The following is a 72,089-nucleotide window of genomic DNA, read 5'->3' on the forward strand; positions in this document are numbered from 1 at the left end:
GTGCTCTACGTGAGTAACAATAACAATTTATAACTTAAATTACAAATTGGGATATCTAGGCATGGTTAAAAGGTTTTACATTTTTTCAATGAGAAATTTGTCCCTATTATAGTCAGTAGATAGTCACAAAAAGCTAAATGACTTATTTTGTATGTTCCCTGAGCAGGTTGGTCTGAAAGGCGAAGCTTTAAGCCTTCATACTGTTAGTGGGAGTTCCTCTGTTGAATGGGCAGAAGGATCATTATTGGCTACAAAACAACCCTTGACATGGTACAAGGTTAGAACAATTTCAATACTCAGTTAACACATTCCTTCCAATAAACTGATTTGAGATTTGAGAAAAGCAAGTTTGCCAAACTTAAATTGATGTTGTGATATCTCTCCAGGGTACTTTTAGTGCACCAGGAGGCAATGACCCATTGGCTTTGGATATGAATAGCATGGGAAAAGGTCAAATATGGATAAATGGTCAGAGCATCGGACGCCACTGGCCTGCATATATTGCACATGGTAATTGTGGCAGTTGTAATTATGCTGGAACTTATGATGATAAGAAATGCAGAGCTAATTGTGGAGAGCCCTCCCAAAGATGGTGAGGAAAGATCTACTTAAATTTTTTTTTTTTTATCATATATTCATGCACTTTAGATATCTGTGATAAAGCTGTTATTTTTCAGGTACCATGTTCCACGCTCATGGCTGAATCCAAGCGGGAATCTATTGGTTGTGTTTGAAGAATTTGGTGGTGATCCAACTGGGATTTCATTGGTAAAAAGAACAACGGGAAGTGTCTGTGCTGATATCTATGAAGGGCAGCCAACACTGAAGAACTGGGGCATGCTAACCTCTGGCCAAATTAATAGACCAAAAGCCCATCTATGGTGCCCACCTGGGCAGAAAATCTCTCAAATAAAGTTCGCTAGTTATGGCCTGCCTCAGGGAACATGTGGAAGCTTTAAAGAAGGGAACTGTCATGCGCACAAGTCCTATAATGCTCCACAAAGGGTATCTGATCAACTTTAATTATTATTATTTCCTTTTTATTTCTAAGATATGTATAAATTTCCAGTACTTTTTAATCAATCATTTGTGACAAGCCCTTTGGAAGCTTATAGTTTTGATTCATCTTAGAGCAGTGGTCACTGAAAGAACATGGGTACTCACTGTTTCATTGCTAGGCCTCAAGTCTTCCTGTTATTTGTTGAATTATTCCTTTGATTGATTCTAGATAATTTAAGTCCAACTACAGAATCTGTATTGCTAGTGAACTTCTCTTATTATGCTTTTTTCATAACTAACCTGGATTGTATCTTGCAGAATTGTATTGGAAAGGAATCTTGTTTAGTAACTGTAGCTCCCGAAGTCTTTGGGGGGATCCATGTCCAGGAAACACGAAGAAGTTTTCACTTGAGGCCGTCTGCGGCTAAACATAGCAGCTTCCATTCCATTAAGTACAGAATAAATGATGAGCTAGTTGTTCATCTTCAGTACATAGACATATATACAAACCAGATTATCAAAGCAACTAGTTTTACTTTGGGCGAGGACATATGCATGGAGCAACGCCACATGCCACCTGGCCAAACCAAATGTAGATAGAGAAGATGATTCTAAACATGCATCAAAGATGCTTTAGCCCTTATGTGCACAGGCAAGCTGTGATATGTCAAGTATAGGTTCATACGCTATACATAGGGTTTATTACAACACAAGAATCTCTACACAAGTAGCAGGGCAAGCGCTTTAACCTGCTTGCTTGCTTGCTTGTATGGTACGTAACATTGTAACGTTGTAGGAGAAAGCAATTCGGTTCTTGTAACAATAAATTGGCAATTAATATATAATTAAAAAAAAAGAAAAAAAAAAAAACCCAGCTGTTGAATTGCATTTTGATTTGTTAATTTCTACCTTTCATGATTGAACTAAAAGAACAATATCTTCTTCCTCGTTATACTTGAAAGTTGACCCACACTTTGCTACCTAATTAGATGATAATCTTTTATATCACATACATGCAATAATTTAATAATAAGCAATCACTATCGAGCAACATGTGGCAATTTCAAACTATTAATTTAAGCTTTAGGCTGCTTTCTGGCAAGGAAATTTCTTTTTGGAATTATGTAATGCGGACTCCTATTCCAGAGGTTGATTATTTGTCAGTCCAACCAAAAAAGACTGATACTCTGGTAAATATTTGGAGTAATACTAATGCAGTGTGGGATCTTCTTGAGTTGCGGAAAGGAAGCAGTGGTGTCAGCCATCTTTATAAATACTCATTATGAAACAGAATATACAACAATTTTCTTACACCTTAGGGGTATTCATAGAACAAACAGAATAATACATTTTTATACCACCTTATCATTTCCCTAAATGAGACAAAAATGGTTAGGAACAACTTCTGAACAGGGGGCCTATTCCTTTACAAAAGTGAAGATAATTTATTATTCAAGCTATTAATTACATCATCTAGATCTTTGTTAACCTGTGATACTTCTTGCCCTTGATTCCTCCACTTCACCAGTCTACTGCTGAGATCCATTAGCATCAGGACTCCATCTTCATCAATTCTGAAATGAATTAGCCTCTTGATACAATTAATCAAGTACTTGCACACCCTTACCTTCGCCCGGAAAATAAATTGCAGTCCACTCTCTTCAGTTTCAAACATCAAGTTAGACATGCTCTCAACAGTATCTGTTAAACTGAAGACAAGACAGGCACCTGCTACAGCCTCCCTTTTATTAAAATTTTCAGTCCATCTAACTGATTCTTCTGACCCTACAGAACTCCGCTTGACATGATTCAATGTAGTGCTATTGCTTTCTATTGACTGCAGTATTCTACCAGTTGCAGCAAAATGTAGCAGCGTGTGACATCCCTCTTCATCTATATTATTAGGGCACCCTATCAAGACGCCTAATGGGATTCTTCTGAACAACACACTTTGCTGCAAGTTAAGACCATAGGATGTTTTTTCCTCACATGACGAATAGGTGTTGACAGTTTTATCCTGATACCACAGGCATATGTCTTGGAATTCTTTCAGCCAGAGTCCAATGGTTTGACAACAATGCTCTGTTGTGAGAGTGTAATCCTTGTTGTCACGAGATTTGAGTTTCTTCAGTTTCTTACCAAAACCAGCTGCTTCTTTGTCATGTGAAACTGAACCAAATTGTTTGGGCCTCCAGGACTCTGATATTTTAGTTAAAGAATCAACAAGCAAATCCTGATGAGATTTACTAATGGGGCTCAGAATCCATGCAATGTACCTTGCTCCAGCAGCAGAACAAGGTTGTTCCATGTCATGTCTTTGTCCAATTTTGGCTGTCCCCAGTGTGAATTCCGTATGAAAATTGTCTGGAAGAGCTTCCTCAGTGAAGAGCAAAACAGAGGCAAAATAGAACCAATCTGGGAAGTTGATTGCCAGAGCCCTGCTATGCAACATTTAAAGATGAGTCTTGGAATTTGGATCAAGATGCTGTAAGAGCCCTATTGCTTTCATTTGGACCTATGGGGTAGGAATTTACCATGAAGATTTGTGATCAATTGTTGACATCTTCATTGCAGCTGGCTTGGTTGTAGAATCAAAATGTTTTCTAGCACGAGAAACTGGTTCATTTACAGACGAAGTTAAATGCAGAAAGGTTTCAGATGAGATTGGTCCAGCCAAGGTCCTCAATAAGTGGTGATGGTTGTAGGGAAGATATGCATTAGAAAAAGGCAGCTTTAATCCCAATTCCACTGATATGCCCCACCATGTTGGTCTGGAGATTATATCTAGTATTATTGAGACCAATTTAGTTAGAAACCCTTGTACAGAGGCCAGACCCCTGTTGTACAAGTAAATTAGAAAACTGGATTAGATAAGCTGGCTAATTTGAGTCTTTTATACTTATATGACACAATATTAAAATAAGTATTAAATGTCATTATTAGATTTATCTGTAATAATTTATGTTAGATGATAAATTCTGAAATCCAAACGACGTAATCTCAAAATGTTCACATTCATTAACACTAGGATTATGTTCCCAAAATAGAGCCCTCATTTAACATACTACATCTACAAAACTATCAACATTTATTAAAGTTTATATAAAAGGTTAATTGACAAAAATTTATTTGAAAACATAAATGAACACAGCAGTGAAACTCCAAATAATCTAGTCACAGGACAAGGTGTTATTGACACAAACAGAAAGCGTGATTATAATTTATAGCTCGGAAAAAGTAATCTACGCATCAAAGACATCATTATGACTCAGTCATGGAAATGATTATGAGAAAGTAAGATGCACACAAGAAGCACAACACATTTAGAAACAACTTAACCTAAAACTTCGATCCCTTCAAGGATGATAGAGGGAACAACCAACAATGCAAATAGCTAAAGTATTCATGGGATCAAGAAACATGTACTCACGTCACTAGAAGCCAGTTATGTAACAAAGCTCTGGTCTCAATAAACATAGTGGGAGAAAGTACCAAGCAAACAATTGTAGAGCGCCAGTCCATCCTCTCATGAAATTCTTCATTTAAACAAATGAAAGGCCTCTCCATAGTGTCTTGTAAAATCTTCAAAACATCATGCTTTAGATTTAAAGGGTCAAGATACCAGGACAACAACCTGAAAAGGGATAACATATAAATGACAAATTTACAAACTCACAAATATTGATAATGTAGAACAGTGTTACAATCTTAAAATTGCCATTGAAACAATAAGCGCCCATTTGGATTGAGGGGGGAGGGAGGGGAGTAGAGTAGAGTTGGCTGCAAATAGACTAATTTTGGGCCAACTCTACTCTACTCTACTCTTCCTCTCTCTCCCTCAATCCAAACGGACCATAAGGTTTCATGCAAATAATATGGCCTTTTTTTTCCCTTTAATATGGACGAGAATACTTTACTTAAGTTGAAAGAATAATGGTAAAACTCAACATAACCCAAAAAGTAAAAGAGGAATGATAGCAGAATAAGGTGGAAAAATTAGATAGGTAAGTGAAGCATTTTCTGGGGGGATTGTTAAGTAAACTCTGTTCAAAGCAAACCTGAAAGGTATTTCATCGTTCTTAAGGGAGAACTCTCTGGGCAAATGGCAAAGCAGCTGTGAAACTGCTGTGCTTCTTCTATCAATTGATTTTGCATTAAGAACAGGAGTTGATGGCAACAAATGTTGATAACAAGATGCAGAAACCACTACTCTTACAACAGCACATGCTAACATTTGAGAAAGCATCCCTGCAGTACATGAAAAATGTGTTCACAAACTCAATGAAAATGACCAAAATTGTTCAATAAATAACACAATTCAAAAGAAAAAAATACAATTCCTGGTAAAATTTACACAAATGGTAAGTTCTATTTCGTAGTCTCTACTCATATCACTACTAAAACTATGTACATCATATCACAAAATCTATCACATTTTTCACAATGAACTAAAAGGGCTTAGAAATAAAATTCTCAAACCAAGACCTATCCTACATTATAAAAAATCATAAAGATGAGGAACTCATTTGGAATCCAATAGCAAAATACGGGTTTTCAAAATTTAACAACTTTTCCAATCACAAAATCTATTACACTTTTAACAATGAATTAAAAGGACTTAAGACATATAATTCTCAAAACCAAGACCCATCCTACATATCAAGAAAATATAAAAAATAAAATAAAAATAAATAAATAAATAACTCAATTTACAATCCAACACCAAAACCCGGTTTTCAAAAGCTCAACCTTTTACAAATTTAACTAACTTACACAAACATCATTAACTACAAAGATTTCAAAATGGCATAGACAAGAATTCAACCCTACCATGTCCCTCCAATTTTCCGACAACATCGGCACACGCTTCCACCAATTCTGCACAATCTCGATGTGAAATCGAGCTACCGACCTGAAAAACCTCGTCTTTTTGAAACCAGAAAACCCGGCAAGCAATTGAAGATGACAAGACAGTAACAATAGTGTTGACCAAATACTGGAGCACCGAATTGAAGACCTAAACAACAAAAAATCACACCAATTAGACATAAAAGAAGCTAACTTTACCACATTTTCTACCTACCAAAAAAAAACCTAACCAAGCTCTGATTTCAGCTTACCTGTGGTGCTTTGAAGCACATTAGGGACAGCACCGTGTCCAAAACCCTAACCCTAGAATCTTCGTTGCTGAGGTTCAGGGATTGGTTTAGCTTTGAAATTGAGAGGCTAAGAGCCTCTTCTTCTTCGTGGTCTTGATTTAGGGTTTTGAGGTGCGAAGCGAGCTTCTCGAAGAGATCGGTGAGCTCGGGTACTGCGGTCATTGGCGCAGAGAATCGGAGGCGAGGAATTCTGGGTTCGCGCCAAAATTTGCATCCTTTAAAGCTGTTGCTTAGAGTCTATGGGCCCTAGTGAAGCCCATTAACATCATAAGTCCATAAATAAAAATACTCTAGTCAGCTCGGTTATGGGTTGAATAAGATATATGGGCTTGAATCCCAACCTATACAACAAATTCATTGGTATCTTAGTTTGATAATAAAATCAAGAATAGGTGTCATAAGTTAAAATTTTCAAAAAAAAAAAAAAAAAACTCTAAAGATAGTAATGTAAGAAGATGGAATTCTAAGAGCATAAACTATTCCACAAATACAATTCTGACGTAGTAGACTGTAAATGTCTATTAATTACTATGGATCTATCATTTTTTTCATCACTGCTCACACTCTGTTACATTATAGTTGAGTAAAGAAGTTCAAGTTGTGAAATAGTTTGTGTTACTATAATTTTTTTCCCATATATATGAGCTGATTTAATACTTGGGATATTGTTAGAACAAACTAAGTATAATCTGTATAGTCCTATTTTTCTATCTAAAAATCTCATAATCTTGTTTCTCAAAAAAAAAAAAAAAAACAAAAAATAATTTTGATTAGTTGATGATATGCACAAGAAAACGTGTAGTTTAAGTAAATTGGCTACGTAGCAACCCAATCTTCTATTTATATTATTCTCTTTCTGGATAAGGGCATTATTCATATGGCCTAAAAAAGGGCGATGTATATATATATATATGATTAATATCTCACCAATAGCATGCCTTCTAGATTTGTTATCTGGTCAAATTAATAGCGTGTATCTAATGAATTGAAACTCTATCCACTTTTGGAAGAAGAAAATTTCATAAAATTTCAAGGCCATCGATATCAAGACCTCTCTATTTTAAATAGGGGATTACCGATAAGAAAGGAATATAATATATATATATATATATAGTTACTAAAGTTCTGTATTTGTACGTATCAAAAAAGAAAAAGCTGTGTGTCTGTATAACAATAATAGTAAGACATCAACACTAGAAGTAATACTAGTACTAGAGATAATGATAGTATGACATCAATACTTGAAGTAATAGTAATACTAGAGAAGTAAAGATAATGATAACAATGATACACATAACAATTGGAAAAAAAAAACATATAACATGATAATATTATGAGTTCACTTCAAGTTATATCTTGTATAACTTTAAGTAATGTTACATTACTCAATATTTTTTAATTGGATGTGAATTTTGACAAATCTACATTTTAATTACATTATCTTCATATATTCTCTATATTTTCAAAATTTCAAGGTGATAAAAGATTAATAGACATGTCATCAATTAATTGTTTAAATTCAAGTTTTTGTTGTTTAAAATAATGCATAAAAGATGAGTTATAAATTGAATCGTAAATAACATCTAATTGGCATGAATGTTAAGAACATATAGAACACGTAATTCAATTATGGGATTTTCAAAATATAAATTATATAACAAGTTATTAGGTGGTATAACAATTCAAGGGCAGAACTAGGATTTCAAGCTAGGGAGGCCGAAGTATAAGAAAAAAAAAATCCAAATAGGTATCCATATAGTACTAACAAACTATAAACCAAGATCAATACACAAAATCATTGTTCCTTAATACATTAAAATGCAATCATTTACCAACAAAGACATAAAAATACAAAATAATATTGTTTCTTAAGAGTGTCAACTATTGCCAAAAAAAAAATTATTCTCACAAACCAAAACTTACTTTTGCTACTTTAATATAGCATTTGAAATGTCTCGTAGAGTAGTGTTGTTGGTATTTGGTGTTCTAAATACTAAATATTTACCATTTAGAACACCTAATGAGCTTATGATGGTTTGGAATTGCATTCCTAAGATTTTTTTTTTTTTTAAATGGTGGCTAAAAATAATAATAATAATAAGAAGAAGAAGAAGAAGAAAGGGTGAATTTTTAAAATTAAGCTTGTTACATGGAAGACTTGATTCAGAAGTGGTGCATGAACTAGTAAAGTTCAACTCTTAGTGAGATTTGTATATTGAAATGGTGAAGCAATATATCTTCAAAGTCTGCTTATTTTGGTAATTTTTATGTTTCGGGGCCTATTTCGGTCATTTTATAGGTTTTGGGGGTATTTTGGTAATTTTTTAGGTTTCGGGGGGTATTTTAGTCATTTTCTAGGTTTCAGGGTATTTTAGTCATTTTTTAAGTTTAGGGAGTATTTTGGCAATTTTATAGGTTTTGGGAGATATTTTGCTAATTTTAGAGATTTTGGAGGTATTTTGGTCATTTTAGTGGTTTTTAAGCATATTTTGTGATTTTAGAGATATCGGGGGTATTTTGGTCATTTTAGAGGTTTCATAGGTATTTTGCTCATTTTAGAGATTTTGGAGATATTTTAGTCATTTTAGTGGTTTTTGAGCATATTTGGTAATTTTAGAGATATCACGGGTATTTTGTTTATTTTAGAGGTTTCATGAGTATTTTACTCATTTTAGAGATTTTGGATGTCTAAGGGTATATTTGTAATTTTGGAAGTGTAGGGATATTTGCGTCATTTTAAGTATTTAAGGGTATTTTGGTAATTTTGGAGGTCAAAAGGGTATTTAAGTAGTTTTAGAGGTATTTAGGTCATCTATACTACTATTTAAGGGTTTTCCCTATTTTGATTCCTTGTTTGTTAGTTCAAAAATGATCTTACATCCTATGTTTAAGTAGAGACGAAACTAAAGGACAATCCGGTAAAAATGTAACTCTAACTCCCACTAAAACATTGCCTAAAAAATAGGACCACTCTTCTGTTAATTTTCAAATTATTTTATCCACTTATAAATTAGATTCTCAAAATAAAAATTATATATATAAAATAAAAACACAGTTTTTTTTTTTTTTGCTAAAAAAAAACTTCATCTCACGTGCATGAAGCGCATGTGATAAGGCTAGTATTGGATCAAATAGGTAGATTACTTATTAAATGGGTTGGGTTGATAATGGATAATTAATTTATATATAAACGGGTCATAAATGGATAAATGGGTAATTACACACTCAACCCATTTATAACCCAACCCATTTATGATTTAACCCGCCTATTTGCCACCCCTACTATATATGAATGTACAAAATTTTCTTGTAAGAAATAAAAACTTTTTTTTTTTTTTTTTGAGAAACCGGTTAGGCAGTTTTATTACGTAAACATTAAACTTTTGTCAAGTAATACAAAATTGGTTACATCACTGTGGATGTCTTCTAACCATATTTGAGGTTCATACAAGAATTTTGCCAATTTGGCGAGCTTGTCTGCAACTATATTACCCTTACGCCTAACATGTGTGAAAGAAGCATTTCTCAAGCTTGAGATTAGCCGGCGCGAATCATCAATGATATGACCAAAGGCAGCCAGGCAGGGAGAGTCCAATATAAGGTGCTTGTGTAAGAAATAAAAACAGGTATATAGTTCTATGGGGTTATGAAACATAGGCAAGAAATTATATATGCTTTTAAATTCTATTTGAGATTTTTAGAACAATGCTGATCAACTAGAAGAATTGTATCCGTATAGATGAATTACATGCATGTTCTTTGTGTAAACCGGATGATATAAACTTTTTTTTTTTTTTTTTGAGAAACCGGTTAGGCAGTTTTATTACGTAAACATTAAACTTTTGTCAAGTAATACAAAATTGGTTACATCACTGTGGATGTCTTCTAACCATATTTGAGGTTCATACAAGAATTTTGCCAATTTGGCGAGCTTGTCTGCAACTATATTACCCTTACGCCTAACATGTGTGAAAGAAGCATTTCTCAAGCTTGAGATTAGCCGGCGCGAATCATCAATGATATGACCAAAGGCAGCCAGGCAGGGAGAGTCCAATATAAGGTGCTTGTGTAAGAAATAAAAACAGGTATATAGTTCTATGGGGTTATGAAACATAGGCAAGAAATTATATATGCTTTTAAATTCTATTTGAGATTTTTAGAACAATGCTGATCAACTAGAAGAATTGTATCCGTATAGATGAATTACATGCATGTTCTTTGTGTAAACCGGATGATATGGCAACCACATTAGTTTTTAATTACCGGAATCCAAAACTAAGCTATTTACAAATCTATAAGTCTAATGACACAATAATTTTTTATTACATTTTTCATAATTGCTAATGTGATAAATTGTGATATATACATAATAAAAACAAAATCAATGGTAATTTCAACACTAATCAACTAAACAAGCTGTGAAATTTAATGTTGTCTTTGGCATTGTAGTTTACAAATTAATATACAATTTTTCCACATGCGCAAAACAATTTGTCATGAAGGACATTACAGCATAGTGACGGAGAAATGATGTATGAAGATATTTATTTGCACATAATTTGTGAACATAATTTATCTTCGTTTTTTATTTTTTTTAATGAACAAGAATTTTATTCACAAGAAAAAACAGAACTAGTGAGGATACAAGAGCCTCATCCTTGATGATAATTTGTGAACATAATTTATCTTCGTTTTTGAATGAACCAAAAAAAAAAAAAATTATCTTCGTTTCTCCTGTCAAATCACAGTTGTCAAATCTGTATTTACTTTTCCAAGCTAACAAAACAAGCTTGAAATGCAGTACACACAAATAGCTAGCATTATTTAATGTGAAATAGATAATGTCAAGTGCCCATATTTTGTAATTTTGCGGGAGTCTTTCAAAATTTATGGAGCTACTTTTCCCATGGTACATATGGACCACGCTAATGGGGGAGCAAAGTGCAAGTACTATGGTAACATATCGCACTGGATTTGGAAGAAAGGAACCTTGTTTGCCTTCTTAAGGGATATTTGGTACTTAAAAACATTTGTTTTATTATTTGAAAACATGCGTAGAAATACATGTAGGTAAAAAAAGTGTATGAAAATACATGTAATATTGTTTAAAAACTGAAAATATATGTTTGAATGGGTGTACCAAACAAAGCCTAAAGGACTGGTGAAAAGTCAAAAGATTATTTTTATTACTTCTCAGTGCAAGTGAACTCGTTTGAAGCTAGATCCTTAATATGTGTATAATGACTCCTGTTAACAAAAACCTTACTAGTATTCAATAATTTGTACAATTTTTGTCACCAAAGATTGTATAGTATAGAAATTGCTATTATTTGTGAACATTGTTTTGTCCAATTCCTTTTTTTTTTTTTTTGATCCGCTAGTTTTGTCCAATTGTTAATTGTGAAATTAATGGTACGTACTCTGTACCCAAAAAAAAAAAATTCAAATTAATGATAAAGATGATGAGATTAAATGTGTGTTTGGCAAAAATTAAAAAGCCAATTTATTTTGCTATTTAGTTTATTTTTGTTACTATTCATGGGTCTCACTGCACTTTTTGGTACAATTCATAAGTCCCACTATACTATTTCATCTAACTTTTACTTTTATCTACAGTACTTTCAATAAAAAGTTTTTAATTTCAGCAAAATAAGCAAATTCTAAAAAAGTTTTCAATTTCAGTAAAATAACAGATTTTAAACAAATGCTAAATATGAAATAGATAATGCGATTAAATGACAAGTGTAGATTTGTTTATTTTTGTAATTTAATTTTGGTGTGTTAAATACCTTGTAGATATTTGAGTCTTGTAGATATTTGTCACTGTGTAGAATATCTTGTAAATATTAGTTTAGTTGTTCTGTTTTGTAGTTTGTATATAGCAGTGCACGCCTGCACGGGTGTAGTTTACAGAGCCTACTTAGTTAGTTAGGTATCTACCACTTGTCATGTTTGTTTTGGTTGACTCGATTGTTGGTCAAGTGGTTACTCTGTTTCTGATATATAAAGAAGCAGAGTCAAATATTTATATATATGAAATCATTCACAACAATTCTCTCTCTCTCTCTCTCTCTCTCTCTCTCTCTCTCTCTCTCTCTCTCTCTCTCTCTCTCTCTCTCTCTCTCTCTCGTGATTCCACCATTATAGGAGCTTCAAGCTTGTGTCTGGTTTCAACATGGTAACAAAGCTGAACTAATTCAAGAGAATCTTCAAATTCTGGTATTCTTTGAATTTTAGTTCAATCTCTTTCATTTCCTTAGTGCTTTTCTCTGAATCAAGTAGATCGTATGGTTCTTGATTTCTGTTAAATCAAGTTGATCGTATTGTTCTTGATTCTCAAACTGAGTTTTTCTTCTCCAAATCAGGGTGCTCTTTCTGTGCTTGATAGCAACTCAAAAATCTTGATTTCTTCTGCATTGGCAAATTGAAATTCCTATTATTAGTTTTTTTTTTTGGTCAATTTTGTGTTTCCTTTTGTACATTGGCAAATTGAAACTTTCTTGGTTAGGGTTTTCAATTACCAATTTGTGATTACTGTTGTCCCTTCATCAAGATCTTGAATTGAGTTGGTTTTCTCAAGAATCTTGGTTTCTAGCTTTGTTAGCTTCTGTTTGGGACTCTGAATCTTAATCAATTTTTTTCTGCTGGATAATTCTTGTTAAGTATGACTAAAAGTTCTTCTAGTGCTTCTGTTCGTACTGTCCAACCTTGGAAAAATGCATCTGGTCCATTTTTCTTGTCTAGTGGAGACAACCCTGGTGTTTCCCTTGTTGTTCAGCATCTCATTGAGGAGAATTACAATACCTAGAGCAAAGTAGTTCTGATATCATTGGATGCTAAGACTAAATTAGGGTTCATTGATGGTTCAATTTCTAAGCCACAATCCATTGACCATCCTCTGTACACAGCTTGGTGTAAATGTAACAGCACAATATTAGCTTGGTTGTTCAATTTTGTTTCTAAGGATTTACAACCAAGCATAGTGCATTTCAAGACAGCAAGAAAGGTCTGGATTGATCTACAATACAGGTTTGGTCAAGGCAATGGTCCTAGGATCTTTGAATTAAGGAAGGATGTTAGTTCTTTGACTCAAGAGGATTTAAGTATCAATGCATACTACACAAAGTTTAAGGGTTTTTGGGATGAATTTTCCACCTATAGAACCTGCACTTGTGGACACCATGTGGAGAATTGTACCATGTCATTTTTTATGGGACTGAATGAGACTTACACTGGAATTAGAGGTCAAATTCTTCTTATGGATCCCATACCTCCTTTGAGTAAGGTTTTCTCTCTTTCGCTTCAAGATGAGAAGCAAAGAAAGGTTAGTGCTGGTAAGAAGGCTTTGACTAAAACAGCAGTTGCAATGGTAGCATTGGGACCCAAGTCTAATGTCAAGAATTTCAATAAGTCCAGGTTAGGCAGACCTCAATGCACTCACTATGGTGCCATGGGACATGTAGTAGATAAGTGTTACAAACTACATGGTTACCCTCCTGGGTACAAGTTCAAGAACAAATCTCAAACCTTTGCAAAGCAATCTGGTTACAACTGAGGATAGTTCTAATGAATCTATCTCCCTCACTAGAGCTAAGTATCAACAACTGGTTGGTTTGCTAAATTCACAATGTCATTTTGGTACTCAAGCCCCACTAGAAGCAAGTTTGGCCACTACTCATCAGGTTGCTAGCATCATAACTCAGCCTCCTTTTGGTTCTCAACCTCCATTTGGTTCTCAAGGTCAAAAGCTATCAAGTATCTAGTTTTCTCCATCCTTTGAAAATTCAATTTTTTCTTCCACTATCAATACTTCCCATATAGGCTCCACTAATTGGATTCTTGACAGTGGAACTACTGACCACATGGTTCATTCTCTTCATTTTTTTAAGTCCATTAATTCTTCAGTTCAGATTTCTGTTAGATTACCTAATGGTGATATGGTCAAGGTGACTCATATAGGCACTGTTCAAGTTTCTGTTTCTTTACTCTTAGAGAATGTTCTTTGTATTCCTAGTTTCTCTTTCAACCTTATTTCTATTAGAAAGCTTACCCGGAATTCTTCTTGTTGCTATATATTTCTCTCCAATTATTGTTTTCTCCAAGACTTACAGCATTGGAAGATGATTGGGTTGGGTAAAAAGCAAGGAGGCCTTTACACATTGCAGTGCACTCCACACGTCACTTTACCAGATTTTGTTTCTAAGGCTTTGTCAATGTTGTCATCCTGTTTTCATGGCAAAAGTGTTAATTCTTATCATCTTGATTCTTCTGATAGTGCTTTTAGGCTATGACACTATAGATTAGGCCATCCATCTTCACAAAGATTGACTTTGTTGAATAATACTGTACCTGACATCAAATCTTGCAATAATACTAAGTCTTTTGATTGTCACATTTGTCCTTTAGCTAAACAGCACAGATTGCCTTTTACTCATTCTTCTAGCATTATGCTGACTTTTGGGGACCCTATTCCACTCATTCCCTGAATGGATCAAAGTATTTTCTTACCTTGGTAGATGATTACAACAGGTGTACTTGGGTATATTTGTTGAAGCATAAGTCTGATGCTTCAACCTTGATTCAATCCTTTTTTCACATGATTTTAACACAGTTTAATTTTCCTATCAAAGTGTTTAGTTCAGACAATGGACTTGAATTTTCCCTTTCTTCTTTTTATGCTTCTAAGGGTATCATTCATCAACTGTCATGTGTTGAAACTTCACAGCAAAATGTTGTGGTTGAAAGAAAACATAGGCATCTTTTAAATGTTACTAGATCCTTAAGTTTTCAGGCTAATTTGCCTTTGAAATTTTGGGGAGATTGTGTTTTGACAGCAATATATCTCATTAATAGGCTTCCTAGTCCATTGTCAAAAAATCTTACTCCTTATGAGAAACTCTTGGGTCATCTTCCTACCTATAATCATCTTAAATCTTTTGGTTGTACGTGTTATGCTTCAACCTTAACTAGACATAGAACAAAATTTAATCCTAGAGCTAAAGCATGCATTTTCATTGCCTATCCTTTTGGTACCAAAGGTTATAAATTGTATGATTTAGCTTCTAAGACTGTTTTCTTGTCTAGGGATGTCATTTTTAAGGAGTTCATTTTCCCTTTCAAACATTGGACTTCTAAACCTATCATATCTTCTATTTCCAATTCTTCTCTTATTTTTCCACCTCAGAATTTGGTTCTAGATATTACTCCTACTATTTCTGCAAAATTTTCTACTGTTTCTGCATAATTTTCCCTTCCTTTCTCTTTTGTTGATCCAGCTTTTCCCCCAGATGAATTTCCTAACCTTGTGCATTCTAATTCAACTTCTTCTCCATTTGGTTTTGTTCATTCTGATCATAATGAACTTCTTGATCCTATTTCTTCTCATGCAATTGAGTTACCACTTGTTAGAAGGTCTTCTCGACCTCATAAGCCACCTTCATATCTTCATGACTATCATTGTAATCTTGCATCTACTCATGTGTTGGCCACTACTTCTTACCTCAATCTCATGATTCTTCTGTTTTTGACAGTCCAGGTATTCTTTACCCTCTTTCTTCTACTCTTTCATATAATAGATTGTCTACTTCACATAAGGCTTTTGCCATTGATTTGACTGTTGCCAAAGAACCTACCTCTTATGCTCAAGCCTTGACTGATCCTTTGTGGCAAGCTGCTATGAAGCCTGAGATTGATGCTCTTCAAGCTAAAAACACTTGGGTTATGACCAAACTTCCTCCTAGCAAGGTTCCTATTGGCTGCAAGTGAGTATACAAGATTAAAGTCAAGGTAGATGGGTCTGTTGAGAGATACAAGACAAGACTAGTTGCTAAGGGATTCACTCAACCTGAGGGCATTGATTATTATGAGACTTTCTCTCCTGTGGTGAAGTTTGTCACTATTAGAACATTGTTGGCTCTTGTTACTATTTATGGTTGGCATCTTTCTCAATTGGATGTGAACAATACTTTTCTTCATGGGGATTTAGATGAGGAGGTGTACATGGTTCCTCAACTTGGATTTGGTAGCAAGGGGGAGGTGTGTAAGCTTACAAAGTCTCTTTATGGACTCAAGCAAGCTAGCAGACAGTGGTTTGCTAAGTTGTCAACTACTATCATTGCTGATGGTTTCATCCAATCTAAATCTGACTATTCTGTTTCCACCAAGGTCCACGAAGGTGCAATCATCATTTTGCTAGTGTATGTTGATGACATTCTTATAGCTATCAATAATGTGGATACTATCAACACCTTCAAGCTTTTTCTAGACAACAAATTCAAGCTAAAAGATCTTGGCACTTTGAAGTATTTCTTAGGCCTTGAAGTTGCTAGAACTAAGAAGGGTATTAGTTTATGTCAAAGGAAATTTACCTTGGAGCTGTTGTCTGATACAGGTTTGCTAGCTAGCAAGCCTGCTAATGTGCCAATGGAGCAGTCTGCCAAATTCAGTAGTGCAATGGGTGAGGATGTTCCTGATTCTTCCTTGTACAAAAGGTTGATAGGTAAATTGCTCTATTTGACACTCACTAGACCAGACATATGCTATTCAGTACACAAACTTACTCAGTTCATGAGTTCTCCCAAAGTACCTTACTTGCAAGCAGCTTATGGAATTCTTAAATATCTAAAGAAGACACCAGGTCAGAGTTTGTTTCTTTCTGCAAACTCAGAATTGAAGCTTAAGACCTACTGTGATGTTGATTGGGCAGCATGTCCAAATACTAGAAGGTCTATATTAGGCTTTTGTATCTTTCTTGGTGAGTCTTTGATTTCCTGGAAATGTAAAAAAAGCAATAGGTTGTATCAAGATCTTCAGCAGAGTCTGAGTACAGATCAATGGCTACAGTCACAAGTGAAGTTGTTTGGTTGATAGCTTTGCTCAAGACTTTTGGACTAGAGCACACTCATACAACTTCTCCTTACTGTGATAGCAAGGCAACTATCTATATTGTTGCAAATCCAGTTTTCCACGACAGAACAAAGCATATAGAAATAGACTGCCACTTCATCAAAGAAAAGATTCAAGCTGGTGTGATCAAGACCTTCCATGTACCTACTAGACACCAAATTGCGGATTTCTTTACTATGGTACTCAGGTATAAGCAATTTGATTACTTGTTATCCAAGATGAACCTAGTCAACATATATAATTCATCTTAAGGGGGAGTGTGAAATATCTTGTAGATATTTGAATCTGTGTAGAATATCTTGTAGATATTAGTTTAGTTATTCTGTTTTGTAGTTTGTATATAGCAGTGCTAAGCTACAATAGCATAGAGTGGCAGTGCAGCACACGGGTGTAGTTTACAGAGCATACTTAGTTAGTTAGGTATCTGCCACTTGTCATGTTTGTATTGGTTGACTTGATTGTTGGTCAAGTAGTTACTCTGTTTCTAGTATATAAAGAAGCAGAGTCAAATATTTATATATATAAAATCATTCACAACAATTCCTTCTCTTTTCTCTCTCTCTCTCTCTCTCTCTCTCTCTCTCTCTCTCTCTCTCTCTCTCTCTCTCTCTCTCTCTGATTCCACCATTGTAGGAGCTTCAAGCTTGTGTCTGATTTCAACAAGGGCTCCTCCAAAATTCATGTATTCACTTTCACCCATTGCACTTTTAGCTAGCTAATAGAGTGCGGACCATTGTACTAATGGCAAGGAAAGTAGTAGGGCAACTTTTATTGCCTTGAGCAGCAAGGAAAAACTTGTTTGGTTCATACAGGAATACTGACAAGATTGTGTACCCCCACATAATGCAATATTGGTGTTCCTTTCTTTGCTTTCTATTTGGTGGATATATATGTTTTTATCTGTGGAAATTCTTTAGGGCTAGGCTTTAATCAACGTACGTACACACCATAGGTATATTCCTGTAGCATTATGTGTGTCCCATATGTCTATTTGTAGTTGTAAATTGCACTAACAAAAGCATGGAAAATTTCAAGTATAGGGGTCCAATACATATAGAGCTTAGCTATAATGCAATTTTAGGATATAGTGGCTATTCTTTTGCAGAATCTAACTCATTTATACAACCCCACAAGCATTTAAGACTTTAAGTTGGGCATATATTATTATCATATGAATGGTAGGATTACAATCCTTGTAGTAAAATGAAAAAAAAAAAAAAAAAACACTTTCGTTTTCACTCATTATATATGCGTTAAATGGAAGATGAATGATTGTTGTCACTTGTCAAAGATAAATAAAGTTGCTGCGTAGTATTGGTGGAATCACATATACGTAAAATGGCTCTCTGAAAAATTTGAGAAGTTCTTTAAATACATATACACACATATATACATATATGATCTACTTCTTGCCACGTTATTGAGATATTAAATACGCAACTCCCATTTGGATATAAATTTTTTATTACATAAATCAAACTATTATTGCTTTTAAAATGTATAGTATTTTCTTTATTTTTTTTTTAAAGAAAATTATTGGCCAGCTTTCGTTTCTTTTTCTTTTCTTTTCTTTTTTTTTTTAAAGGGAAAGAAAAAAAGAAAGTCAATAATTTGTCATTCTTATAATTTATGCTGCTCTACTACTGGGCTGACTGGAATTTTTTTATTTTTTATTTTAAAATTTTGTTTTTATTAAGTTTTTGAGTTGGGTAGTTGCTAGTTGGGCTAAGCTAATTAAAAGAGATGGAGTCTAAGTTTTTGGAAGAGTAAGGCACAACTCTAGGGGAAAAAAAAAATATATATATATATATATAATCATTAAAAAAAATTCTTTTTTTTTTCTTTGGGCTAGGGGGCTCAAATTTTTTTCTCATTTTTTTTTTCTTTGGGCCAAGGGGACCTAACCCTCCTGGTCCCCCTTTGGATCCGTCCCTATATAACATTGCTTAGAGTTAGACTTAGACTTAAACTGGCTAGGTAAAACTTAAACCCAACCCTAATATTATATCACATATGTAACATATATAACAATACTAATATATCCAACTCAGTTGTTCTAGTTCTTTTAATCAACTACGTTGCTCTCATATTAAGAGAGAATGTAATAAAGTTGCTCATAGTCTTGCTTGATATGTTTTAAATATCTCTGACTTTGTTGTATGGATAGAGGATGTTTCACTACTGGTTTCTTTTGTATTTCAGGCTGATTTAGCCAATTCTATTTAATAAAAGCTAAGCAGTCTTCTTCCTCAAAATAAATAAAACATAATATTAATTAAATTGAAGTCAACCCTATTGATTCTCATCAATGGGAAATTTTATTTATTTTTTGTCATTTTATTCTATCTCGTATTGTATTTTATATCACCTTGTTCTTCATTAATTTTACATTTTAAGCAAAAAAGCATGATCCAATTTGGATGAAGGGTGGAGCAAGGCAATGTGGCGTGCACGTGAGCACATGTGGGCCCAAATAACCTCCTAGGCCATGGCATGCTTGCGTGCACAAGTATAAGATTGTTTATGTTATATTAAAATAATAATTTGTATTTTATATTAATAACCAACGATTTCCTTTCAATATGTGCGTGTGTATATATATATATATATATCCAATGATTAATTGCCTATCTTTTTCTGTGATGTTAACATATATCCAATGATTAATTGCCTATCCAACCATTTTATATCTTTTTCTGTTTATGTTAACATATACTATATATATATATATATATATATCCTCCGCAAGAATGCCAAAAAAATCTAATTTTATTCTACCTCTTTAACCAAAAAAAAAAAAAAGATCACAAGGTGGCTTCACAATCACGCGTTTTATAAGTTTTGCATTAATTAACTAAATCCTACCAATATCCTAAGGTTTATTTTGTGTTTGTTTTAAGGGGTGTGCAAAAATTTTAATAAATGATATGAATATGTTCATACATAAAAAAATTAAAAAAATAAAAATAAAAATAATAAATAGAATATATATTGCAATTAATTAACAGGACTGGCTAAATAATAGATGCAATTAATGCAATCGCCTAAGGCCCCCACTTATTAAAAAGAATTATGTATATAATATTTATCTATATATTTTAATTAAAAAAATTAAATACTTTTATTGGTCAATAAAATGTATTAAAAATGCCACATTATATCTTAAAATGCAGAATAATACACAATAACAGTGAACACAACTTGATAGGATAAGATTGCACAGTGCTATGTGCACTGTGCAATCTTGTCCACAAGCTCCAACACATCACAAGGCCTAAACTAAGTTGGCCCCCACACTAATTAATGAGTTATCACATTTTTTTTATACAAACTTTTATTTTATCAATTATTATAAATTATCACACCAATTAATAATTTGATGTATATTATATCAACTCATTTGTATTATAGTGATATTAATTTATTAAAGCATGTAATAAATTAATTTTTATTTGTGCAGATTTAGACTTTAAAGTTTTTTAAAAAATCCACTTAAAATTTTCGCCTAAGGCCCCAAAAATTATTGAGCTAGCCCTTTTAATTAATTAACTTAAATAAGATCCTGACCAATTAGATATTAGCTAGCATCAAAACAAAAGAAAAGGAATAATACATGCATGCTTCAAGTGTGGATGGCTTAGAACAACTTTCTTTCCATTCGGTGCAGTTTATTTTGATGGAGTGGAAATAAGTTGTAATATATATATAATTTGATAGTTACAATAGAAAATGCAGGATTTGAATTATGAATATTTCTGTTGAAAACACTAAAAGGTGTCAACTAATTGAACTACAAAACTCTTAATAAAAATAAGTTATAATTGAGGAAATGTAAAGTTAAAAAAATACCAAAAAGAATAATTTGGATTAATTTCATTTTCAAGCAATATCAAATGAAGCCTTAGGAGTTTTTAGAGTTTGTTAAAAGAAAAAGACACCATATGTTTGATGTACATACATAGTGTGTGTTTGGCAAAAATTAAAAAGCCAGCTTATTTTATTATTTAGTTTATTTTTGCTATTATTTATGAGCCCCACTGCAATTTTTTGGTATTATTTATGGGTCTTACTATATTATTTCAACTAACTTTTACCTTTATCTACAATACTTTCAGTAAAAAGTTTTCAGTTTCAGCAAAATAAGCGGATCCCAAACAGCTCCGTAGTAACATATACTTTCTTTGTAGCCAAGTTTTTCGATTCATTTTGTGTGGGATGGAGGATTTTTTCTTTTGAGGTGGAGAAAGAACCTTTGAATGGGCTAATCTTTAAGTCTTGGCTTAAAAATAGGGAAAAGTGACTTAAAAAAACGCTATAGGATAGAATTTCCTACAAATAATTGTGTGCAAGGTAAGAAAATTATCGATATATATCTTTAGCTTTTAATTAGATCTCACACACATATAGAAAGATCTGCCAACATTCCTCCAATTGGATTGATTGAAAAAGAAGAATAAATTTTTTTATCCAACTGCCTATTCTCTCTCATAATTTGTTACTTCAATCAGTTTACTTAGTTTATGTACTAACTTTTTAAAATTTCACCTTTTTTTTTTAATCTAAAATAAGCTGAGTAAAAACAAACCTAAATTCGCTCACGCATCCTTATCACCCATTGTCATTACTCGTTATAAATACACAGCTCGCTCTCTCTCTTTCCAATACACAAATATTAATACGTACACAAATAGAACAAGAAAATTAGTATTTTCCTAGCTGTATATATATCTCTGCTTTTGTTGTGGTTTCTATGCCAATATAAACAAAAACTTAAGGCTGTCAGAGGATGATGATGGATTCAAAATTTATGGCGTCACAAACATTGAGAACCAACGTGCTTTTTCTACTAATAATTTTCTCATATGTTTTGGCCGTAAAAGCCACAGTCTCTTACGACAACAAAGCTATCCTCATCGATGGAAAAAGAAGAATTCTCATTTCAGGCTCTATTCACTACCCAAGAAGCACTCCTGAGGTACCAATATATGCAAACTTCTTCTTCTTCTTCTTCTTCTTTTATATTGCATTGGTTATATATATATATATATATATCAATATATATGTGTGTGTTTATATATTCATATGTATATATATGTGTGTATATATTATACCCTTAAAAAGACATTGATATATGGTTTTCTTTGTGGTTACAGATGTGGCCTGGTCTAATTCAGAAAGCTAAAGATGGAGGCTTGGATGTTATCCAGACCTATGTTTTCTGGAATGGACATGAGCCTTCTCGTGGACAAGTATAAATCAAGAGCACATGTTTTATAACTTTATCTCTTTTTCATATCAAATAAAGGAAATTAAAAAGTTAATGGATGCGCATAGATTTAGAAAAGTCTTTTAGAAATTTTTTGTAAGAAAAGAAAAAAGTAACTTATCGACAGCTTTCTATATTTTTAATAAAAGTGGTATTCAAACTTTTTTGAAATAGTTCATTAACAAATGCTTTTAACAACATTAACTGGAGCTTTAAATAAAAGTTAATGTCTTTCTTAATATATATTTGTGTTTCTATGTTTTCCAGTACAATTTTCAGGGAAGGTATGATCTAGTTGGCTTCATAAAACAAGTCCAGAGTGCAGGCCTTTATGTGCATCTTCGCATTGGTCCTTACGTATGTGCTGAATGGAATTTGGGGTAAGAGACATAAGTAGTTACATATATAATTATATGACACATAGCTACAAAAAATTAAAAGCATAGAATAAATTTTGTGACAAGTCTTTAATTAGTTTATTATTCATTCTTATTCTGACCAACCTGTTTTTAAATGTTTAGGGGCTTTCCTACTTGGTTGAAGTACATTCCTGGAATTTCGTTTAGAACCGACGATGCCCCATTCAAGGTTAGTTTTTTCTTTGTTTTTTTAACCGAATGATTTATGTAGGTTAAAATTAAAATCGGGACATAACGCTGATATCATATTACAAAAATGATAAAACTTAAGTACAATACTTTAAGTATTGTTCCTTAAGTTCCCCCCCTAAAATTTAGCATTTAAGTATTATTCCTAAGTTTTGCCCTTACAAAAATATTATAATATGTAAATTGTAATAAATAATAGTAATTGAAATTTTCATTTTACTAAAGTTTGGAACATTACTTCTAATAATGTATCAGAGTCCAAACTTGTTTGATATCTATATTCTATAATAAACAGTCAACTAACTATGATTTTAATTTATTTTGTGTATGATATTCTAAATTGTAGGCGGAAATGCAAAGGTTCACAGAGAAGATTGTCAATATGATGAAGGCAGAAAAATTGTTTGAACCTCAAGGCGGCCCCATAATTCTAAGCCAGGTATGATATTAATAATAATTTTGTGTGAACAATAATAACAAATATATCCAGCTTTGTCTGTCGTATTGAATCTATTGGTTGTTAACGAATTTTAGACGTAGAAGAGAGAAAAAATATATTCGATCGGTAGACTACCAATCTTATTATCATATAATTATTGCTACGTTAGGCCAGTTTTATAATATAGCCACCTACTTTTCATGATTGTGTATATGATATTATGATGCCCTCTCGTGCACATAATCCTTACGAAACCTCATCAAAATTACTACTATTGTTTTTAACTACGAAGATTGAAAAAGATTGATTTTGAAGGGGGAAAAGTACAGTCAAGTTTCAACCCTTTTAGTCAACTTTTTTATTTTTACATACACACACATATATATATATATATACACACACACACATATATGTATGTATATTTGTGCATGTATGTATATCAAGATAAATAGTGTTCTTTTAGAATATTTACATCAGTCTGTGTATAATAGAAAAATGTGTAAAATTTACACAATTATGTCAAATTAAAAAATTACCCACATCAATTTGTGTAAATTTATACTGATACTATTTATTTTATATTTAATTATTTATTCTTTCTTTATAAATCTTGAGAATGAAGAAAGTAAATGGTAATTGTTGTGTGTAAAGAAAAAGAAACAATTAAATTTTTATTAAAAACTAATATTTTAATAAAATGTAGTGTAAAATAGATAATCTAATGTAGAGTTTTTTGAAAAATAAGCATGTAAAATAGAAAAATAAAGTTCTTATGCTAAAAGAAATATAAATTTTTACATGAATCGATGCAAATGCTCTTACAATTTTTTAGAAACTTGTAAATTGTTTCACTAAATCAGATTTTCTTTTTCTTTGGAAGTGGTTCATTAATGGTTTTTATTTATTTATTTATTTATTTATATTTTATGATGGTACAAAGCTTTTCTAATAAACCTTATCCACTACATTTTTATGGCAGATAGAGAATGAGTATGAACTCGTGGAATATCAAATTGGTCGTCCTGGAGTAGATTATAAGAATTGGGCAGCAGGAATGGCTGTGGGTTTAGGCACTGGAGTCCCTTGGGTCATGTGCAAGCAAGCAGATGCACCCGATCCAGTCGTAAGAATTTCTTATCAGAATCTTCTCTATTTAAAATTGATTCAGATTACCATAAATTACAAATTTAAAAATACATCTAATGTCGTATCATTAAAAATTTTAAATAAGGTGTCACGTCTAGCCCACATTAGCGAAATAAGGAAATTATATGGTTTTCTCTATTAAGCCCTTCTTTTTTCTTTTTTCTTTTTTTTTTTATTATATATATTGGTATTACAGATAAACGCCTGCAATGGTTTCTATTGTGAAAATTTCTTGCCAAATAAAAACTACAAACCCAAAATGTGGACAGAAGTTTGGACTGGTTGGTAAGTCACACTCACAAAGATGTCTCCAATATGGTTCAATTATTTTCTTCAATTATTAATTTATTATGTCATTGGTTTCTAACCTATCTAGAAATTATAATGACATTAATTAGTCATTAAAGTCCTTTGTAAATATAATTTTTCATCTAGGTTTTCAAGCTTTGGTGATCCAGTTCCATATAGACCGGTAGAAGACTTGGCATATGCAGTGACAAGGTTCATACAAAATAATGGTTCATTTTTTAATTATTATATGGTAAGTCAGTCCTTCCAAATATTTCTGATTATAATTTAATTTAAGGTGATTTGAATTTCTCTCCCAAAAAAAAAAAGTGTGATTTGAATTAAATGAAATCATGCTTTAATTTTTTTTTGCCCTTTTTTTATTATAGTATCATGGAGGAACAAACTTCGGCAGGACTTCTGGGGGTCCTTTTATTGCAACTAGTTATGATTATGATGCTCCAATTGATGAATATGGTGAGTGTTCAGGAACAGTAATCTACAGCATTGGGGTACTCCTGCAGAATTTTTTTGTGCTATATTTTAAGTTGATCATCTAAAATATGTCATGGCAGGTCTACCTAGGGAACCAAAATTTACACATTTGAGAAATTTGCATAGAGCCATCAAGCTAGCTGAACCAGCTCTAGTCTCCAACAATCCCATTGTGGCATCACTAGGGAAGAATCAAGAGGTTTTCTTCTATATTAGCTACCCTGAATATAAAACACTTTTTGTGCTATCTTGTGTTTGTAAAGCAGGGAGTTTTGTCACAGTTAATGTTCTGATTTCTAGTTCTTCTTAAAACTAACTCGAGTTCTCAATTCTAAACATTGAAAGGCTCATGTTTTCAAGTCAAAATCTGGGGTTTGCGCCGCATTCCTATCAAACTATGACCCAACATATTCGGTAAAAGTGAGGTTTGGAAATGGTCAATATGATCTGCCACCTTGGTCTGTCAGCATTCTTCCTGACTGCAGAACTGAAAGTTTTAACACTGCAAAGGTAAGCAAATGAGAAAACTTCAAGTTATGTGGAGACAACCTTTTCTGGAACATAAGTAACTAATAATGATCATCTATAGTTTTGCAACTTGTGACTCAATGCCTTCCACATTACAAAATACAAATTCTATCTCTTGTCCTTAGATTATCTTCTTATAGTATATAATTTCCTAAGTACACTCCTTCACATCAGATCAAATTTTGTATTCAGGTTAATATCAATGGCTTGCATTTGAAAATGGTGGCTTCGGGTGGCACATTTGGGTGGCAGTCATACACGGAGGGAATTGCCACTGCTAATGATAAGAATGCATTCACAGCAAATGGGTTAAAGGAGCAAATAAGTGTCACCTGGGACACCACAGACTATTTGTGGTACATGACAGAGTGAGTACTGTAGTTACCTACTAATCATGGTGCTCTTTGAAATTTTGATCAGAATACATTTTGAGAGTTGCTAAACTATCAAATTGTAGTTATTGCTTATCACTTTTGGATCTTCTTTTGCTGCAACAGTGTCACCATAGGAGCCAATGAAGGATTTCTAAAGACAAGAAACCTTCCTGTCCTCACTGTTAAATCAGCAGGCCATGCTTTGCAAGTTTTCGTCAATGGTCAATCAATTGGTATACATCCTGGCAACACAAGCAAAGTTTTTGGCAAATAAAGCTGAGTGTACCTGAGTTTAACCTACTCATCATCATCCTTTAACTTAGGTTTTTATATTCTTTGACAGGAACTGCATATGGGAGTAATGCAGATCCAAGACTAACATTTAGTAGCAGGGTGAACCTGAAAGCCGGTATCAACAAGATTGCTTTGTTAAGCGCAGGTGTTGGTCTCGCGGTCAGTATTTGCATTCCTGATAAGTATACTTCTTTATTCTCGATGCCAAGAAACCTCACTGTTGTACTTTTCTGGTCTCTATATTTGATTAATTTCAGAATATTGGCCTGCATTTTGATCAATGGAATGTCGGGGTTCTTGGCCCAGTCACCTTGGGCGGTCTCAATACAGGAACATGGGACATGTCTCGATGGACATGGTCCTACAAGGTTAGTTTCCTCAATCCCGCTGTACTATTCCCAAACATCACACTTAAAAATCTGGAATTCAAAGTTACAAGAAGTGTGAATTGTTCACAACCCAAGTAGTAAATAAGAACATAAATTCAAAAGAGAATCAGATCTCTGTTTTTTTAGTAAGTAAATGAGAATCAGATCATTGTTGAGCCACAAAGAAAAGAAGAGCACTCGATTGTAACTTTTAGAATGATTTGGATAATAAATTTTTCTGAAGCAAGCGTGCTAAGATGAAAGCAATACACAATGTCATGCAACAAACAACTATAACAGATTATAAATCCACACAATTAGTACATGAAATCATATTATGTACGATTAATGATGTTGCAAGGGGTGTTCCCAAAAACAAATAAGTAGAAGAATTAGGACAATGATAGGCAGCAAGTCATGCAAGTACTCACCGGTGTGCTTGGTATTGAGCAGAAAGGTCTAGCAGGTGAAACTTTAAATCTTTATTCATTCCAAGGAAGCTCCTCTGTCAAGTGGGCGGGCGGATCTTCATTGACCATCAAATACCCTCTGACTTGGTATAAGGTGAGAACCATCCAACTCATACCCTTTCCAATTCTCTTCAAGAATATGCAAACTTTTTTTAAAGAAATCTTGACTTGATGGTGAGAATTTGCAGACTACTTTTGACGCACCNTCCTTTTATTGCAACTAGTTATGATTATGATGCTCCAATTGATGAATATGGTGAGTGTTCAGGAACAGTAATCTACAGCATTGGGGTACTCCTGCAGAATTTTTTGTGCTATATTTTAAGTTGATCATCTAAAATATGTCATGGCAGGTCTACCTAGGGAACCAAAATTTACACATTTGAGAAATTTGCATAGAGCCATCAAGCTAGCTGAACCAGCTCTAGTCTCCAACAATCCCATTGTGGCATCACTAGGGAAGAATCAAGAGGTTTTCTTCTATATTAGCTACCCTGAATATAAAACACTTTTTGTGCTATCTTGTGTTTGTAAAGCAGGGAGTTTTGTCACAGTTAATGTTCTGATTTCTAGTTCTTCTTAAAACTAACTCGAGTTCTCAATTCTAAACATTGAAAGGCTCATGTTTTCAAGTCAAAATCTGGGGTTTGCGCCGCATTCCTATCAAACTATGACCCAACATATTCGGTAAAAGTGAGGTTTGGAAATGGTCAATATGATCTGCCACCTTGGTCTGTCAGCATTCTTCCTGACTGCAGAACTGAAAGTTTTAACACTGCAAAGGTAAGCAAATGAGAAAACTTCAAGTTATGTGGAGACAACCTTTTCTGGAACATAAGTAACTAATAATGATCATCTATAGTTTTGCAACTTGTGACTCAATGCCTTCCACATTACAAAATACAAATTCTATCTCTTGTCCTTAGATTATCTTCTTATAGTATATAATTTCCTAAGTACACTCCTTCACATCAGATCAAATTTTGTATTCAGGTTAATATCAATGGCTTGCATTTGAAAATGGTGGCTTCGGGTGGCACATTTGGGTGGCAGTCATACACGGAGGGAATTGCCACTGCTAATGATAAGAATGCATTCACAGCAAATGGGTTAAAGGAGCAAATAAGTGTCACCTGGGACACCACAGACTATTTGTGGTACATGACAGAGTGAGTACTGTAGTTACCTACTAATCATGGTGCTCTTTGAAATTTTGATCAGAATACATTTTGAGAGTTGCTAAACTATCAAATTGTAGTTATTGCTTATCACTTTTGGATCTTCTTTTGCTGCAACAGTGTCACCATAGGAGCCAATGAAGGATTTCTAAAGACAAGAAACCTTCCTGTCCTCACTGTTAAATCAGCAGGCCATGCTTTGCAAGTTTTCGTCAATGGTCAATCAATTGGTATACATCCTGGCAACACAAGCAAAGTTTTTGGCAAATAAAGCTGAGTGTACCTGAGTTTAACCTACTCATCATCATCCTTTAACTTAGGTTTTTATATTCTTTGACAGGAACTGCATATGGGAGTAATGCAGATCCAAGACTAACATTTAGTAGCAGGGTGAACCTGAAAGCCGGTATCAACAAGATTGCTTTGTTAAGCGCAGGTGTTGGTCTCGCGGTCAGTATTTGCATTCCTGATAAGTATACTTCTTTATTCTCGATGCCAAGAAACCTCACTGTTGTACTTTTCTGGTCTCTATATTTGATTAATTTCAGAATATTGGCCTGCATTTTGATCAATGGAATGTCGGGGTTCTTGGCCCAGTCACCTTGGGCGGTCTCAATACAGGAACATGGGACATGTCTCGATGGACATGGTCCTACAAGGTTAGTTTCCTCAATCCCGCTGTACTATTCCCAAACATCACACTTAAAAATCTGGAATTCAAAGTTACAAGAAGTGTGAATTGTTCACAACCCAAGTAGTAAATAAGAACATAAATTCAAAAGAGAATCAGATCTCTGTTTTTTTAGTAAGTAAATGAGAATCAGATCATTGTTGAGCCACAAAGAAAAGAAGAGCACTCGATTGTAACTTTTAGAATGATTTGGATAATAAATTTTTCTGAAGCAAGCGTGCTAAGATGAAAGCAATACACAATGTCATGCAACAAACAACTATAACAGATTATAAATCCACACAATTAGTACATGAAATCATATTATGTACGATTAATGATGTTGCAAGGGGTGTTCCCAAAAACAAATAAGTAGAAGAATTAGGACAATGATAGGCAGCAAGTCATGCAAGTACTCACCGGTGTGCTTGGTATTGAGCAGAAAGGTCTAGCAGGTGAAACTTTAAATCTTTATTCATTCCAAGGAAGCTCCTCTGTCAAGTGGGCGGGCGGATCTTCATTGACCATCAAATACCCTCTGACTTGGTATAAGGTGAGAACCATCCAACTCATACCCTTTCCAATTCTCTTCAAGAATATGCAAACTTTTTTTAAAGAAATCTTGACTTGATGGTGGGAATTTGCAGACTACTTTTGACGCACCAGGAGGAACTGAGCCATTGGCTCTAGATATGAGTAGCATGGGAAAAGGTGAGATATGGATAAATGGCCAAAGCATTGGGCGCCACTTTGCTGCAAGTAAAGCATCTGGTTCCTGTGGCACATGCAGTTACACAGGCATATTTAAGGAAAAAAAATGCCTAAGTGGTTGTGGAATGCCAACACAAAAATGGTGAGACTAATTTTAATTTGTTTCAATATCATCCATTATTGCTTCCACATCTTAAATTTGAAAATGATTTCTAATGAGGCTACTAATTCCAGGTACCATGTTCCGCGCTCATGGCTGAACCCCAGTGGGAACCTACTGGTTGTGTTTGAAGAATGGGGTGGTGACCCAAGGGGGATATCATTGGTCAAAAGAACAAAATAAACCAAGTGTTGTGGAAAGACCATTGTCTGGGTGCTGTAAAGAAGAAGAGATGATTTTTCTTTTTCTTTTTCACATACATACCACATGTATAGATGCACATAAAGGCTGTACTCAGAAAATTCGAAGTGCAAGCTTTCTGATGCAGCAGAATAAACGGATAACACAATGTAAGTTATATGATGCGAAATTATATTCCTATAGCAACCTTGAACCATGTCTTGGCTTTGTTTGGAGCATTTGCTAGACCGTAAAGCCGATCTTATGATTGCTGTATATTTAGCACATGGTTTTCCAAGCAATCGTTTACATATTACATGTATCTAAAAACTAAGTGAAAAAGGTACAACAATTGCATAAACAAGCTAAGTGACATTCAAGAACATTAAAAAGCTTCTAATGGCAGTTTCTCTCCATAGCTTTGCCCCAAAATATGACTTAGAAAGATATAAAGCTAACAATTTAAACAGATAAGTGGTAACATATCTTGTTTTCCAGTGAAAAGTGAAAATAACAAAGGTGTTTGACTCATACAACTTGGTTAAGCAGATACAAAATCTAAAAAACAACCCCAAGTACCCCTCTTAAGAAATGCAAATATCCATATGACCTGCCAATTTTAGAAGGTTCTTAGAGTTTAGTTCGATCCAAAACTTGAGATAGGGGGTGTAATATGAAAAAAGATTCATAAGTGATTGTTAATGGAGTCAATTCTTTCTTGATTTGCTTCATTATTGTAACTGTATTTATTAATAACTTTTTTTTTTATTAATTCAAGAAGTTAGCCATACACTTCACACATTTCTAGCGATTCTGCATTGCTAATATTGACCCCAAAAAAGAAATGGCTAAACCCGAAACTCCTGGCGGATGACCATAAACCCAAGGAAAGGAAAGAATCAGCCGTATGCTTTGGAAGAAGCTTGTACAGTTTGGGAAGAGGCTTTGACTGCTTCACCTTAATTGTTTGTTTGAACAATTAAAAGTTCAATAAATAAAAATACGCAATTTGAGCGGCTCAAAACTTTCCATATGTATAGAAATAGAAACAGATAGATTTTTTTCCTTTTTTTTTAATAAGGCAAAAGGTATGTGTAGGAGACTAAGAGACTAACAACCTTCTCTAGAAATTAATACATACACACAAATACATGACTTTTTTGCATGACATATGGTAATCCAATCTATGAGTTTTGTAAATAAGAGTAATCTAGCTACCGCTTTTTTTTTTTTTTTGAGAGTAATCTAGCTACCTTGAACTCATTCATTGGAGTAAAAAAATTGCCTTAGCCGGGTGCAGAATGGAATATTAGAAATTATGATCGACCTTTTATTATTAAAATTAGGCCTAAGTGCAAAAACACTCTTGGGGTTTGGGTCAGTTGCAAAATCAACCCCCGAGAGTTTTAATTCTTCATTATAACTCCTTAAGGTTTCCATATCCTTCTAATTGACCCATGTTTCTAACTTTCGCTAACTTCTTTGGATGGAAAAATGACATAACCATCACATAAGCAATGACATGAATATGTTGGTGAGTCTTCTTAATTTGGTCACATGATGATCACATGATTTTACCGTCCAAAGAAGCTAATTCCAATGGTTAATTTGGCCTATATAAATAGTTATAAGGAAGAATTGAAACTCCAAAGATGTTTTTGCACGCAGTCCAAACTCCAAAAGTTGTTTTGCATTTTGCACTTAATATTATTATTAAAGTTACATTACACATGCTTGACGTTGGCATGGATCAATATGACAATATCTGTCATGGGTTAAGAGCAATGCCATTGTTGAAAGCCTTTTTTTTTTTTTCACTTGCTTTAATAAATCAAGGGTTAATTCAAAAGACATTGAAAAAGTTTTTTTTTTTTTTTTTTGGAAAAGGTAAGACTTCCGTCAATTGCAATGGATCATTGGACGAGACATAATTTTAATACATGGTTATTCTTGGACATATGTTGTGTTATTTTGTCCATTAGTGACGGAGCCAGAACTTGGAATTAGGAGACAGCTCTACTATCGGTTACGTGCGGTAACTCCAGCCTCTAACTTCATTGCTTAGACGTTGAGAGTTTTTTTTTTTTTTTTGGATGTGTGTGTGTTTGCTGCTAGGTAGGACAAATTATTTTGCTAAAATTATTTTAAAGAGCTAGGTTGTTTGTTTTGGGTAAAATTTGTTCACTGGACTTAATTTTTTTAGTTTTGCTATAGGTAATTTTTGTTGTTACACTAATGTTTTTGGACTTGTATATTTTATTTTAGATTTTTAGATCTATAAATTTTTTTATGGCCTTTAAAAAGAGAAAAATGTTAAGGATACAAACTTGTTTTATAAATTAATTACGTGACGAGTGGTATTGATAAGTAAAAAAATGATATAAGTGGCGAGCTCAGATACAAACCAATAAGAATTTGCTATCTCAACACTTTGTAAAAATATTATAGAAAAGTTTGTAAATATAATATTATTCTTAAAAGAATCAATGATATTCTTAAGGAGAAAAAATGTAATTTTATAAAACAAAATTGCTAAAATTAATACTCATATATATATATATACTAATATTTTTTTTTTTTAAAAAAAATTAGGGGGCTAAGTCCAAGCTTGGCTCTGTCCCTGCTGTCCATGCCTCATTCCCTTCTTGGGATAAGAGAAACCCATATAATGCAGAATTGGAGCAAGTCCAAGCAAGATGGGTTGGGGGTACTTGCTATTTTAATAAGGTGGCTTTGATATTAAAAAGTAAAGATAAAAAAATTAAAAAATTTAAAAAAAAACAAAATATTAAATCATACATATAAAAAATTAAGTATATATTAAATAAAAATGTATATACACACATTCAAATCGAGATCGGATGGGGTAAACATAATCCATCCCCTTATAATCTCTTTAAATCGGGAAAATTTTATGTGGAATAGGTAAAATATGATGAATCAAACAAGATGGAGAATTTTTGTTATCCTCACAAACGCCATTTGTTGTTTCAAACTTTCAAGAGCAATTATAAGACCTTAAGTGTAAAAAAATAATAATTAAAAAAAAAAATACACGCTTTATCTAATGGTTTTCGTAACTTGCAGGCTTGCAGCAAGTAAAATGTTAGCACCAAATTTAAATGATAAGATGTATTTTTAATATGACAAGTTAAAAAAATTATATGAAAAAAGTTTTTTTTTTTTTTTTTTTTTGAGAAATATTATATGAAAAAAGTTAATTATATGAAATGGCTTAATTTTTTTTAAAGGATGACTTAATTTTATTAGTTCGGAGTATAGACTAACTAATTTTGTTTCCTGCATTGAAAGTGATCGTGGACATCTCAATAAGGTTCCAATTTCCTCCTCTTTCTATATATATATATATATATATATATATATTTAGAGAGTAGATAGTGGAGAAGGGAGAAGGGAGATCTCAATGATTTTATTCCTAATTTCCTATAGCTTTTCATGATCAGGGCAATGGTTTTTTTTTTTTTTTTTTTGGACAATTCGATAATTGTAGGAGAAACCGAAAAAGAATTTAAATCCTAAACGTTTAAGGTGAAAATGCCAGAAAGTATTAGTTGAGCTCGGCCCTTGACCATTTGGCAATGTTTAGTCGCATTGGATTTGGAAACAGAGGCAGTGTCAAATGTCAATGACCCTAATCCAGTACTCTCCAATGTTTCTTTGACATAAGAAACTGATGTACCTCCTTCATCCGGGCTTTTCTGAAAGTGAGAAACGTACAGGCCCATTTGGCCCTTTTCCAATATGGGCTTTTTTTATTCTATTGGTTATGGGCTTAAGATCTTGCTCTGAACTACTGACTTGATCACTTACCAGCGAATAGAGCAAATTTGGGCTCACATTGGGCCGATTCTTATGGGGTTGAGGATTTGTTCAACCAGAAGCAATTCATTCAAATCATTAAGTTTAGCCGGCAAGGTTCCATTTCCAACGTTGGAAAATCCTTTACATGTGATTAATGAAACCTAATAACATAATATAATAATAAATAAAAAACAAAGTTTGGCTACAAACTTGGTTGTAGTCAATGGTTACAACTCTACAAAATATTTCACCATTGGCCTATATTTTCTTCTTATATCAACTGTATTTGCAAATTTTTTAAAGATCAATAACTATGTCACCAATCAACTATTTATATTTTAAATTTTTTCAATCTAAATTATGCATAAAAAATAAGTTTACAGATCAAATAATAAATAATATCAGATTAATATGAAATTTGACATGTGTGTTAAAAAAATACAATTCAACTATTAGATTATCAAAATATACAGTCATGCTAATTTTTTTATCGAGAGTTGTAGCCATTGACTAAAACAAAGTTTGTATAAATAAATATCTTAGTTATTATTTGTTTAGAATAATGTTAAAGGTATTACTAATTTTACAACAAAATTTAACAAATTGACATGACTAAAAATATGAGTGGTGCCAAATCAACAACATAATAAATAAACATCCAATTTACTATTTTTTTGTGTATTGTAAAAGTTAACACATAAACTTTTTAAGGTAATGTAATAAAATTTGTAGTACTTGTAGCATCACTCTTTGTTTTATATTGTAAAGTTAACACATCAATTTCTAAAATTTAACTAGTAAATTTTGTAGTATTTAGCATCATCTTTCTACAAAACCTATTATATATCTATATTAGCCTATGTATCAAATAGCAGGATTTAGGTCTTGTGGATTTTTGATTTGGGTGCTTAAATCAAAATATCTTATTTGAATAGTTTAAAAGTTCAAAGATTTACATTGCACCAAATACACAAGGGATTTGGTTGAATTTGAGTTATAATATGTTCAATGGACATTTCAAAAAATATTATGTATAATAGTAATTATTAATTGTAGGGGCAATTTGATATATCCAATAAAACAATTAATTATTAACTTGATTAAAATCGCCTCCCCCTTCTTTTTCTTGATCAATGTAATCCCAACCATTAGATTTTAGTGTCTATTTGGGTACGGTTAATCTTTTTTCTTTTCTTTTTTTCCTCTAAAAGTAATATAGATAAAAGGTAAAAATTAAATAAAATAAGTAGGTAACTCACGTAAGGCCTAAAAATAATATGAAAAATAAACAATAAACTGATTTATAACTGAGAAGTGCATTCCAAGCAAGCACTAATGAAAATGAGCTGATAGTAGGATTTTTTGGTTGAAATTTTTTATATAAAAATCATATAAGAAATGTGAACAACGTTGATGGTCCGAATAAAGACAATTAGTATCAAAAGATTGGGTAAGCACCATATCCACTTATATTTGTCCCTTCATCCTTGATTTGGAATTTGTTCTTAGTGAGATTTGCTCGTATGATGCTGGCACTATGTTCCTCTAAAATATGTATGTTATTATTGGAATAAGCATTTCCAAGTGGGATATGTAAAGGCAAATTTTTTAAGGGCCTAACTTTTAAACCAACAATTAGTATATCACATCGAATTTGAACATTTTCTTTAAAGCAATTTAGTATGAAAATCCAAATCTAAAATTTTCAATTTCTCCATAGTGGGAATACAATACTGAAAACACTGTGTACAAGATATATAATTGAAATCATATTTTCAAAACACGATTTCAATTGAGTGTGTATGACAGTGAATAACTCTACGTGTGTAGCAATAATTAGCGATTGAAAATGAAGAAATTGCTCATATGATGATGGCACCATATTTAGCGGCAGCTCTAGGAATTTTTTTTTAGGGTGATCACTAAGAAATTTAAATTACCACAATATTTTTCTTGATACCATTTTTTAAAGAAAAATGAAATTAGAAATTATTTTTATTAAATAGGTTGAACGAGCTACAAATTTTATCTTTTTGTTTTATAATAGGCTTTTTGTTGAATAATTTTTTCACTTCGTGTTGTTTGGTCTTGTCTTGTTTTTGTTTGGTTTATGTTTGTTGTTATTTGAGCTAATATTTATTATTGTTATTTAAGCTTTAAAAAAAAATAGGGATTAAGAATTATGTTTGGAGGCAGAATTAATTTTGGAGTAATGTTACATCCACAACATTTTTACAATAAATCTTATGCAAATAGCTGTTATTAGTGGGTAAAAAAATTAATATCAGTATTTTGCCCAAATTAGAATTAATAACAGCTTACTACATTAGATTTGTTGTAAAATTATTGTGAAAATGTTGTGAATATAGTAGCACTACTATTGAACCCAAATCTATATATATATATATATATATATATCTAAAAGGTAAAAGCTGAGACGTAGAGTTTAATGTTATTATACTCCTATTGAGCCACCTCATTAGCCACGTCATACTTTTAAAATAATTTCTTTATGATTTTTATTTTATTTAAATAATTAAATATAGTTCATAGACAAACTTGTTAATGCACTCTATTACTATTCAACATATTACTATTCATTTGTTTTAAATGCAAATATTTGACTATTCAGCTGCCTATATTGATTTCAACTTTTCATTTTCTTCTTTCTAATTTCAAGTAATTGTTTTTGGATACTAATTTCAACTAATTGTTCAAACTGAATAATTTTTGAGTGGATATATATACATGTTTGAGTATTCATTACAAATATTACTATTAATTAGATGCAAATGTTTGACTATATTTAACTATCCAAATTGATTTCAACTTTTCATTTTCTTCTTTCTAATTTCAAGTAATTGTTAAAATTGAATATTTAAACTTTTTCGTCTTCCTATTCTATAAAAAAAAAAAAAAAAAAAAAAAAAAAACCTCTTCTTCTCTTCCTCCAACCTTTCCCCTCCTTCTTTGCCTTTTTATCTCCTTACTACTATTTATTTTATTGTTAAACTTTCTTCATCATTTCCTTTTTCTTATATTTTAACTCTTCTTCTCCCCACATATTTTGTATAAATTTGATATTATTTATTCCATTCAATCCATATTTTTTCCACACAAAAACTATGAGTACTCTCTCTCTTTCTCTCTCCCTACTGTTTGATGTTTGTTTTTTCTTATGACTCTAATTTAGGTTGATGATTTTTTTTATTTAATTGTTTTGTGTTGTATTTTTTAAATTTCCCATCACAAATCACTCTTATAACTTTGGTTGAATTTTGATTTGGGTTAATACGTAGTTTTTTTTTTTTTTTTTTTAAATAGAAATTTTAGTTTATATCAAAACAAAATATACATGGCTATGAATTTGAATGTGCCCACCAATGGACTTCCACTGAACAAAGATGTATTCACAATATTTTTAGCTTCATATACTTCTTTGGTAATGTGAATTTGACAAAGAGAAAATGGTAGGCAAAGGATGCATGGTCTTCCACAATTCCCTATGTCTTGAAGAAAGTTGAGGGCCTATTAGTCTCCCTTTTACTAGAATTTTGTATAGAAAGTATTTTGCTGTAAGTTCCTTGACTTTTTGCTATTTTATAATGAAATAGAGCTGAAAGTTTTCCTTTGCCTGACTAAATAGCTAGAGACAGATATACAAATACTTTTGGAGAAGGTTGATATGGTTCTTAAAATGTACAAGATGCATATGGTTGTGGCAAATGAGCTTTTAACTCACAAAGACGAGGTTGTAGTTGTTACAAACAATGAAAAGATATTAATTTGCTGTTACAAGACTCAGGATGGTGATGTTGTGGAGAATCCCCTGATTAGACTTATTGTGGAGAGACATTCAGCTTATGCTAAGAAGCCGAATCTATGACATCTAAGCCTAAAATATCATCAAATGTTTGATATCTGGTAGGTTGACTTGCCTTTGGGGAAAAAATGAAAAAGAAATAAAAAGCATATTTTGATTTCAATCAAAGTGCTTATAAAATAACCTCTTAGGGGGGCAGAATATAATAAACATTATAATTGCTCTATAGTCTATACTGTGACAAAAAGTGAATAAGGTTGTTTTATTTGTAGCGTATCAAAAAAGTCAAAAAATATTCAGTGTAGTAATTTTGTATTGTCACATCCCATGTGTTTGGTAAAATTTCTTTTAGAAATTTTATGTGTTTTTCTCAAATCTATTTGTTATTTTTATTTTGGTCATTTTGTTACAAATAATTAGCATCTCCACCATCAAATTTTTAGTTAATTTAAACTTTCTTGGTAAGCTTTTATGTGGGGATATTGGGCCTGGGAGTTCGTCATTTTTTTGTGTTATGGGCTTATGGCCCAATCCAAGGACGAGGGTTTATTCGAGGAGCAGAAATCTTTGCTAGACAAGGCTATGTTAGTGAATAGAAGTCAACTTTAACCATAATGGCTCAAGGAGTAGACCGAGGATAAATTCATCCTCGGCTAACCAATGTCGAGGTCCAAAAAGGTTGTCTATCACTCAGGATGATATTCCAAGAAGTCTCGTCGGTGTTGATAAGCATTGTTAGAGTAGTGAACAGGGCAATGTCCTAAAATATCTAAAGAGAAAGCTGCTACCTCTGCATTAAATGCACTACAGCTAACACTCTGGCCACATTAATGTGGAAGTGATACACGAACAGTAAATTTCAACCTTACAGCTACTACATGAAAACTTATGGAAGGTGATAATGGGACAAGTATCCATACCAACCATCTAACATGCACGTGAAAGGTGGAAATGAAAAGAAAGGGGATATAAATGGAGAAAGAGGCAACAAGATGAGGGGATCGGGAAAAAAGAGAAAAATGTTGTAACTTCCAAGAACCAAATTTGTAACCAAAATTGAGAACAATATATAAGAACAAACATCCTCGAACTTTTGCCGAGGACTAATTTTCTTCAGTGTCATTCTTCTTCCTTACACTCTCTTATCATCTGAATCCATTCTAGTGTTTGTTTGATTAACTAAAGCCCAGTTTTCAAACTCATTCTCTATAAATTCATTGTTTTGGGCTTTTTGAGCCTAAGTCCATCCACGTAGTGGACTTGGAATTCAAATCTAGTCCTTACAATTGGCGCAATCTGTGGGAATTACTAGTGTTATAGTGAATCCGACTTTTGACAATGGTAGGTTCAAGTCCACACTAGGCAGAATCTATGGGTTCCCAACATCAAGATCACTTCTATGATCTTGAGCAACAAAGGGACCGGGAGGGAAGCGTACACACCACCCATACCAGCAAGAGCAGGGCTTGGGGTAAAAGTCACGTCTCTCAGGAGGAGAATGCCATAAACATGCAGAAGGAGATTGATCACTTGAGGAGAAGCTTGAGTCATGAACAGCGAAGGCAAACTCCATCCAATCTTGACTTCTCCTCTGATAGTGAAAAGGATGGTAGCTATAGATGCAGATCAAGGACTCCCCCTAGCGAGTCATTCTCATATGATGAGGACTATCATCTTGAACGTAGAAATAGAAATTCGTCATTGGTCGGCCTAGCAAATGACGTTATGAGTAGAGCACTTAACCATATTTTCAGGTCACCTTTCACGCACTGGATTGAGGGAGGGAGACTTCCTCAACAGTTTTCCCAACCCACCTTCACCATGTACAACGGGAGAACGGACTTTGTGGAGCATGTTAGCCACTTCAATCAAAAGATGGTCGTACACTCCAAGAACGAGCATTTGATGTGCAAGGTATTCCCGTCCAATTTGGGGCCTGTGGTGATGAGGTGGTTTGATAGTTTGAGGGCAGGGTCCATTGATTCTTTCAAGGAACTTACTCAAGTATTTGGATACCGCTTTATCATGTGTAGCAGGCCTCGGCCTTTAGCTTCTCTTTTGTCTTTGTCCATGAAAGAAGGAGAAACCCTAAAGACATATTTGGATAGATATTGGGAGATATTCAACGAGATAGATGGTGATTTTGACGATGTAGCCATTAGCACTTTCAAGCTCAACCTACCCACCGAGCATGGCTTGAGGAAGTCTTTAACTGGAAAATCAATTACCAGTATACGCCAACTCATGGATCGGATTGACAAGTACAAGAGGGTTGAAAAGGACCAGCAGCAAGATAAGGGAAAGGGCAAGTTTATCCCTCAGGAGAGGAGGGATTTCAGGTCGAATCGCTACAACAATAACAGGCCTCGAAGGGATTTTTCTAGGCAATCTTCGCATGCAGCTCCTTAACTGGTAAACATTGTGTTTAGAGAGCCGGTGCATCAAGTTTTAGAGAAGATCAAGAATGAGCCATACTTCAAATGGCCAAACAAGATGAGTGAAGACCCCTTGAGATACAACCAGAGCCTTTATTGCCAGTACCACTAAGGACTGCCGAACATTGTGGAGTCATCTAGAGCAATTGGTCAAGGAAGGCAGATTACAGCATCTCTTGTACCGCCCCAGCAAGCAAGGCGACCAGTTGAGGTCTGGACTTCGGGGAATGCTTCTTCAAGACCCCCAAGAGGCATAATCAATGTTATCTTTACTGCACGTGGGAGGACTGGTTCACAGTCCTCTAGGGTGATGTCTGTAGCTCGGCTCCTAGCCGAAGACACAAGCTTTGGGTCGAAGAGAGCCAGAGTAGATATTCAACCAGTGTTGAGTTTCTTGGATGAAAGCAAGGCAGTAACCATCTAGTTGTATAATGATACTTTAGTGGTAACCCTCAAAATAGAAGGGTATGATGTGAGAAGGGTGATGGTAGACCAGGGTAGTTGTGTAGAAATCATGTACCCTGATTTATATAAAGGGCTGAACTTAAAACCCGAGGATCTGACCGCCTATGATTCACCCCTGGTGAGTTTTAATAGGAAGGTTGTTGTCCCAAAGGGCCAAATCAAGTTACCTGTACAGGCAAGCTCAGAGGTAGTGGAAGTGGACTTTATAGTGGTAGATGCGTACTCCCCCTACACGGCCATTGTGACCAGGCCTTGGCTTCACACCTTGGGGGCTGTTTCTTCAACTCTACATCAAAAGGTGAAGTATCCGTGAAGAGATCGAATTGAGGAAATGGTAGGGGAGCAATCCATGGCTAGGCAGTGCCTTGTGTTCGCAATCTTGCATCAGCCAATAGCTGAGTCCTCAGCCTCAGTAAATGAGGGTTTATAGCAGTTAAAGTCTCCAAAATTACTTGCGAAGGGGCCAGCCAAGGAGGCCAAATGTGAAGATTTAGAGAAATTTGCTATGGGTGATGATCCAAATAGGTTTTTTTAGGTTGGAGCTTAATTGCCACCTCAGGAAAAGGGGAAGTTGGTGGAATTTCTTAATAGGAACGTTGATATTTTTGCTTGGAATGCCTACGAGGCCCCAGGGGTGGATCTGAGCTTCATTTGCCATCAGCTAAATGTAAGTTCATTGGTTACCCCTAAGAAGCAACCACCTCAGCGTTCATCTAAAGAGCACTCAGATGCTGTCAAGGACGAGGTGACAAAATTTAAGCAGGCCGGGGCTATTAAAGAGGTTTTTTGCCCCGAATGGCTGGCTAACACAGTAGTGGTAAAAAAGAAGACTAGGAAATGGCGCGTATTTGTGGATTTTATGGACTTGAATAAGACCTGCCCAAAAGACCCTTTTCCTATGCCTCGGATTGACTAGTTGGTGGACGCGACTGTGGGTCGTCCTCGGATGAGCTTTCTGGATGCCTTTCAAGGATATCATCAAATACCTTTAGCTTTGGACAACTAGGAAAAAACAGCTTCCGTCACTCCTACTAGAATTATCATTATAAGGTGATGCCATTTGGTTTGAAAAATGCAAGGGCTACCTATCAGGGGATGATGACCAGGATGTTTAAGCCACAGTTAGGAAAAAACATTAAAATCTACATCGGTGATATGATGGTCAAGAGCAAGGTAGAGTCTAAACATATTAATGACCTTGGGAATATTTTTGCCATCCTAAGTTAACATAAGCTACGATGTAACGCTTTCAAGTGTTCTTTTGGTGTAAGATCTGGGAAGTTCTTAGGCTACATGGTAACTCATCATGGAATCAAAGTTAATCTTGACCAGATTAGGGCAATCAATAATCTCCAACCACCTTGGAATCCCAATGAGGTCCAAAAGCTTACAGGGATGACAACTGCTCTAAACTAATTCATCTCTCGGTCGGCAGACAGGTGTAGACCTTTTTTTTCAGTTACTAAACAAGTGGAAAGGGTTTGAATGGACCGAGGAGTGTGTCTTGACTTTCCAGCAGTTGAAAGAAAATCTGTCTCGGCCACCTATTATGTCCAAACCCGAGGTGGATGAAGTTTTGTTCGCCTACATCGCGGTAGCCTCCCACATGTTAAGCTTGGTGCTAATATGTGTTGATAATGGTGTGCAGAGGCCAATTTATTACGTGAGTAAATCATTACATGAGGCCGAGGTTCATTACTTATCACTGGAAAGGGCCATTTTAGCATGGTGCCTGCTACACGTAAGCTTCCCCATTATTTTCAATTACACATGGTTATCGTCCTAACCCAGCTCCCACTAAAATCTCTACTACGAAGTGCGGATTACACAGGAAGAATTGCAAAGTGGGGTACGATTTTAGGAGCTTTTGACATCAAGTACATGCCACACACCTCTGTCAAGGGTCAAGTTCTTGTCGACCTGGTTGTTGAATTTGCTGAATCCCTGGAAGAAGAGGAGATAGAAGAGTAGGACATGGATGGAAAATCGGTTAGAATGATCTCCATACACGAACCTGTATCCTGGAAAGTTTATGTTGATGGTGCAGCGAATCATAGGGGATTTGGAGTGGGGCTAGTCTTGATATCTCTAGAGAGGATTACAATTTAGAAATCCTTAAGGTTGGTCTTCTCAGCTACAAACAATGAAGTCGAATACGAAACTCTGCTGGAAAGGATGATCATGGTGCAAAAAATGAGGGGAAAGGCAATGGAATTGTTTTCTGATTCAAGGTTGATTGTTGGCCAAATCCAAGGAGAGTTGGAAGCCAGAGATCCTAGAATGTAAGAGTACTTAAACCAGGTTAGACATTTACAGTCTAAGTTTGAATCTTTCAATTCATCACAAGTCCTTAGAAGTAAAAATACACATGCGAACTCCCTTGCCACATTGGTAACCTCCTCAGCACAAAGTTTACCTTGAGTAATCCTTGTAGATATGTAGACCTACCAAGGCAGGAAGAACTGTAGTTCATGTTCATCAAATAAGGGCAACTCCTAGTTGGATGGACTCTATTGTATTGTTCCTTAAGGAAGAAGTTTTACCAGAGGATAAGTCTGAGGTTGACAAGGTACAAAGAAAGGCTCCTCGGTTCTGGATGTTCGAGGACCAAAAGTTGTATAAGAGATCTTTTTCTAGACTGTATCTGCTATGTGTACACCCCAAAGCGGTTGAACTAATTCAGGAAAAATTGCATGAAGGAATTTGTGGAAGTCACACTTGGGGAAGATCTTTATCACACAAGGCCCTTACACAAGGCTATTGATGGGCGAAGATGCAGAAAGAAGCGCAAGACTACGCAAAGAAGTGTGACCAGTGCCAGAGGTTTGCCCTAAACATTCACCAACCTAAGGGAGTTCTTAATCCTCTCTCCAGTCTTTGGCCTTTCGCTCAGTAAGGCCTGGATATTGTAGACCCTTTCCCTAAGAAAACAGGGAACAAGAGGCATTTGCTGGTCAGCACAGACTACTTCATCAAGTGGGTTGAAACTGAACCACTGGCAAACATTAGGGACATGGATGCCAAATGGTTTATTTCGAAGAACATTGTCACTAGGTTTGGAATCCCTCACACCTTCATCTCGGACAATGGTTTGCAATTTGATAGTAAGGCATTTAGGAGATATTACTGCGACCTGGGCATAACAAATAGATATTCCATCCCGGCATATCCACAAGGGAATGGACAAGCTGAAACTGTCAATAAGGTTATAGTAAGTGGACTCAAGAAGAAGCTGGATGATGCTAAAGGGAAATGGGTAGAAGAACTGTCACATGTCTTATGGACTTATCAAACCACACCTTGTAGGTCCATAGGAGAAACGCTTTTTTCCATGATTTATAGGGTTGAGGCTATCATCCCTCTAGAGACAAGATTCCTTACGCTGAGAACAAGTTCCTTCACTTCAAGCAGTAACGATCAACTGTTGGGGAGGAGCTTAGACTTAGTTGAAGAGCAAAGGGAAAGTGTCATGGTCCAATTAGCCTACTATCAACACAAGCTCAAGCAGAGATATAATGCCAACGTGAAACTAAGACCACTGACAATTGGAGATTTGGTCTTAAGAAAGGTTTTAGGAGTTGCAAAAAACCCAGCATGAGAAAAATTGGGACCCAATTGGGAAGGACCATATCATATCACATCGATAGCCAGAATAGATGCGTACTATCTAGAAGATCTAGAAGAAATAGTTGTACCACGTCTCTGGAATGTAAATAACCTTAAGAGGTACTACTATTAATAAAAGCTTCCTTCACCCAATTTGGGTTTTGTTGTATTATGTGTTATGTGTTTTTCACCATATATCTAAGTGTTAAACAGAACCTCAGTTATGCCTAGTTCCTCGGACCATCTGTTTTGGAAAAATTAACACATCATGACAACTATCCGAGTATCAAACAGAACATTGGTCATGCCTAACTCCTCGGACCACATACCTTGGGAAAATTGATATCTTTCGATTAATCTATCTAAGTGTTAAACAGAACCTCAGCTATGCCTGGTTTCTCGAACCATCTGTTTTAGGAAAATTAACACACCATAACAACTATCTGAGTATCAAACAGAACCTTGGTCTTGCCTGGATCCTCGGACCACATACCTTGGGGAAATTGATATCTTTCAATTAATTTTCTAAGTATCAAACAGAACCCTAATCATGCCTGACTCCTCAGACCACATACCTTGAAAAAATTGATACATTTCAATTAATTTTTTAAGTATTAAACAAAACCTTAACTATGCCTGGTTCTTTGAACCATCTGCTTTAGGAAAGTTAACACATTATGACCACTATCTAAGTATCAAAGAGAAACTTGGTCATGCCTGGATCCTCAAACCACTTGCCTTGGATAAATTAATCTTTTCCTTCAAATGGCTATATATCAGGACAAAATCTTATTTATAACAAACTTTGTGAAATATATACATATACAGTAAGTTGATTTCCTTTGTTAACTACTTTGGGATCGGATGTAATCACTCCAAACAGCAATGATTTTCATTTCAATAAGAGTTCTAAATGGATGCTCATGAGCATCACTTAAAGCATTTACGGGCATGCCTGTACTTGTGTAAAACTTGACCATCTCTTTGACCCTCATGAGCATCACTTAAACCTATATACATATTACAACACTGTGTATGTTCATGAAATTAAGTTTATGCTTTGCCAAGATGATTAACTTAATAAATTCACCTGCTTTTGTTGTTGATCGTATGAATTAGGATAATTGCTCTTTACTCAAGTAGGTTAGTGAAAGAAGTGTTACCTCATCATTACTTTTATTTGGTGTTAGCTAAAATGGAAATGATATCAATTTCAGTATAGAAATCACAGGAAGAAAGGAAATATCCATAACTTTCATTAAGTAAAAGTCTTCAAATAAGACAGAACAAGTACAAAAAAGGTAGGTTGATTACAAACTGGGAAAAAAAGGGGTGACCTATTTCTTCATTTTTATTACAATTTTGTCCTTTGGGTCCTTAGGAGGCTGAGTGCTCGCTAATGTGGTGGACAGTTTGGCATCTTTAGGGTCCTCTTTTGGGGGTATAGAAAGGGTTGCCAACACTAACTCCATATTCTGGGAAGTTCCTTTGTCCTTAGAGGGATCATTTGAAGCCATTGGAGGCAGGTCAGAGCCCTCGGCTACTTCCTTGTTGCCTTCTCCTGCCTCTGTGGTACCCTTGTCCTGCTATATCCCTTCCAGAGTGGTATCAGCCGCAGGAGGAGCTTTGGATGGGCTGCCTTGAATTTCCCCTACCTCTGAGGACAATAGGTCAACCTGGGAGTCTTCAGAACTTTGAGGGCGTATAGCGGGGGGGTAGTAGACACTTTCTGCTCTCATGAGCACAGAAGAAGCCTCAACCTCGGCTTGGTTGAGGGCTTCATCCCATGTCAGGGCACAGTAAGTTCTACACTAGAAGGACCTCAGCCCTAAGGGCGTCTTCGGTCTCGGCCACCTTAACTTTGTATCCATGTTGCTTCGCTTTGTCCTTGGCTTTCTCTGCCTCATCCTTGTCCTTCTTGGTAAGAGCCCTAGCCTTCTCAGCATCCTCCAATTTTTTTTTGCAAGGCATCAATTTGCTCCTTGGCAGCGGCCAATTTCTCCTTGGCCCCTCGGAGGAGTAACCATTGGCTTTCGGCCTGCTTTTTCGTGTTCTCTAAGGCGGCTGCAGCATACTTCCTCTCCTTTTCCTCCTCATTTAGTTTAGCTTTCAAATCTTTGTTACTTTTCTCAGCCACGTGGAAGGCATCCACGGCTACTATCCTCTTTCCTTCCTCCTCTTTCATTTTTCAGTGGAAGGAATTCACCATCTCCTCGGCCTTAAAGACTGCCTGGGTAGCCTGAGAAGAAAGAAAAGTTAAGTAAAAAAAAGAAAAAGGATTTTACTTTAAAGTGGTTACCATTGCTACGTCTCTTTTAAGCCCGAGGAAAACTTCATGCTGCCTCAGAGACCTGAGGTCAGCCATGTCCTTGGGGAGAAGCAAGGTTTGTTCCACAGCATGGGCTATATACCCAACTGTCCTTCCTTGGAAGTCCCTGATAGAAGCTTCACTAGTTAGAAGGGCCTCATTCAGTTCCATGGGCGGAGCCCAGGCCGAGGTTGTAACTGGGTGCTCGCCCCTTCTGTCAGCTTCATGAGCTAACCTTGTCTGCACATCTTGGGGATGTTTAGACCCCCTCTGGAGATCACCTTCTTGATGTGGGAGGTACTTACCAACCTCCATAACCGTTTTACCCTTGTCATCCCTTTTTCTTTTGTGGTCGGCAAGGTCGGCACGAGTCTGTTGGGCAGGGGGAGGAGTAGAAAGACGGGTCTGAGCTAGAGGCGGATGAGGCTGAGATTGGGTAGACTTCTCGAATTTTTTCCCCTAGGTTGGGATTCCAGCAGCTCTTGCAAGGTCGACCTCTGCTTCCGTTAAATACCCATCTCTTCTAATAAGGTAATTGCTTCTTCAGTCACAGGAGATGGAGGTTGGTAGAAAACCTCGTAAACATTGTCTGAGTCTGAGACGACTAACACTTCTTTGTCTCTTTCTTCTTCTCCCTTACTTTCTTCTTTGTTGATGGGTCGAGAGGAGGTAGATTCACCAGTCGCAACTTGTGACGAAGAGATTACTATAGGAATGCCCTCTGGGATCAGTTGAGAAGTAAGATCGTCCCTTGGGATGGGTTGAGTAAGGAGGGTGCCTTCTGGAATAGGTGCGCCTTTAGGGAGAAGAAAGCCGGGACAGCTACACTTATGCGATGTAGACGAGGGTCTTTGGCTCTAATCACGCATTTTGGTGCTTGGAAGCCGGATGAGATTGGCTTGTACCCCAAGATTAGGTGGGCCGCTCGCAATTAGCCGTTGTCGTGTACGAAGACCTCAGCTTGGAGTATGTTGTCCAAACTCTCCCTGTTGACTAGGCCGAAGTTCGATTCGGTGGCGCGTCTGTCTGCAAAATCATCAGGAATAAAAAATATATATTTTATCAAAAAAGGCAAAGAAAGGACTTGTAAAAATAAACATGCTAAGACCCAAAACCCCACCCAGCTGTCCCTCTCTTGTCAGACAAGGGAGGTCGTCGTGCCACTCCCCTGACAAGATCAAAAAATCTTTATTTAAGCCCTTATTGGATTCTAGAAGTCACTAAATCAGTCTAACTTCGAGATACCTGGACTTTAGGTAGTACCTTTATCCCTTCAGGTGATGAAGGTTAAGACCCAATTGAAGTCGTGATAGGTGAGTCCTAAACCTATTTTTTCATTAAGGGTATCTACGCACCCTAAAATCCTAAACATGTTTGGGGCGCATTGGGTGAGAGCTAATCTATAAGCCCTAAGGTAATCTCTGGGCACAGTGCTCATGGGAATTCTCATTCCCCCATCTATGAAGGCAATTATAGGGATCATAACTTCTCCCTCCTGCCTTTTCACATGCCACTCTCCCTCTTTGCAGTACATAATACCCACCCCCAGAGGAATATTATACTGAGCCCTAAAAATTTCTATCTTCTCCTCAAAATCTACTAGACACTTAAATCTACCTATTCTAGAGTGGTTTGAAGAGCCCTAAAGTGGTTGAGAGGAAAGGAATAGAGCCAAGAAGAGGAAAAGTATGAAGAATAGAAAATGTATGGAAAAATAAAGAGTAGAGATTTGTGAAGAGTTACAAGAGTAAAAAGTGGGTCCTCGGACAGACTTTTAGTATTTGTAGAAGCTCGAGCAAGGTGAGAGAGTTGATAAGTTCAAAGTATGTGCGCTAAGAGTTAAATGATTGCTAAAGTAAAGGGAGTGTTTGATTTGATTAATATTTATATCAAAAAATGAGCTACAGAGTGGGAAAGTTCCCGCCCAAGTCCTAGCAGAGTTCTCAACCGTTAGATTTACATCGCACTGTAGAACGTGGGGAACATAAGGCCGTAAAAATTTAATGAGGAGCGCGTCTCGTAAGCCGAAGCGACAAAAGCATGTCTTGGGCAGTTATAACAACGTATCTATGAGAAGAAGTGGGACGGAATAAGCACAAAGCAAATGTGGAGACATCGAAATTCTCCTTTCTTCTTGAGGAGACAGAAAGAAGAATCTCGAGAGGCTATTGTGGAGGTATTAGGCCTGGGACTGGGAGTCCATCATTTGTTTGTGTTATAGGCTTATGGCCCAATCCAAGGACGAGGGTTTATCCGAGGAGGAGAAATATTTGCTAAACAAGGCTGTGTTAGTGAATAGAAGTCAACTTTAACCATAATGGCTCAAGGAGTAGGCCAAGGATAAATTCATCCTCGGCTAACCAATGCCGAGGTTCAAAAAGGTTTTCTGTCACTCAGGATGATATTCCAAGAAGTCTCGTCGATGTTGATAAGCATTGTAAGAGTAGTGAACAGGGCAATGCCCTAAAATATCTAAAGAGAAAGTTGTTACCTCCACATTAAATACACTGCAGCAAACACTTTGGCCCCATTAATGTGGAGGTGATACTTGAACAGTAGATTTCAGCCTTACAGTTACTACATGAAGACTTATGGACGGTGATGATGGGACAAGTATCCATACCAACCATCTAACATGCATGTGGAAGGTGGAAATGAAAAGAAAAGGGATATAAATGTAGAAAGAGGCAACAAGATGAGGGGATCGAGAAAAATACTGTAGCTTCTAGGAACCAAATTTGTAACCAAAATTGAGAACAATATATAAGAACAAACATCCTCGAACTTTTGCCGAGGACTAATTTTCTTCAGTACAATTCTTCTTGCTTACATTCTCTTATCATCTGAACCTATTTTAGTGTTTGTTTCATTAACTAAAACCCAGTTTTCCAACCCATTCTCTATATTGTTTTAGGCTTTTTGGGCCTAAGTCCATCCACGTAGTGGGCTGGGAATTCAAATCTGGTCCTTACATTTTACTTTACTTAGTTGATCATCTTTATCGAAAATGTCAAAAAGTGAATAAGATAAAATAAGAATTTACTCTAGAACATCGTTATGCTATTAATGTTTTTATATATAGGTACTTATGGAACTTTTACTTTTTGCATTTTATTTTATTTTATTTTATATTTCCACTTTATGATATATGATTTATTGATAATGATCTATTTCCTAGTTATTTTTATTTACTTTTTCACTTTGTTTCAATTGCAAGGAAGAAAGAGATCGATGCATATTTATGTTTTAGAGAAAAATATACCTATAAGAATTGAATCGCATACATCTATATAGTAATAAACAAAGTATACATAGTTATAACTTGGTCTAATAGTTCTCATACTATCAATTTTTAAAAAAGAAAAAGAAAAAAAAAATATATATATATATATATATATTGGATTGTGTTTTCATACATATCTCACTATATGTAATACCTGACTACAACATATATTTTGTTACACTACAAGAAAAACTTCTAATTTAAAACATAATTTCTAATAACACACTGAATTTTTAAAAATATACAATCTCATATATTAATTCAATAATTATCCAATAAAAAATAATCATATTAAATTTTCCCACATATCGCGCGGGTTTGCGATTAGTTTTTGTAATTCTCAAGTCAAGTTGTTCAAAATTTTTATTAGGGTAGTCACAATAGGTTAGTTTAGCATATAATATTTTTTTTGGTAAATGTATATATACATTTTTTTTTTCCAAGACATGGTGGTCCTGTGACCAATCTAACTTGCATGTAGAGCCGCCACTGACCATATTTCACTAAAATATGTATGTTAATATTGGAATAAGCATTTCACAGTTTCGAATGAGGCATGTAAAGGAGAATTTTTCAAGGGCCAAACTTTTCAACCAACAATTAGTATATCACATCAAATTTGAACATTTTCTTAAAAGCAGTATAATGCAAAAATCCAAATCTGAATTTTCCAATTTCTTCGTGGTGGGAATACAATATTGAAAAGGAATAGTAATAGTTACACACTACGTGTACGAGATACATAATTGAAATCATGTTTTCAAAACACAATTTCAATTAGAGTGTGTGTGACAATGAATAACTCAACGTGTGCAACAATAATTAGTGATCAAAAAGGAAGAAATTTGCTCCACTTTCAACTTCTACACTTCACCAAGCTTTTCCAATTTCCCCTTTTTCTGAGGGGCCTTGGGTCATTTCTTTTATGCTTGTTTAAAACATGCTACTCAAACTACTCATTCTAATGAGTGACTAATCCTATAGAATTGTTAATGAGCCAGGGGTACATTGGCATCTGGGCAAGATAACCCTTACCATTTACTAGACATCAATACCTACTACTATTAAAGCATTCCCATCCGGAAATTTTGTTGTATTCTATTTTACCATCTCAAAAAGTTAATTTATCAATTATACCATATCATTTTACAATACACCCAACATCCCAATTTTTATTTTACAATACTACATATTAAAATAATATATCTACACAATAAAATAATATATTTCAAAACATAAATAAAAGCTAGATACGAGACACAGAGAGAAAGACAGAGATTGAGACGTGAGACAGAGAGTGGGAGGAGAGAGGAATGAATAAATAAATATTATTTCCTTTTACAATTGTGCTACAGTACTATCACAAATTTGTGATAATACTGTAGCACAATTCTAAATTTTTTTAAGATACAAGACAGATACAAGACCGGATATTAGCTTATTTTTTTGCTTTAATGCTAAAATTCCTTAACATATATCATTTACCTTGTCCAATGCGAATGCTCTAATAAATGATAGTATGGGAAAAGCACTTTCAAAGGATTTTGGATATCTTGCACCTGGCATATATGTCAGGTAACTCACAAAAAGGTGGGCCCCACACTTTTGGAGAGGCTTGAGGCATCTCTCTTCACTGATTTCACTGATACTGCTTCTGGCCAGATCTCAGATAGGTGAATATTGACCAACACCTGTGAATGAAAAATATATATATTTTTTAAAGTACTAGTACTACTCTTTTATTTTTGCTGAAAAATATATTAAAAAAAATGGTACCAGTACTAACTTGTTAGTTATTACCTACAGGTTACTTTTACAGTTGCCTGAAATCCCTCTTGCCAACATAGCATCAAAGTTCAAATCATAATTTTGTTCTCTACTGATAGTTTCTCAACTGGCTTGACATTATTGGACCATTCATGAACAGTACAAATCCTAGAAGATAGTGTTTTTGAATTGTAGTGAAGGACATATCTATGACTCTGAAACATGGCTCCTTTGCTTCAACAAGTAGAGCTTTGTAGGTAAAAGATAGTATCAATTAGGACCATAATTTTCAATGATCAGGTTGTGAGTATTTGGGAGTTGGGAAACATCCAATGACCCTAGAACCCTATGACTAGAGCTCTAGATTCCCTTACACAAATTGTTAGACATGCTAGTTGCTCTTTTGGTTAAAGGGTCTCCTCCTCCTATCATTACAACAAGGCCTTTTTAAAGCAAATGGTTAAGATACCAAAATGATAAACTACTTAAATCAGTTATCTTCACTATGGACATCATTGGCTCTCTAAGGATAGGAAAGTTATTCTGATTTTGAAAGAATAAGTCAGGCAGACAGCTCCTAATGCATCATTAGACTTTTAAATCTAAGATTTTCCAAAAGGCAAAACATGGGTCATTAGATTATAGTAGTTTGACACGTGGTAAAGAAAAAGAAATGGTGTCCAATGGTGAAAGGTGATGCAATTTAAAAAAAAAAAAAAAGCGCAAAGGGTTAAATCAACTGATTTAAGCACCTTATTACTAGTATCTATAATCAGATAACTTTTTTTTTTCAAAGCTTTCAAGAGATTATCTACAACCTAATTATTCTTTGATTGACCTCATTATACGATGAATTTAAACCTATGATCCAAGTTTCACTCTTTTGGATCATGTTAAAAACTTTATTCAATCCCAAGAAATGAATAACATTTACTTTAGTCACCCTCAACTGGAAATAATAGGTCCAAATTTGTGAGTATGAAATGAAGCCAACAACATGTAAGTTACTTACAACATTAGGAAGTGAGATGTAACATCTTGCATTATCAACTGTCCAATTTGCACGTGTCGTCAATTCAATATTTTTTCCAAATCCAAAGAATTTTGTAACTTAATGGTCAAAAGGTATATATTTAAAATGGATTTTTATTAACTTATTTAAAAGTAATTCTATTCTAATTTCATCTTTACCTTTCTTTTCTTTTTTTTATCATTTTTTTTTATCCTAAGCTAAAGTTAAAAACAAACAAATAAATCACATCATTACTCAAAGTGAATTATGATTATGGTTTATTGAGTGGGAACCCCAAAAGTTTAAATGGCTTAAGTAATTAGAGGCTAGAGAATTAATCAACTCAAACTCAACATGCAGTATTGTTGATAAAGGGGTTGTTAATGATGATTAGAGGAAAAAGAAGGGAAAAGGGTAAGTGTAATAACAAGGTTAAATTAGCCATTAACTGAGGTGTGGGTGGGGAATTCAGATTCTCATTTATTTGTTTATGAATTAGACAAGGACTTGTTGACAGAGTGGTCTGTGATATGCACAATCATCGAAGGGTTATTGAAGCCCACAGGGGGCAAAAAGGGACAGCAGGTGGGGCATTCCAGTTTTTTTGGGGGAGAGCCTAGCAAATCTTACAATAATAGAGTCACTATGAAACATGAACAGATCATGATTTGACCATACAGTGTTCACAATCAAATATGCCCAGAAAATCAATCCGAGGCAAAAAGCTCATCAGATTTCAAGGGTCACTTGGGAAAAACCTACCAGTGCCTTAAATCATGTGATTTGTTGTTGCTTGTTTGGTATGGAAATGGAAGGAAAAAATAAATGTTACAAAGATGGTGTCATAGCATGCCACATGTCATTCCTCCTCTGTGAAAACTTTTTCTGATGTGTAAAACTCTTTAAACAATAGCTTTCTTTCCCATCAACTTTGTGTGCAAAATAAGTGAATGACTGAAGTCGGTATCATAACATTTTTTAACAATGTTTGGAAAATCTGACAAAGAAATTTATCAAGGCATGTGGACCTGCATCATGGTCAAGCATTGCAATTGATTACATTCAAAATAAAGCAAATTAAAAGGATGGGATTGGGATTAGCATGTTATTAGTGTTACTGATATGAAGGGAATCTATGCTATTTATGTAACAGTCGATTTCTCTATATCTAGCCAGGATTAGCTTTGTAGAGATATTAGATAGTACCATGTCAAGTGGGTAGGCTACTGGTGCTGTCTACTAAGAGCTAACTGTCTTGAGTGTATGTCTGGCAGTCTGGATTATAACATCTTATGAATGGAATGGGACCTAACAGTGTAATGGGTACAAAAGATCAGAGCAATCAGATCACCATAAGCATCTCTAACTCTGTCTCGTTGTTAAGGACACTTTGGTCACTACTCTGACTGACTCCTATTGGCCAATAGGGCAGGAGGAGTTAGTGTAGATGGGACCTTTAAAGATCGATGGCTCTATCCCATTTTCATGTGATGAAGATACATTTCAGCCAGCTCATTGTTTTGTCACAACTTTCCGAGTTATTTTAGGAGTACAATTAATTCTACATCCATTTTCAACTTTTCACAACTATCTTAAAGATTGTGACTAAATAGGTATTAGTTTTATATGAACTCACTACTTATTTATTGTATGGAATTGGTTGCGTTCCTAAAAATTTCTCAACTTGTCACATGTCTGTTAACTCAAACAGGAGAATGCCCTGGAATTTCCTCAAACGGGTGTCAAGGGCTTGTTTGGATTTATGAACACAATGTCATGGGCAGTGAAACAATCCTCGGGTCAAGAAAGGAATTGATGAAGTCAGTCCAAGCTGGAAAGAGCCGGGTTTATAGGATCCTGTCCACTGGACAAACCAAAACGAACACACACACATAAATTCACACCACACACTTGGTGAGGAGAGAGAGACGGGGCATCCAAAGCTTTTTTTGCTTCGTTACTTTTAAATATTCAATGTCAAACACAATCTCAGTTGGTTTGCTTTGAAGATAACGAGATCAAATGAAAAGCAAAACCACACTCCCAAACAAAGAGAAAGCAACAGAAAAATGAAAGAAAGTTCTTTAATTCTTGCAGTACATCTAAATATGTTCCCTCCTCTCTCCCTCTCTCTCTTTCACCCCTCATAATATCTTTTCCTTTCCTTCCACACTGACTCACTAAAGAAAGAGAAAGATGCTTTAGTTGAAAATGAGATTGATATCATAGAAACAAATGTTCATTAAAAATTAAAAAGTACTAATTAGTGTCTTAGACTCCAATACATTGATAATGTTGAAGAAGCCTAATGGCTTCCCTAAGACCACTAAAGTAAGCTCCATGAGTTGTAGAATAGTGGGTTCTGTGTGTTGCTTCCCCTGCAAACAGAATTTGAAGTGGAGGGGAACCGGCAGACTTACAATTACTAAGTTTTGGCAATGGCTCAGCCATTTTATCCAAATCATCACCACTTGACCCAACCGCAACATAACTGTAAGACCCCAAAAATAAAGGATCAGTAGCCCATTTGCTCTTCAATATCTTTGTGACTTTCACTTCACTTCCATGAGAGTTCCCCACTTTATTGGCAGTCCCATTGCACAACTCATGGGAGTTAGAGTTCACTAGCTTGTGGAGTTGTGGTAGAAAGCTAGAGATTGTTGTTGAAACCCCATTAATTATCTCTTCATCTCGAAGTGATTCAAGCTCTAATGCTTCTTTCCCTGCAAACCAAGATAGCAGGACACTTGAATTGCTATAAATTGGACACAGAGAAGCTGTCCTCCTCATCCACCATGGTATTTTCTTATGCCTGAATTCTGAGTCTGGTCGATGGAAAACCATTTGGAGATATGGGAAGTTGTTGCAATCATTGCCTTCCACTTGCAGAAACAACTTATTGACAACACCATAACCAAGCCTTGAGATTGCCTCTGACTTAAATGAAGGCAGGGGAGGATTGAACATACCTGAATCTTCACGAATTCCAGCTTTAAGTACACCCAAAGAAACCGTTACAATAACATGATCAGCCAACATATTTGACCCATCACAGAAATGTACCTTCACAGGCCTAGTAGCAGTAGCACTTCCATTTTCCATGCCTGATACTTCATCACCTTCAGGCTGCCATTCAATTCTTGTGACCTTTCGGCCTAATTGGACTAAACCAGGTGGTAGAACAGAAGCTAGTGATTCAATTATGCTCAAGTAGCCTTTAGCAATGGTGATTTCGTCACCAGGAAACATACGGTACTCACTTTCTGCACTATAATCTAGAGTTAAAAGATCACCAGCTGAAGTATAAGTCCTCTGGGTATTCTCATGCATTGCAAAGATTCCATCTTGTAGCGACTTTCTGCTCCAGTTACCATACCCTTTGAGCTCTTCTTGGTCTTTCTTAGAAACCCAATAAGCATCAAGGCCTTGTCTTAGAAAAGAACCCACACTGAGCTTTTCTTGACCACCATTGCTTGTAGAAGAAACTTTTAAAGCCTTAGCTGGAAGCTTAGTATAGTAGTCAATTTCTTCACAGCCTGCAGCACTGTCTCCAACCAGCTTGCCTTGAGCATAAGCCATCAGCTTCTTGAAGAGGGTAGTCACAGGGGCGACTACAGATGGATTCAGCTGAAACCCTCCTTCAGCAATGGTGGTAGGCTGACTTGGCTCTTCAGAGACCCCATCCATGCACTCCCATGGCTGGTCAGACTCTAGTGCATGGATTTCTTGAGCAATTTTGTGAACTGGGCTGCCTCCAATGCCATGGATCCAAGTTGCACCCATCTCAATACGGTCACCACCAAACTCAGAAGTGTTAATTCTGCCACCAATTCTTGTCCCACCTTCCACAACACACAGCTCAAACGAGTCCTTAAAGCCAGTGGCAGTGTAGAGCTTGTTGGCAGCAGTAAGGCCAGCCATTCCTGCTCCAATTATCACAATGCTTGGTTTCTTGGTCACCATTGTTGCTTGCTTTGGTTGTTCTACTAGCACACACTAAAAACAAAGGAGATATATGACAACAACAAAAACAACAACAATAAAAAGAGAGAGAAATGAACTGTGAGGTGAGATTTGAGTTACTGATGAGAAATTTATAAGGGTTTTAGGCTATGTGGCTTATTATGGCTTCTTGGGACTCTTTTATTTTTAACATTTTTTAATTTGTCTAATAAAGACAGGGCTCCACTTTTTCTTGAGCTCTACCATTGATATAGGCTTATATTATACTACCCCAAAAGACCATTCTCTCTTTAAATGCTTTCATAGTGATAGTCTCTCTCAACTCCATAGACCATAGCCATTTATATACACAAAATATCACAATTCACAAACTTATTTAGCCCTTCAATTATTAACTTCAATAAAGCCCCTTGTGAAAAAAAATCTCAAGCTAAATAGTTACCCAAAGGCCAAAAGTCGATATTGTGATGGCAAGAAAATTAAAAGGTTGACAGTGCCTTTCAACAACCTCGCATGTAAATTGGGTTAGGGACGGCCCACCAACTGAACAAGTCAATGGTCCTGATCAATAGATGGGCCGTCGTTGGGTGGGTCATAACGAGGTAATAATACATAGCTTACAATCATAATATTTCTCCAAAATTTGAAAACAGATGGACTAGTCCTCAACCAAGAAAAAAAATAGTGGATGGACTTTGCAATTTGTATACTCTGATTTGTCATCATTGCTTAATGGGCCATGAACACTACTACTCCAAAAAGGTTAATATGTAGTTTTCTTTTTCTTTTTCTTTTTCAATTTTAACAATGTTAATGTCCTGTTCAATTTCAACAATGTGAGAATGTTGTTTTCCGTTTAGCCGCAACTTATTTCTGATAACTTGTTTATATAGTGCTTATTAAAAGATATAGCGTTAATAACTTTTATGTTAAATGTGACCCAAAAAAAACTAAACGCTAGCTTATTTTCAAAAAATCTAAAAGTTAGATTATTTGATGCAAAAATAAGATAACTAAGTAAAATCTAAATGCACTCAAATCATTTGAATTGGGATTTTCTCGTTAGCTTATTAGCCTATATAAAACTTTTTAAAGTCTTCATTTTTATTTTTTTAAGCAAAACTGTACTTTGTCAACTTTAAACAAATAAATCTTTTAACAAACACACGTGAAATTGTTAGGATTTTGGATTCAAGTATGTTTACGCATGATGTTCATTAAATTTTAGAGTTATAGGATGCGTTTAGAATTGATTACTCCTTAAAGTGAATTGTACAATTGTACTTTTTTAAAGCCTTATTTTTTTGAAAAATTCTAGTGTCACACTCAATTACACAACTTTGTTCACAACTCGTCCATGTGGCGAGTTGTAGTTGATAGAGGGGTGTGGCACATGTACCTTCCATCACCCTTCCACCAACTACAGCTCGCCACATGAGCAAGTTGTGGGCAAAGTTGTGTAATTGGGTGTGACACTAGAATTATTATTATTATTTTTTTTTAATTTCAAGTATTTTACTTTAGCCAATTTTTAACAAATAAGTAGCAAATGCACGCAAATTTATGTAAGTTTAGGTTCTAGAAAGTATACACATGAATGTTCATTAAATTTTGGAGTCATACGGCTTATTTTGGAATTAATCACTTCCTAGAGTGAGCAGTTCAAAGTTCATGCACCTGTAAGAGGAAATGATCTTGTGGCAAACTTTGGAGGGTAGTGTAGGTGTCAAATAGTGAATGAAATTTCTAAAATAAGTATGTATAATTTATATACGTATGGAAGTTCATTAGATTTGGAGTCGTACGGCGCAGTTGGAACTTATCACTTATCAGTGCTCACTGAACTTCCTAGAGTATAGTTCAAACTTCAAAGTTCATACAATTACAATTAGTATAGGAGGCAAAGGTTTGAATTTTTCCAAAATCTACGATTTTACTTCTCTTTTCAACCTCTTTGAATGGCTCACCTCACTTTCATATATTAATCTTGGAGAATGGGTGGAACCTACAGTAACTAATCAGCTAACAAGTAATGGACAAAAGATTGTCTTTGATTTACCTTTCATTAAAGAAGATTTATAGTGATAGATGTTTGCCTTTCCATTGTGTTGTCTAATTGGATGATAGATAAACCTTGTTGAGAAGTGACCCGTGAAATAAAAGAGCTTACTTTATACACGTACAGTAGATTTCTTTCATTTGAAGAAGTTGCTTTCAAGTTCCAACTGCATCTTCTTCTACATTCTATGGTCCAGACAATTTACTCGGTATATTAATCCCCACATAATAAAAAATTATTTCCCTTCAAAATCTAGTAATGATTAGGCTTATTGGGTCTACTCGATGTCCCTCAATCAAATATTTTTAGGCCATTGGATATTGTGGTCAACGGCTTGGATGATATGTGTGAATGATGTGAGATAAAGGTAAAATATGAAATCTGGTGGCGATAAGCACCCATGATAGTGTTGATTACCGTGACCCATCCGTATCAATATTTTAAACAATCTCATGCATATGTTAATCAATCTCTTTACCAAAAGATTTAATGTTCAATAATTTATGAGGCCCCAAACTTCCCCTCTAAATCTTCATTAAAGGAAGTGCAGATATGAGTGTATCATAGCTTGATCAAAAAGTAAAAGAAGCTGGCATTAAACAAATTTGGACGTTATAGTATGATTCTTCTTTACAACATATCTGGTTGACACTCAGATCATTTTTTTACTTTTGAGATAGGGACCTCCTATAAAACAGTGAAACCAATATCAGTGCATCAGCACCTAGTATTGTCCCATCACTATTTGGCAAGCAATCCTTAAGAAAACATTGCCAGAACTATCAATTTTCAACCAACTTATTTGCTTAAGACCACTTTCTCCTGTAAATAAGTTACTAAAAACATAAGCGTGGTAGGTAGAAAAGTGCAAAGTTTAAGGCATCAATATAAAATCTAAGAAGTTGGTTTATTGGTTCTTAATGCTTCACATGAGATCCCATGAGGTCTAAGGTTAAAAACTCTTAAATAGAATTTTGAAGCCATCTGCCATCCCCAAGGAATTTGTGGTGCATTGGTCAATACAATTGTGGTTGAAAGACAGACTAGATTACATTGAAAGATTAATCATTTGACGCTTTATAATTTTAAGAGTAAAACTTAGATACTATTTTATTAGTCAATACAACCATGTATTTGAACAATGGACAAAGCCAAGGTGATTCTGAAGCTCTAGCATGCAGGGGTGCAGTGAAATTGGCTGCAAAAATCAGGCTTATGGAAATTACTGTGGAGGGTGATTCTGAAGTGGTAATCAACCAAATTCAAAGCACCAATCCAAGCTTGGCATCCTTCGGATTTCTCCCATGTAAAACGAACTGGCAATTTTGTTTTCCATGCCTTGGCTAGGAAGGTTAGGGTAAGTGATGAGCTCCGAGTATGGTTAGAAGACATACCTTCGGAAATTGCTCCTATTGTAATTAATGACATATCATAGTTTCTAAGTAATGAAATTTTGACCTGATTCTTTAAATAAATAACATGTACTTAGTTAGAAAATTTAATATAATTAACCTAATGACTAATGTATTACACATAAGTTTTGCTCTAATTTTAAATATCTATCACTGTTATGCTTCATTAATTAGCCATGATTATATAATAATCAGGTCAGGCGATGCATCATTATCAAAGCTTGATCAAGGCAAGTCAAAACCCTTTAGTACCCAATATTGCTGCACATCGTCTCTCGTGACCAAAATTATCTTGAGCACTGAAGCTTGGATCCAATGGTCTCCATAGGATCACGTGCATTTGGAGGACTAGTTGCAGAAATACTAAGAGAAATTATTATAAAAATAAAATAATAAAAAATAAAAAAATAAAAAAAACCAAAGATAATGTTATCTCATTGGTGTAAAATTTATAGGTTTTTTTTTTTTTTTTTTCTCTTTAATGAGTTAAAAAATTGATGGGATAATGTTATCTCATTGGTGTAAAATTTATAGGTTTTTTTTTTTTTTTTTTCTCTTTAATGAGTTAAAAAATTGATGGGGAATTCTCTTCTATCAATGAACTGGATGACCAATCACTCAACTTGGTTTAATTTACATGGTGAAAAAATAGTGGAATTTTTTTCACTGTTTAGAATTTATTTTAACTTTTTTTGAGAGTAAGAGATTAATGATTGACACCCTCATTTCACTTTTTTTTTTCTTTTTCTTTTTTTTTTTTTAATTTTAAGGGGCCGGATTGATATGATTGGGATAGGTACAAAAGTAATGTTAGGTTGGAGTATCATTGCCTAATTGTAGTTGGGTTTCACTTTTCTTTATCTGCCTTGCCTCATCATTTGCTTTTACACATGGTTGTGAAAACCCACAAAATGACATACAATACACATTTTCTCATGCTTCCTCACTCTAGTGTTTTGACTGCCCAAATTGGTAAGCAATAATTTCATGGTTTTTATCACATATGTGGGAGATGAAACCATAGATTAGGTTTGTCGAGCCCCAACTTTGTGTTATTGTATTTGTACTTGGGATTAGCATGTTGAAAATATTTTATGAGGATGCACAAAATTTTTATCCCAAAAAAAAAAAAAGTTTAATTTGAATAATCGATAACAAAACATAAACTTAAATCAAAGTTTAAGAATAATCTAAGCTATTGAATCGTCCAATTCTGTTGTCCTTCAAACTTGATTTTTGCCACTTGAAAAAAAGATTCAGTGCTTCTTTGATTGAACAAACTCCCACAATTAAGTTATAATATTTATCTTTGTGTTGGGCGTACATCCACATACAAAAGATTCAAGAACAACCTCTCATAAAAAGTTTTTCCCTTCAAGATAAAGAGAGAATTATATTAAGTTACACATATAAGTGAAGTCTCACATTAAATAATGATAAAAAGAATGAGTAGTTAATATGACATAACTGAGCACATACCCATTGGACTTAGGTCTTTTGGATTAAAGTGTGTCTCTATATGTTATATTAATTACTCAAAGAAACTCTCTAAGGTGTACCAACAAATTAAACAATTTGTTCTTATTTGACAAAGATGAGCAAACTGTGTGAGAGAGAAGATCAAGGTCGAGTGAAACTATTCTTGTCTATAGCAAACTGTTTACGTTTGTTTGGTGGACTTTTAAGTAAGCCACTAACTTAGTCAAAAATATTATAAATAACTTATTAACGTACACAGTAACCTAAAGACAAAAACGGTTATAAAAACCCGAAAATGCTAGGCCCTACAATAAAGCCGAATAACCCCCCACGTCAAAGTGACGCAGGGCGTACATGTGTAATACAGATAGGGCTTAAACCCAAACTAAGCCCCCAAATCTAAAAATACCAAGGAAAATCCACAATAATATATAAACTCATATGAAAATGTCAAGTGTTTAGAACACATACACTAACATAGAATTTTCTATATGTTTTGAAATTGATTTGTAAAGTACTAAACATTTATCATTAAATGAATTTTCTCCATTTCAATTGTAAAGGGAAATTTGTGGGTTATTTTTTTTTATCACCATGTTGTCACTAGAATGGAGAATTAGGTTTGTGTGTGTTTGCAGAACTATTGTTAGTGATTTACACTTAAAAATAAAAATAATAAAAGTTAAAAAGAAATGCAAAATTAGAACAAAATCAATTAGAGATACAAAATTTAGAATGAAACCAATGGGGATGCCTCTTGGAGAGATGGAAAAGCTACTTATGCCAGGATAGGAAAGACCATGACTTGTTTAGCATTAGTAGTTGAAGCTTTGGCACCTTAGAGCATTAGCATTTGGTATTGCAAATGCTATATGTAAGAGAATTTTAGCATTAATGCACCAAACAAGCCCAGAATCAGGACTTGCAAACACCAACTATTGCAAAAAAATTTGCAATAGTACTACAGTGCAATTCGTAGAATTGCACTGTAGCACTATTCTAAAAAAAAAACTAATATTTTATTCACTTTATCAATTCCTCTCTCTCTCTCTCTCTCTCTCTCTGGGTTTTGGGTTTTTGTTTTTATTTGGATTTTAGGATATATTATTTTATTGTATACAAATATTATTTTAATGCGTTATATTGTAAAATAAAAGTTGGGATGCTGAGAATATTGTAAAATGGTATAGTATAATTGATAAAATAGCTTTTTGGGATGGCAAAATAAGATGAGATAGAATTTTGGGATGTGAATGCTTGTAGAGTATGTTTGGATACTGTTTATTTTGTTGAAAACTGAAAACACTGTAGCAAAATAATTTTTAAAGTATGAATAGTACTGTGGGACCCAATTTTAAAGATTTTTTTGAATAAAGTACTTGTGGGTCCCGTGAACAATGCACGGGACCCACTGGAAAAGCAAAAAAAAAATGCATTTCTCTTCCTGCACGGGACCCATAGTGAATGTTCTAAAAAAAAAAAAAAAAAGGCCAAAACACTGACGCTACCTTTAACATCAATATCCAAACAAGTACTAAGAAGGGCAATAGAATATTTTACTTGTCAAAAGTTGTAAAGTAATTGATAATGTTATAGCCATGGTTATGGATGTATGTGATGAACTCAGAGTTTAGGTTTCCATGGGTTCAAATACAGGGGAATGGGATAGCTCACACTCTTGTCGAATAGGGTGCTTATCATTCTTTTACTGGTTCCGTATCTTCCATGATGCTCCCACATCATGTCACTAATTTGGTGCTCTCAGAGATGCTTTATTAAGTATGATTGTTACTTGTTATGGCGTTTTGTTGTGTTGGTTTTCTCATGTTTGTCTTTTTTTCTTTTCTGTTGTGGTTGCTTTCCTAGGTAGTTTGGTGTATTCTAGATTTGATAAATGTTTGTTTGGAGTTTTCTTTGGTGTATTCTTATTGTTGCTCTACTGTTTCTTTGGGTTTTCTTCAATGAACGGTTTTTGTTTAAGAGCAAAAAAAAAAAAATTGCCACCTCGATTTTACTACCACGTAAGTCTGTCGGATATTTTGCACAAGTCCCTTTCTAATATTTGTAGTTGTTCATATCATTCCACTCAGTTTTCTAAAATAACTCTAACAACTACAATAATGATTTTTTTTTTCCTAGAATCAAATTACAACAAAGGATTTTAATCACTTGATACAAATTATGTCATGCATAATTACATCATAATTATATGTCATGCATACAAATTAGTTTTCTCATAAATAACTCTAAAAACTGCAACAATTTTTTTTTTTAAGAATCAAACTACAACAATGAATTTGATACATATAAACACACATAAGATGTAATTATATGTCATACAAATTATTATATAATTAAAATGAAAATTACATAATTATAGATATACACATTTATAGGCCCTTAGCAATTTTTATAAGAGCTTGTGAACAAAAGTTTTCTTACATGGTATCAATGTATGAAATAGTTTTTTTTTTTTTTTTTAATACTTTACCGTAAACTAAAAATTTCTTACCTCTTACATTGCTTTTCATTCGAGAGCTTGTAGAGATGTCTACCATTGACGACCTCTAAGGCTTTGAAATTGAATCTTCTTAAATTTGTTAGTGATAATATTAAAACTTTTATAAAATTCAAAAGTTATTCAAAATTAAAATAAAATCATTTGGACATACAAAAATAAAAATAATTATTTTTCCAAAATTGTTCAAATATGCACCATTGTATTATTTGTAAATCATTTGATATACATATATTGATAATGTATTGTTGTGTTTAGGTATTGTGATAGAATACAGATCACTTGGGGCATCTTCAATAGTCTCTTAAAATTTTCACTTGAATTGAATGGAAAATTTTATATATAAAAAAAAAAAAAAAAAAAAACATCTTTTTTATTTTACCTATCCAATTTTTAAACACATCTCCAACAATCTCTATATTTTTGTTAAATTTTACTAAAATAATATTTTTATCATTTTTCTACCTGTATCCTTTTTATCTACTACTTTCTATCCATATGAGAGAGAGAGACCCTCCACGGCTCTCATCTTTGCCCGTTTGCCACCACTCTTATGCTCCTCCCTCCAATGTTGCTCTAGTCCTCCCTCCCCCGTCGCATCGTTGTTCTCGTCTTTCTGCTTCTCCACATCCGCCCAGGGGAGAGAGAGAGAGAGAGAGAGAGAGAGAGAGAATCTTTTATTCCTTTAAATCCTTTACATAGCTACAATTGCTCTTCCTACAAAGACAGTTGTTGTAGCTCTAAAAAAAATTCAGTTAAATGAAGGGTGTTGGGTTTTGTGGAGCCTAGTTGTGTTTCCGAATTATGACCCAACCCACAATAATATTGTTATGGTTTTAATAGAAGATTTTCTGAAAATTAGTCCATGGAGCAGAGGCTTGGGCTGATAGGCCTAAGTCGTAGCGCTCATGGACAAGCCTCCTTGGGGGTCCAAGGCAATGCCCCCGGGAAAATTTTTTTGCCCGTTTTGTAGCCCATTATGAATACTATGTGCAAGATATATGTTAAGGGCCATTTTTGAAGAATCATAAAGAAAGAAAGAAGCCCAACAACACAGACCGAAAAGAAGCTGGCAAAAAAGATAGAAAACAAGAACCATTAAGTCCAAGTAGCAGAAATAATGGATCACAGGTCCATAAAATAAATAAATGAGCCTTGAGAAAGCAAATGGGCTTAAAAGAGCCCGGAAAGAGAGAAGTAGCGAATAACAAACCCATGGGCAGTATACAATGTGGAAAAGTAAGAATGGGACGCGGCGGGCCCAAAGTAATGTAAACAAAGAGAGTAGGGGATTGATGGCAAGCCCACAAACCCCAAAGATGAGAATGAGGTAATTGGGCCAGGGAAGCCTAATAAAGTTAGTAAAAACCCATGGGAACACAAAGTTAGAAAAAATTGCCAAGAAAGCCCAAGGCAAGCAAATGGGCCAAGGATGCCCAAGGGAAAAAAGGACACAGGAGCCTATAAGTAAGAAAACTCATAGTCATGGGAAAGAACACACGGTAGGCCTAAAAAGGGTCCTGCAGGATTAAGTCCATACAGTAGGAATGCCAAAGTAATATGGCAGGACATGATGGTAATCAAGAAATAGGTTGGAAGAAATGTGAAGCCCAATATCAAATGAAGCCTAGCCCCTAAGGGGAACAGTGAATTATAAAACGACCCACATAAAAGAACGAAGAAGAGCGGCAGACTGTACAAACGCAGCTCCAAACCGCAGCAAACGCATAAGCAACAGGTAGATTTTGGACATACATGAGGGAAGCATGCGTAAGGCCTAGGCACCACCAGCCTATACTCAGCCAATATGGGTCAGAGGTGAGAGGTAAGGGGGTATGGTTTAGTAGTGGGGAAAGGGGAAAAGACCTATTCTGCGACTTTTGCCCAAGCGCTTTGGGGGGTACGTCCTGCTGGGATGACAGACCGCCCAAAAGAAGCAAGGTTAAGGGAGGAACCGTTAGGTGTATGCCATGAGGGATACAGAGAGAAAGCACTTACACCGTGGCAGGAAAGGGTGCCACGGCGGACTAACGAATAAAACAAACCTGCCTTTGTCTAGCAAGGGTGAGTGGCACACAGACGAACCCTTTGGTGGTCGGTAAGTACACCCAGACCAGACAAAGGCAGTTAAAGGGCAAAATGGTAAAATCTGATCACGGCAGGCACTATAAGGAGACCCTTGTCGTGCCTAGAACGGGGGATCGAAAAAATAGGGGATCACGAAGAAAAAATAGAAAGAAAGCAAAAAACAAGGGAAAGAAAAAAAGATAAGAGAGAAAACAGAAAACCAAGAGAGATAATACGATAGGCATATACCAGTAGGTCAGTTTCCCTCTCTCCCTCTTGAAATCCTACTCTCTTTGAGAAAAGTAAACAAAATAGGATTCCTTTGGGCACTAACCATTTAAGTCCGGTTCCCTCAAAGTTATTAATCCCCACAGCAAGATCTTTCTTAGGAGATTAGTTGCATTGAGAGGAGGCGTTCTTCCTCTTTGGTCTTTGCCTCTACCAACCAAACTTGACTTGATATTTATTCTTGATTAACTCATGTTATCATTTACTCCTTTATTCACTGTGATTATCATAAATAGGGATTACTTAACCATTTTCCATTAAGAAAAGGTCATTATATTCTGTTTTCTTTGTTGTTATTATATCTGCCTATCATAACTCATTTGAAACAGCTCTGTCTGCCATAAGTACACTTCTGGCAGACGAGACCTAATTTTTGCACAAGCCAGCCCAAGTTGAGTTACAGTTGGACCGGTCTCAACTCTCCTACTTAGAATACTCGGGCCCATTAAAGTAGGAGGCAGCCCAACCCAACGTACAGTACACAAAAAAGGCTCCTACAATATATAAGAACTATTGTTTTGGAGATTAGGATTTTATGTTTTTTCTAAGCGAAAAAACTGTACTGCCGCATCTTGTATACTTTCCTAAGAATAATGAAATCCATGCAACACCATAGACGTAAGCAAATTGTCAAATCATGTAAATACTGTCTTGTGTAATTATTTTTCTTTGGCGCATTTTTTTTTTTCTCTATTTTTGTATCTCACAGATTTAGAAATTTTGTATATATTCCCTTCAAAGAGATTGTTGGAGATTTGTTTTGTAGGTTTGTTCTCTAAAATGGAGAGAAAAAATGACTTTGGGGCCTATTGGAGATGTTCTCTCCATAAATAAATTAAAACTATTACACATTTTCAATTACCAAATCACTTTGATCCAAATAAATAGCACAATTATAAAAAAATTTATAATTAATATTAAAATGCACCAACAACTATCCTTGCATGGTAAAATATTGTGAGCTATTGCATGACCCATAAGATGTCTACTGTAATTGCCAATTTATTATTTGTTGAGGAAATTATATCTATTAAATGTTTGTGCAAAAAATCAACAAAATCTTCTCCTACCCCAGTTACTAGTGAAAGTATTGGCCAAATAAAAACAAACCCAAAAAAAAACAAAAAACAAAATCAAAAACAAAAATGAAAATGCGCTGCTAATATCCCTAAGACTATGAAAGAATCCAGCAAGCCATCACAATCTTTCATAAGTGTAATAGGCATGTGAGGTCTAAGATATGAATAGCTCCATTTCATTTTCACGTCTAAGTTATTCTTCCCAACCATTGATATTTTGGTGTCCAAATGCATCATTTCCCATTTTAGATAAGTATCATGCAGTCAGTACTCAGTAGATTCGACTCGACATGACAGAAATAAACCAAAACCAGTTACATATTTTGAAGAGAAAAATGGAGAGACAGTGTCTATATTGTTTGGTCATGTTTAATTTACATAACTATTCCTGACATGACAAACCAATCCCTATGCTATGGAGTATGGACATTGGTGGCATATTTGTTTGATTGGTTTCCAAATTATCTTTTTATTACAAAGGCTTGAGCTTGCTTTAATTTATGCAACTTTGCATAGGGCCGAAAAACGTCAATGTCTTGCTTGCATTGAGGGCAATCAGTCAAGCACCAGTTTAGCAAGAGGTATCACATTGTTTTCGGCTGTTTAACGCTAAATTGTTATTATTACTATTATTATGCTAAGAGCCTAAGATAATGTTATCACTTTAATATGTAAAATTGTGGATTCCAGTTAGCTTAATTGGTAAAATTTTTGATAGTTGAATAAGAAATTCGAGGTTCAATTTCCGCCTACACCAAAAACTGATTGGTGTCTTAATCTGAAGAAAAAGAGTTATCATCAGAAGTGAACATCATATGTTGAAACTCTCTAAACAAAAAATTTAGTATGTGAAATTAAAATACAACCCTTTATAAGTAAACAAAACAAGCTATGTAATAGTTCAATGATAACATCATCTTTTATAGCGTTTCTTGTCTTTGTTCAAACCTCATCTCTCTCTTCCCAACACACACCCAAAATAAAAAAGTTAATTGAAATTTGTTAGGGTGTCATACAAATAAATATAACCTTTTTATCTTATTTGATTCATGTTAACATTATTTGCCCAGACTGCTTCAACGGTATGGGGATCGAGGCATTCAGTAATTTTCTTTAATATTTCAAATGTAAAAGAATTTATCCCATAAAATATGGGATTCGGTTGGTTTTGGTCTCTTAAATATTTGGTCGGTTCAACTTTTGTTCCTCATATATAAGGTTGATTTGATTTTGGTCCCTCAAATATAGGATGTCTCAACATTTATTCAATAAATTAAATTAAAAATATATATTGAGATTATTATATTTTAAACATTTAATGGCTCAAGAATAAATAGACCTCATATCGAAGAGAACAAAATACATTTTATCCAAAATTCTTTCATCTCAATTGAATTCCCAACAAGCGAAGTTTTCATGTCATGCCACTGGCCCACAGTCAATTGGCAATCAAGTAACAACTATGATTTGCTTAGGTCCAATTATTGAGCCCATTGCTCTTAGCCTTGGAGGAAGTTCGAGATATAATAAAACACCGTAAAAAAGCTCCAATTGAGAAGTTTATATAATATAAATGGATAACACTAAACCTATCCATTTGAGCCCTCTTACTTATTAGTTAGATAAAAATGTTATATACAGTATATAATAAGTAATAGATGATACTATGTATTACATAGAAATATAGTTAATTCAAATTGATTTTTTTTTTCTATATTTAGATACATGAGAACATAATTGACACGGCAAATAAAATATAGTTGGAAGGACATTTGGCATGAAAATTAGAGTAAATTTAAATTATAGAAACACTTGGCATCAAATAATAAGACAAATAGAATGACACTTGACACAAATTTGAAGTGCAATTAGAATCTAATTTGAATTATTGATGGAACTTTCTCTCAGCTTCCACTTTAATATAATATATATGATAAGATGTAGGTATCACTCACATGAATATTTCAATAGATAAAAATCAAAACATAATGATTTTAATCATCAGTTGATTTTAAGGTATTGATTCTCACTCACTTGTTTCTATATACCATCCATACACATTGCATCTTTCACATTTTAAATGGAAACATCCTTAAAATTTAAAAGACATCGTGCTTAAAATTATGAATATTGTGTGTACAGAGTGATGCGTACGAACATTTTCAAAGTAATTCACTAAGCATTACATGTTCAAACCCTCACCTTTATCTCAAAAATAAAATAACCCAAACTATCACTTTAAATTATCCTCTGATGGACTTATTCATGGAATTTTAAAATTTTACCATTTGCTTTAATTTTTGTTCAATCATTAAGTCGCCAAAAGTTTTGCAGAGTTAGCATCTCTTAATGTTTTGAACAGAAACATTTAAAATTCAAATTATCATTTCCCCACTACAATTATTGAATTATAAAATTAAAATAAAATAAAATAAAATATTTTAAAAAATCAATCATTGAAGTCTCTGCATTTTCTTAAAATTTTAAAATTAGTTTGAGGTAAATAGATGTTATTCTTTGGGTGAATTTCAGTTAGATCAATTAATTAAATATTTGATGGTTGAATAAGAGATTTAGATTTCAAACTCCGCCAACACCAAAAATTAATTAGTATTTTAGTCCAATAATAAAAAGCTATTAGGAACGGACGTAATAAGATGAAACTTTCTATAAAAAAAATTTATTCTTTGGTCCGGATAAAAAAATTTGGAAAAACGCGTGGTTGTCGTGAAAGACAGCCCATTTGAGGGGGAAGGCACCTTGATGGATGGCCCAGGATTCTTTCTTTTGAAAGATAGCCCAAGGCTTGTATGGGTCTGGACTTTGGGGTAGTGTAAAGCTAATGAGGTCCAAGGGTGGTGGGTTGTGAACCGAGAAACTGAGGAAAACATGATTTTTTTTTTTTTTTTTGGGGTGAAATGGAAAAACAGAAATTTGCGCACCCATATTATGATATCATATATCATAATAATGTGTTTTCAAGTATCATGCCTAAAACACTTTAAATAAACGATTCTTAATATAAAAAAGAAAAATTATTATGACTAAACATTTGAAATAAATTGATCATAATAGGTATCATCCTATACCACATGGATTAAAAAAAAAAAAAAACAAACAAACAAACAAACAACAACAACAACAACAACAACAAACAAACAAACAAACAAAAATGCCAAGAGCTTTGTAACTTAGTTAATAACTTCTAGTGTTGCCAACATAGACGTTCAGGTTTCAAATCCCCCATCTTCTAACTATTGAATAATAAAGAGTAGGAGAGACGAAATATGATAGATCATTATTACATAAACATTCCATTATAGAATTGACTTCATCTAAGCATTGGGTCATTAGTTCACCTATACAATTAACTAGTTGCTAACCCGTGCAATGCATGCAATAACAAAAACCCAAAAATAAGAAAATAAAAACTATAGAAGTTTTTACATAGAAAACAGTAATTAATTACACTCAGAAATGGCATTGACACTCAGAAAGACTCATCAATTTAGAGCAACTCAAAAAGTGTCATTAATGTAGAGCAATAGGTTTTGGAAATTTTTTGTTGTTGTTGTTGTTGTTGAGAATAGGAAAAGCTAATTTAGTGTTATAGGCAATAGTTATAATATTTTTACAAGTAGAAGAACAATAACAAAAAGGAATATCATATGAATAAATTGACTTCATTAGAGAATGAAGACAAATAAATGCATTGGAAAGAATAGATTTCAGAATATATGAATGTAAAAAGGAGAAGAATGAAGTACTAGTTGAAAGGCCATAGAGTTTTAATCTAGATAGAAGACAACCAATCTAGGAAGCACTTGGAATGCTCCTATTATCTGCATAGCCATGACTACCACCTTCTTGCCTCTCATCTACTTATGATTCCAACTTTTATTCTTGGCAAGAGAAAGGGGCTCTTGCCTTTAGGTAATGTAATTGAGAAAAATGCCACAAGAAACATATCAACACCCTTTTTGGTTCTTAAATAATAAAAATTTAAAGAACAAATTTATGAGGTTAACGCATAACCTAAGCTTGTTCATTAAGATTCAAGACCTAGCAACATAAAAAACAATTTTAAAAATAGAGTAAAAATGCATAAATGGTCATATATATGAAAAATAATTTTTTAAAAATAACAGTAATTTATAATTCTTAAATCACATTAATTCAAACGGTAAGGAAAAATATATGACTACATAATAGAAAAAATATAAGAGAAAATAGGTTACCTCAAAAGAATAATGCATGACTATAGCAATTGAAATTTGTCAAGACAATTTCATATATTGCAAAACATAAACCTAGAATTTAGATGTTAAAACTTCTAAAAAGCCAAAAGAAAAAGTAAAGAATCAGAAGATTCAGTGCCTAGAAATTATTTATTAAAAAAAAAAAACATATGACTGCATAATAGAAACAAAAATATAAGGGAAAGATGGGTTATTATCCATGGACA

General features: G+C 34.4%; 4 protein-coding genes across 5 annotated transcripts in view; 2 read left to right on the forward strand and 2 right to left on the reverse strand.

Moving 5' to 3' along the window:
- The window catches only part of LOC112025637 (beta-galactosidase), a 6,228-nt gene extending 4,675 nt beyond the window's left edge, over positions 1-1,553 (forward strand). Inside the window, 5 exon segments of the mRNA XM_024058306.2 lie at positions 167-277; positions 387-592; positions 678-1,005; positions 1,318-1,369; positions 1,372-1,553. Of these exon segments, the coding sequence (XP_023914074.2) occupies positions 167-277; positions 387-592; positions 678-1,005; positions 1,318-1,369; positions 1,372-1,427 (753 nt within the window). The 3' untranslated portion in view covers positions 1,428-1,553.
- A 681-nt stretch (positions 1,554-2,234) lies between these two features.
- Positions 2,235-6,379, reverse strand: LOC112025643 (uncharacterized). 2 transcript variants are annotated; one of them, XM_065781930.1, is made up of 7 exons: positions 6,120-6,379; positions 5,830-6,016; positions 5,058-5,247; positions 4,430-4,633; positions 3,534-3,836; positions 3,276-3,437; positions 3,047-3,198 (listed from the first exon to the last, which is right to left on the reverse strand). In XM_065781930.1, the coding sequence occupies exons 1-7, from the start codon at positions 6,318-6,320 to the stop codon at positions 3,159-3,161; spliced, it is 1,287 nt and encodes a 428-aa protein (XP_065638002.1). In that variant the 5' UTR covers positions 6,321-6,379; the 3' UTR covers positions 3,047-3,158. The 2 variants fall into 2 exon arrangements, with proteins under 2 accessions (XP_023914083.1, XP_065638002.1); XM_024058315.2 differs by having other exon boundaries at positions 2,235-3,437; positions 6,120-6,374.
- Positions 6,380-21,702: 15,323 nt separating this feature from the next.
- LOC112025645 (beta-galactosidase) lies at positions 21,703-30,455 on the forward strand. The gene is given in 27 exon segments (XM_065781931.1): positions 21,703-22,038; positions 22,217-22,312; positions 22,597-22,709; positions 22,851-22,917; positions 23,284-23,376; positions 24,356-24,499; positions 24,719-24,807; positions 24,958-25,063; positions 25,200-25,287; positions 25,386-25,504; positions 25,651-25,815; positions 26,026-26,201; positions 26,331-26,440; positions 26,551-26,660; positions 26,759-26,869; positions 27,323-27,433; positions 27,528-27,545; positions 27,547-27,595; positions 27,693-27,811; positions 27,958-28,122; positions 28,333-28,508; positions 28,638-28,747; positions 28,858-28,967; positions 29,066-29,176; positions 29,630-29,740; positions 29,835-30,040; positions 30,133-30,455. Coding segments are annotated over 27 exon segments (3,150 nt in total). The 5' UTR covers positions 21,703-21,870; the 3' UTR covers positions 30,242-30,455.
- A 24,521-nt stretch (positions 30,456-54,976) lies between these two features.
- LOC112025636 (probable polyamine oxidase 5) lies at positions 54,977-57,117 on the reverse strand. Its single transcript, XM_024058304.2, has one exon. It carries the CDS (start codon positions 56,720-56,722, stop codon positions 55,031-55,033), a length of 1,692 nt encoding a protein of 563 aa, XP_023914072.1. The 5' UTR covers positions 56,723-57,117; the 3' UTR covers positions 54,977-55,030.
- Between the last annotated feature and the right edge of the window lie 14,972 nt (positions 57,118-72,089).

Source organism: Quercus suber, unplaced genomic scaffold (assembly GCF_002906115.3).
Source record: "Quercus suber isolate HL8 unplaced genomic scaffold, Cork oak 2.0 scaffold_283, whole genome shotgun sequence".
NCBI lineage: Eukaryota > Viridiplantae > Streptophyta > Magnoliopsida > Fagales > Fagaceae > Quercus > Quercus suber.

Coding starts and splice junctions, on each gene's coding strand:
- LOC112025643 (XM_024058315.2), bottom strand. CDS start 6,320: ATGACCGCAGTACCCGAGCTCACCGATCTCTTCGAGAAGCTCGCTTCG. Junction 4,634..5,057: donor AACGATGAAATACCTTTCAG/GTTTGCTTTGAA, acceptor ATCCCTTTTCAG/GTTGTTGTCCTGGTATCTTG. Junction 3,438..3,533: donor ATTGATCACAAATCTTCATG/GTAAATTCCTAC, acceptor GTTGCATAGCAG/GGCTCTGGCAATCAACTTCC.
- LOC112025636 (XM_024058304.2), bottom strand. CDS start 56,722: ATGGTGACCAAGAAACCAAGCATTGTGATAATTGGAGCAGGAATGGCT.